This window comes from Pipistrellus hanaki, assembly GCF_964339955.1.
Source record: "Pipistrellus hanaki genome assembly, chromosome: 7".
Taxonomy (NCBI): Eukaryota; Metazoa; Chordata; class Mammalia; order Chiroptera; family Vespertilionidae; genus Pipistrellus; species Pipistrellus hanaki.
Window position 1 is genome coordinate 85,922,847 of NC_140509.1, and position 69,102 is coordinate 85,991,948.

The 69,102-nt window shown below is 58.3% G+C and overlaps 2 protein-coding genes across 2 annotated transcripts in view; one reads left to right on the plus strand and one right to left on the minus strand.

Moving 5' to 3' along the window:
• Positions 1-4,535: 4,535 nt before the first annotated feature.
• SLC22A2 (solute carrier family 22 member 2) lies at positions 4,536-23,596 on the minus strand. Its single transcript, XM_084890911.1, has 11 exons — positions 23,162-23,596; positions 21,259-21,362; positions 17,373-17,527; positions 15,769-15,937; positions 14,981-15,095; positions 14,537-14,643; positions 12,512-12,726; positions 11,280-11,388; positions 10,428-10,540; positions 9,197-9,296; positions 4,536-5,823 (listed from the first exon to the last, which is right to left on the minus strand). Exons 1-11 carry the CDS (start codon positions 23,573-23,575, stop codon positions 5,757-5,759), a joined length of 1,668 nt encoding a protein of 555 aa, XP_084747037.1. The 5' UTR covers positions 23,576-23,596; the 3' UTR covers positions 4,536-5,756.
• Positions 23,597-40,746: 17,150 nt separating this feature from the next.
• The window catches only part of SLC22A3 (solute carrier family 22 member 3), a 50,512-nt gene continuing 22,156 nt past the window's right edge, over positions 40,747-69,102 (plus strand). Inside the window, exons 1-5 of the mRNA XM_084890912.1 lie at positions 40,747-41,186; positions 59,706-59,809; positions 62,111-62,265; positions 64,360-64,528; positions 65,380-65,497. Of these exons, the coding sequence (XP_084747038.1) occupies positions 40,782-41,186; positions 59,706-59,809; positions 62,111-62,265; positions 64,360-64,528; positions 65,380-65,497 (951 nt within the window). The 5' untranslated portion in view covers positions 40,747-40,781. The remainder of the gene's footprint in view (positions 41,187-59,705; positions 59,810-62,110; positions 62,266-64,359; positions 64,529-65,379; positions 65,498-69,102) is intronic.

The window sequence follows — 69,102 nt, forward strand, 5'->3', positions numbered from 1 at the left end:
GCAGAAGGAGGAAGCCATGCCTGGTGTTGAGATGGGGCTTGTGGGGGGGGGGGGGCGGGAAGAGTCTCACTGGATCAGAAACAGTGGGTGGAATCCTTTAACCCACATCAGACTGCGGCTGGCAGGGCGTTTGCCTCTCGTTGTCGGCCAGAGATGGGTGGCCAGCCCCAAACCTTTGAGAGTGACCACGCATTCCCTGTGTGGCTGAAGCGGTGCCTTTGCGTGTCACACAGGAGACACCCTCCAGGACGCGGTCTCAGGGTGGGGAGGAGGGGCAGTGGGAGGGGGTGCGGATTCCATCTGCAGAAGAAGACGTGAGCAGAGACAATGGCCAAACATGAAAAAGATCTAGGAGTTCCAGACAAAGTGATAAACTTGAAATAACCCAGCACAGGTTTCCTTTAAAAAGAGTTACCTAGCCCTAACCGGTGTAGCTCAGTGGATAGAGTGTCTGCCTGCGGACTGAATGGTCCCAGGTTCGATTCCGGTCAAGGACATGTACACTGGTTGCGGGCACATCCCCACTAGGGGGTGGGCAGGAGGCAGCTGGTCGGTGGTTCTCTCTCATCGATGTTTCTGGCTCTCTCTCCCTCTCCCATCCTCTCTGTAAAAAAATCAATAAAATATATATTAAAAAACAAAACAAACACCCTGACCCAAAGGGGAAAAAAAACGCGGGGAAAACCTCTGCTGGCTGGTCTCTCCCAGTTTCTACAAGACAACGGAGCCATGGAAAAGGGGGAGATCATTAATGGGTCTATTGTTTATTTATTTTTACCTGGTAGCCCTGTGCAGGAATCTGTGCGCCAGGAGCTCTCTGCGGGGCCTGGCTGCTCTGTGCCCATGCCCAGAGGCCCATCTGCGGCCCAGTGGGAAGGCTTGCCTCATTGCCGTGGTGACAAGAAAGCATTCTGCCAGGCTGCTCACACTGCCCTCCCTTGGGACTGGGGGGCTCCGGCGTGGCTGAGAGGACTGGGCACCACCATCTTGTGGCTATGAGGGCCGCCATATTTGTGATGGAGTAATTTGCATATTACCCTTTTATTAGATAGGATTCTTTTCAGAGAGGAAGGAAGACAGGGGGGGATGGGGGAGGGGGAGAGAGAGAGAGAGAGAGAGAGAGAGAGAGAGAGAGAGAGAGAGAGAAATATCAATGATGAGAGAACCATGATCAACTGCCTCCTGTACAACCCCTGCTGGGGATCAAGCCCAACCCTGAGTAGTCAAGTCCATAGAGACAGAGAAGGGTGGCTATGTGGATGGGGGGTGGAGGGGCAGGTAGTGTTTAGTGGGGACAGGGCTCCCGTGTGGGAAGACGAAAGCTCTGGAGACGATGGTGGTGAGGGCTGCATACCTGTGAGTGGGCGTAATGTGGTGAACGGCCAAGTGGTTAAGCTGGTCAGTGCCAAGTGTTTTTTATCACAATTAAGAAGAGGTGCACAGTCAGCACCCTCAGCGCGTGGGAGTTTCTGCTCCGCATGTCAGAGGAGCCGCCTGGGCCCAGGCCCTCACCACACTCTGTCTGTGTCCAGGGCCATGCATCCATGCATACACGTTCACTGGCTGGTCTCTTCCCACCCTCCGCCTTCCCTCTCAGATTCCACAGCCTGCTCCATGCTTCCCTGTCTCTGGGCCTGTTCTGTTCACGAGTTTATTTTGTCCTTTGGATTCCACATGTGAGTGAGATGTAAGCCCTGGCCCGCTGTGTGTCTTCTCGGCCTCCCGGGACCCAAGTCAATAGGAAGTGACCATCCGTGTCCTTCCAGATGTTTTGTTTGCAGTGTCTTTCTCCAAGGAGAGCAGAGCCTCAGGCCTGGGCCGCCACGAGAGCCAAAGGCAGGCCGTATGATTCTGATTGATCCCCAGGGGTACCATGGAGTTGGGGTTCCCCACAGGCCGGCAGGGGGAGCAGAGCTTGTGTCCCCCTGTGCATTTCTCTTACTTTGCTCTTGTCGCTGCCCATCGGACCCCGCTCTGACCAGAGCTCACCCTCGCAGCCGCAGACCACCCTGCAGTGCGTCCCCGTGGCTCGGACCCCAGGGTCAGCCGCCAGCATGCGCACTAGTGCAGTTCACCAAGGCCGGCCATTGCACAGGGCTGGCCAGGCGCCTGGTTATCGATGCCGATGCCTGGGAGGAGCGCTCTTGTCTTGCATAATCTCCTGGACCTGGTGAGGTTGCAACACAGCCAAGCCAGCGTGCCGCCCCCTCCTAAACACTGGGACCTCGTTTCTTAGGAGTTTGCCAGAAAAAGAAGATAAGTTATTCTATGTCCCATTTTCACGTAATTAGTACCAGATTTTTATTATCATCATCATCTGGTTTGAATAAATAAAAACAAATAGTTCATTTAATCTGATTACGTTATGATTTTTTTAAAGGATTAATTGGGAATTAGCGTTGTTTCCTCGAACGTCAGGAGAGCCGGACTTTTCAGTGACCGGAGGCACCCAGAGTACACCGTGTGCCCGTGTTCGTAAACATTTACGAAGTTACTGTAGTTCACTGCTTCATAGAAAAGGAACTGGTGAGATCTTCCCTTGACGGCTGGCTGCCTTGATTAGAGATTACGTTGTATTTTGTCTTGGTTAGGAAAGCAGGTTTAGCTACTTGCTACAATGACTGGATCAAAGAGATGGCCAGGAAAGACTCAGAATCATGTATAAACTAGAGGCCCGGTGCATGAAATTCGTGCACAGGTGCAGTTTCTAGGCCTGGCCAGTGATGGAAGTGTGAGTGCCTGGCATGGAAGGGCAGGTCCCAGGTGACCTCTGGGGCCTGGGCAGCATCTGTGCCCTGGGCCCCATGCACCCCCTCCCTGCCTGAGTCATTGGGCCCCTGCCCAGCTCCCTCAGTGCCTAGGAGCCAGGCGGTGGCCCCTCCCTCCGTCCCCCACCCCACTGCCACCAGTCGCTGTCTGTGGGGTGATTGGCAGGCGATCAGGCCTCACTCACACCTGGTGCCACCCGCTCACCTGCTCCACCATCCTGGCACAGTCCCGCTCTCTCAGCTTCGGACAGGCACCAGAGAGGGCTGGCTTGGCATCAGCGGGCGCTGAGTCAGCCAGGGGCCTGGGGGTGAGGAGAGCAGCCGGGATGGCATTCGGATGGGAGAGGGCCAGACCCCAGCCCAGACCCCGAAGGCACAGCCCCCGCGTGTGGATGAGCCTGGTCAGGGGTGTCCTGTGCCCCGGCCTGAGGAGAGGCATTGGCAGTTAAAGGCCGTTATGTGCTGCACCTGCCAGGGGAGATGAGGGTCGGCATTAAAAAGCAAAATTCTTGCCCGGCGGGTGGGGCTCAGTGGTTGAGTGTTGACCTATGAACCAGAGGTCATGGTTGAGTCCCTGGTAAGGGCACATACCTGGGTTGGGGGCTCTATCCCCAGGGGGGATGGGAGGGAGGTACAGGAGGCAGCAGATCCATGATTCTCTCATCACTGATGTTTCTATCTCTCACTGCCTCTCCCCTCCTCTCTCTGAAATCAATTAAAATCCATTTAAAAAATAAAATCAGCAAAGTAATTTGGAGATCTCAGCGGCATCGATGAGCTGACCCCCATCGTGCCATTTGACGGGCCCTTGATTCCCGTATTTGGGCATTGCTTTCCTGGGCGTGTCTACTCAGCCAACTAGAGCCACCACAGGTGTGTCAAAGGCAGTTTCATGCAGATGCTGCTTACAAACTGGCTGTGAGAGGAGAGGGGAGGAGCGGAGAGGGGAGGGGTGGGGAGGAGAGGAGGGGAGGGGAGGGGAGGAGGGGAGGAGAGGAGAGGGCACAGGAAGGGAGGAGAGGGGAGGAGAAGAGAGGAGAGGGTTGGGAAGAAGAGGAGGGGAGGGGAGGAGGGGAAGAGAGGAGAGGGGACAGGAAGGGAGGAGAGGGGACAGAAGGGAGGAGAGGGGAGGAGAAGAGAGGAGAGGGTGGGGAGGGGAGAGGAGGGGAGGAGGCTATGCCAAGGGAGGAGAGGGCACTTTCACGGGCCCAGAGCCGGCTCTTGCGTGGGGGTGCCAGGCGCCTCTGCAGCCCACCCTGCTGGTGGGTCAGACCTCTTCCTGAGAGGGGATGCGGGCTTCCTGCTCCCACTTCCTACCTGGGACCTGGGGAGCGGGGAGGCGGGGACGGATGGGCCTCGGGGAGCCATGGCAGGGCCGGGCCGGGAGTTGTGGTGTGACCCTGATGTCAGGAGAGGGTCACAGGGACAGTGTGTGCTCTGCCTCGGGGGGACATTGGAAGAGGCGCTTCTTCCAAACGAGGGAGAAACCCAGGAGCGAGGATGGCCTGGGACTCAGGGTCAGGGGTTCGCCCCGAGAAAGGCTGGAGCTTCGGGGGGAGGGGGAGGAGCGCACGGCAGCAGGCGGGCAGCGGCCTGGAGACCGCGGCGGGAGGCGCAGGAACCACCCGGAGTGCGGGGGCATGGGGCGGGGGAGTGAACACACACGCAGAGAGGGAGCCTGGTAACGGAGGTCCCGGGCGGCCAGGGGAGGAGCACCACAGCCCCCGGGCGGCCCGGCTTTGACAGTAATGACACGCACGAGGGTGTGCCCGGAGGTTGACTGTTTAATAAAAACGGACAAAACAAGGCGTGAAGGGGAGAGAGAAGTTGTGTGATGGGATGAAGGGAGAGGTGAGGAGAGCTCACTTTTCATAGTGTGTATTTAAAAGCTAGTAGGTGGTCATTAAAACTCAAAAATCAACAAGTGTTAACATAAAGTAAGTTATTTAGATCCATGAGGGTAAATCAAAGGGAAAGGACAGCTGACATTGGTGAAAATGACCTTTGAGGAGCTGGCAGGGCAGACGAAGGTAACATTCTGTTTTCAGTATACGTCTGGTAGGATTAGCTTTAAAAACCTGCCTGCTGTATTCCTTTGGTAAAATATGGGCACACTGTCTTCACTCTAACAACGAGACACACCTTCATCAGACTGACCGGTGTCACCTGTGCGTTAAGGAGGCAACACAAACGTGGCTGCTAGCCCCGTGGTCGGCTAACTCGTCAGTCAGCAGAGCCAAATACCAACAGGACAACGACTGGAATTCCTTTGGAGAGTCAAGTTTTTTTAAACTTAAACTTCTTCTAACGCCACTTCTTCAACATAGACTCGCCCAGGCCGTGGCGTTTTGCGGAAGAGCCACACTCCAGGGGCCTCAGAGCCGCAGTTTGCCGACTACAGGCTCTGTAGGAAGCACACGTTGGCACTGTCCGCTCTAAACACAGAGCCCCAGGGGCTGCTCAGTTGCCATTCCTGATCCTTCTACTTCAGGCTCTTCAGTCCTAATTCAGACAGTGACCCACGTGTTCTAAACCCTCTTCACCTGCGATGCCGAAGAGACGAAGTTCTTGGCATGGGTTCTGGGCAGCTTGCTATTGCTCTGGCTGTTTCACTGCTTTAAGAAAACAGGCTCTCTGTGTCCAAGTTTATTGCTTTTTAGATCTTTTCTGTTTCCCTGGCTCACAACATCCCTATGTGTCTTGATTTGATATCCATGCGGAGAATGGAGTGAAATAAAGAAACATGGAGAGGGAATGAAGACCCCAGCACACCCAAGGCCATTGTCCGAGGAAAGCTGGGGAGGAGGGGCTGGGGGGCTGCGCATCTGGTCCCGCGGGTGGAGGGCGACACCTCTGTGCAGCACCTCCACTCGGGGTAGGCTTGGGTTCCGGGGGTTCACAGACAAGGAAGGGGGTGAGTGGGCTCTGGGTGAGAGCAGGATCTGGTTCTAGCCGGTGTTGTCGAAGCGCGTGCAGAGTGGATCTCTCTCAGTTCAGTGGGATGTCTTGTTTCTTGACTTGGAGGTAGATCTTCTTTTCTCTGTGTTTCCTTGGTCTGCAAAACAGTCAGAGACGGGGGAGAGCATTCATGAGTAGACTAGATACCAAAGTCACAGGGGTAATAAATAAAGGCAATAAGACACAGGCAGGCCCTAACCGGTTTGGCTCAGTGGATAGAGCGTCGGCCTGCAGACTGAAAGGTCCCAGGTTTGATTCCGGTCAAGGGCATGTACCTTGGTTGCGGGCACATCCCCAGTAGGGGGTGTGCAAGAGGCAGCGGATCAATGATTCTCTCTAATTGATCTTTCTCTCTATCCCTCTCCCTTCCTCTTTGTAAAAAAAAAAAAAAAAAAAAGCCGGCAGGGCCTGCATGCCCCGCGCAGTAAGCTCCGGTGGGGATTCTCACTGGGAACGTGAGCAGAGCTTGGCGAGCAGCCATGCGGCTGGACTGCTTCCTGCATCTCCGTGTGAGAGGGAGCCGGGCGGAGCCGGTATTTAAGGTGCTCCTCTCCCCCTCGCCAGGAGTGTGGGAAATGTCTACCTTGAATCTTTTCCAGTTGAAGATGAAGATTGCAGAACCCGGACATCGTGACCCTCAGTCCTCCAGAGAGCGTGTGGGAATTAGTTCTTACCGACGCTCATTTACTTTTCAGCAGTCGGAAACGTGAAAAATCTGCTCACGAATCTGCTCACGTGGCCCGTGTCCGAGTCAGCTTGTCTTTGTGGCTGACTCCCGGAGGAAAGCTGTTTTCCTCATTTTGTTGCGCCCCGACATGCTCTCCTGACGTGACATGTTCCTGTCGGTGGCGGCCTTGAGACCGGTGCAGGTGTATGTGGACCTCCCTGAGCGGCACTCTCTGCCTCACACCGAGCTGAACGTGCTTTGAAAGCCGGTTCCCATAAAGCACACGGGCCCACAGGCCTGTTCCGCGGGGCGGCTGTGAGGACTTTTGTGAACGATCCCAGCGGCTACTGGACCAAGTGCCAGGCGTTACAGAAACCCAGGCCAGCCCACTTCCAGAGGAGGAAACCGAGGCCTGGGGTTAAGGCCACGTGGACGGCAATGTAGGGCCTGTCCTGACGGCGGGGCACCTCCCTCCTGACAGCTGGCTGGGGGAGGCCCGGGGCCCGAGGGAGGAGCACTGTGGAAGGAGCTCAGCACGTACTTGGGCGGCCTGTGTGCACCTGCTCTGCGTGGCCCTGGGAGAGGACATGCACGGGATGCAGTCTGTCCTTAAGCGGGGAGGACGGTCACTGCACTGAGATCGGGGGACGCGGGACGGGCATCTGGGTCCAGGACCTCAAACTGCAACGTCACCAGGCACTAGAGAACAGGGAGTGTGGGATACGGGGCGGGAGGGGGCGGGGGCACGCCCTCCAAACGTGAGCCGCCACTCAGCACCTGCTAGTTGTCAGAGGGAGGAAGTGTCTTCTCAGCGTTACCCAGTCCTCTGCCTGTTTGTTTACGTTCCCAGATGCTGGACGTCCAGCGGGGGTGGAATTTCCCACTGAACAGCCAGCGTGCGGGCCGAGCTCAGCCAGTGCGGCCTCCGGCTGAATTCAAAGGCCTCGTCCGGCCGAAACCGGTGTGGCTCAGTGGATAGAGCGTTGGCCTGCAGACTGAAAGGCCCCCGATTCGATTCCGGTCAAGGGCATGCACATCCCCACTAGGGGGTGTGCAAGAGGCAGCTGATCAATCTCTTTCTCTCATCGATGTTTTAACATCCCTCTCTCCTTCCTCTCTGTAAAAAAATCAATAAAATATATTTAAAAAAAAAAAGGGTGGGGGGGCCTCGTCCAACGCTCGCTCCCAGCTCTGGGGCCCAGACACTGGGTTCCTCAGGACGGCTCTGTCCGGAACGTGCTCAGTGCACAAGGTGCAGCGTGGACACACCTGGCCCCGGGGGCCCCGGATGGCGTCTGGACAAGATAAATAACAACATCGACGCACACAGCACAAAACAAACTTGTGGGAAGTATGCCATCTACATCTCTCTTAAATGTTCAAAAAAGTTTACTGTTCAAGTAGGTTTGTATGGCTCAAAATCCAGAAGGTACCAAAAAGTACGCACTGAGCCCAGCCGTGTGGCTCAGGGGTGAGCGTCACTCTGTGAACCTGGAGGTCGCAGCTCCATTCCTGGTGAGGGCACGGGCCCAGATTGGGGTTCATAGAGCCCGGCCAGCGGCTGCGTTCTTTCCAATGGCCGGGTGACATTTCGTTGAGTCACATGCCATCTTTATATAACTGGTCTCCCCACCAACTGGCATTTGGGTTGTCTCCAGTCTTCTGTCATCGTACGAAGAATTACCTTAGCGAATAGTCTGGCACACATGTTTTGCATACCGGTACGTAAATTCTGGAAGCGTGGCGTTGCGGGTAAAAGGCATGTACAGTGGCAGCTTTTGTCCTGTTGTCCTCTCGCCCCTCAGCACGGTTTCCAGTCTGGACTACAGGGCGCCGTCCGCACCTTCCCTCCTGACACCGGTGTCCCCACGCGGGGCCATCACCGACCGTCCACGTGGCGGTCCGAGCAGGGGGTGTCTGCCCTGCCTTCCTCGGAAGGAGGTCGGATATTTAAGAGCCGTTTTTGCGTTCTCAGGATTACCCGTTCAAATCCTTTGTCATGTTTTCCTATTGGGTGGTTGCTTTTATGACTTGTGAGAGCTCTTTCCACCTCGGGGAAATTAACCCTCTGTGGCGGAGTACCCGTTTTCTCTAAGTCTGTGGTACTATTTAAGCGTAGAGTCGTTTTTCAAAGCAGAATTTTAATGTTTACGAGGGCAGGTGCCGGAAACAGATCGTTGTCTCACTAACAGAAAGACATGAGCGAGGAACCCGGAAGGCTGGTCAACCTTGGCGCTCCGAAAGGTCAGAGCCAACCACGCCCTACCTAATTGAGACCATGGCAGCTGAAGCAACTTCCCCACCAAATGAGCCTGTAAATCCTCGCCGATAGTCTGCCCGTTGCTGGAATTGCCTGCCTAAAGGCAATGGGTGTGTCCCAAACCTGAGTAAAAGGGAGGGCCAGGCCGAAGCCAGGCGTAGTCCTCCCCCTGGAGGTGGGCTCCCACCTGGCCCCCAGAATTCCCAAATGAATGCTTTTCTAGTCTCTTTCTTTTGTGTGCGGCCTCCTCCGGAGCCAGAATCCTGAACCTGAACCCTGAACCACGCAGGCGTGAAAGGGGCTCCCACGGGCACGCTGACGGGTCTTTTGGAGTGAGTCCCAGAGTTCGGGCCCTGTGTACGGAGCCCTCCCGCCCTGGGAAAGCAGAGATGTTCTCCTGTGGCATCTTCCTTATTTTACGGCTCCTGCTTTGCATTCTCAAGTCTGACTGTGCGAACCGATCTCCTGTGTGGGCTCAGGTCCACATTCCCCCTCGTCTTTCCTTCCACCCGGCTGCAGCGCCTGTGGGGCGTCAGCTCCTACCTCCGCAGCTTCTCCACCTCCTCGATGGTCTCCGGCAGCGCCTGTCCCCGCGTCTCCGGCAGCAGCAGCACCAGCCCTCCGGCCACCAGGCCGACCGCAGCTGGAAGGCAGGCAGATGGGGACACAGTGAGGGGGACCTCAGCCCGCCGGAGGGGCGCGGTGGCTGGGCGCTGACCTAGGAACCAGGAGGTCACAGGGCGGTTCCCGGCCAGGGCACAGGCCTGGGTTGCAGGCTCCATCCCCAGTGGGGGGCGTGCAGGAGGCGATTCTCTCTCCTCACTGACGTTTCCATCTCTCCCTCTTCCTTCCCCTCTGACGTCAATCAGACGGCATTAAAAAAAGGCGCTATAATTAGAGCTCCCTCGTTCCTTAAATCTTGTCTGTGTCGTTTCCGCCCCTGACGCATTTCTCTGCCCTCTGACAGCCTCCCGCCGCCGTAAACACCGCTGATCCCGACCCCGCCGGGCCGCACGTCCTTATAGGGGAAAGGAACGGGCCACTCACATGTGAGCCGGGTTATTCTTGGCGAGGCCTTGCCACGATACTAAGATGCTTGGGAGTTAGAAAATAACGGTGAAAACGCACACTCCGATTCTAAGAAAAGCGAGAACAGAGCCCTGCCAACGGAAAGCACGTGGCGAGGAAAGCAGCCGGGAGCCCGGGCCGTTCCTGGCCAATGAGGCGGCCGCTGGCTGTTGGAAGGATTGCGGTAACAAGGGTAGCGGGACTTGGATTTCGAAGAATCAGGTGTTTCAGACGTTCCTGTTCTTTTTTCGCTTGGTCTGCAGCTCTAATTCTTTGCATATGTTGGGGTGGGGGGTGGGGTAGCAAACCTGTAGTGTTTGGGTCTTTGAGTTCCCAGTGCAGTGCTGGGAGCGGAGTTCCGTTAATTTGTTTGCTTTAGGCTGGCACCGTTGTAACAGCCTCTCTCTCCTCAAAATGGAGGGAGGAGCCCTGTGACGGGAGACGGGAGGACGGAGCAGGCGGAGAGCGGGGCTCCTGCAGGGAACGCCCTTCGCCTCCAGTCTGACCTTGACTTTGGAGCCGATGGCTCCCGACCGGAGCAGTGGCAGCTGCTGACCGCGTTGCTCACACTGGGTTTACCAACACTGGTAGGATTACTAGTTCCTAGTCACACTAGTTGTCCCTAACAGGCACCTATTTCGAGGTCGAAAAACGAGGCCCTAGAAAAATAGGTTTCCATTCAAAGGCACCTCTGAGGGCTTCTCACCGAAAATCAGCAGGGGGAGCTCCTGCCAGACGCCGGTGAGCCGGTACACCAGGAAGGGCGCCAGCATGCCGCCGAGGTCACACAGGGAGGAGCAGACCAGGACGCCGAGGTTCCTGCGGGAGAGCGGGCTTCACCTGTGACCTTCCCCGAGCAGCCCTGTCCCCGGCCACTGCCACGGACAGTCCCCAACCACTGAGGCGCCTGGGAACTGGAAGGGGCGTTTACGGTCCTTTCCGCTCACACACACACCACACACGGCACACACCACATGACACACACATCACACACACATCACACATGACACACACAGACACACAACACACATAGCACATACACAGAGAGACACAGACACACAGACGCACACACACACGACACACACTCTCACTCTCACACACAGGACACATGATACACACATACACACATGACACACCACACACACACACCACACACACGACACATACACGTCACACACTCTCACATACACAACACACACATGACACATGATACACACACATGACACACACCACATACACACACGACACATACACACACGACACACATTCTGTTTGTGTTGTCTGGAAGCTTTAAAGTGTGGGTGATGTTCACTGTCTGCTTTCATCCTGGGGCCCCTGCTTCTCCGGCCCTGGGGCTGTTGGGTAACCGCCTCTGGCGATTCAGGGCCTCTGGGCCCCGCAGGTTCTGTTTCTCCCTGTTCCACCCAGCTGCCTCGTGTCCGTGCCTGGTGTGCCGTGGCTCCTGCGGGAGGCGCTCCCCCGGCCCCCGGGCTTCCTAAGCCAGGCGTCGGCGCCGGCCCCGCGGCTCTGGCAGGACACGCCGCCTGCGGGCGCTCACCGGATGAAGGTGGGGTACAGCTCCGCGTTGACCAGGCAGACCATCTCGTAGGCCATGGTGATCCCCATGCGACCCAAGCACGCGACCGCCACTCTCAGCCCCTGCAGGTCTGCGGGCAAACAGCCGTCACACGTGTGCACACACGTCTGTTTATTTAACCTCAGACGCCACGCGAACACGCTTTTCCCGGGAGCTCTGTCCCGAGTGACCCAGCACTCCCCGTGGCCAGGCGGCCCCTCTGTCTGCAGAGGCCGCACGAGGAACAGCGGGCGGGTGGGTGGGCTGGGGCGGGGTGGGCACAGTCTGCGTGGTTGCTGTAACCGAAGGGCCCAGCCATCGCTCCCTGTGGCGGGAGGACCGGGGGCAGGCTTTGGCCCCCTCGCTGGGAGGTGTTCTGAGAGGAGAGGAGCTGGAGGCCGGTCCCTGCAGCAGCCCCTCGGGGTCTCGTTAGCTCTGCAGGACGGTGTGGGAGGTCAAGGGCGTTGCCTAATAGCATCTGGGAAGCGCGGGGTGAGCCTGAACCCCGGGCCTCCTCACCCACAGCCCATCCCTGCGCTCCGGCGGCCGGATGCCTGGTAGCCTCCACCCCCCAGAGAACACTCTGTAATTATATCCTCGCGGGCAGCCATCGGGGCGAATACTCTTTTTTTAGCAAAATATATTTTTGATTGATTTCAGAGAGGAAGGGAGAGGGAGAGAGAGAGAGAAACATCGATGATGAAAGAGAATCATGGATTGGCTGCCTCCTGCACGCCACACTCTGGGGATGGAGCCCGCAACCCGGGCCTGTGCCCGACCGGGAACAGAACCCTGTCCTCCTGGTTCTTAGGTCAATCCTCAGTCACTGGTCACACCGGCCGGGCGGTGCGAGTGTACTCAAAGGCACATGCTTCGCCGAAACCGGTGTGGCTCAGTGGATAGAGCGTCGGCCTGCGGACTGAAGGGCCTCAGGTTTGATTCTGGTCAAGGGCATGTACCTTGGTTGCGGGCACATCCCCAGTAGGGGGTGTGCCGGAGGCAGCTGATCGATGATTCTCTCTCATTGATGTTTCTGGCTCTCTATCCCTCTCTGTAAAAAAAAAAATCAATAAAAAATATTTTTAAAAAAAGGCACGTGTATGTCATGAAGGTCCTGGTAGCGGGTTCGTTCCACATCGACCTGGACGGTAACGCCCACGGCCTTCCTGTCAGGGGCTGGGCACCTGCTTCCCAGGACCGGGGCGGACACTCACCTTCCGGGATGAACACGGAGGCCAGGCAGGCCGCCCCCGCCACCATGTTGGCGGCCGCCCAGGGCCAGCGGCGGCCCACGCGGTCGATGGTGAGCAGGATGAGCAGGGCGGCGGGGAACTCCACCAGGCCCGAGTAGAAGAAGTCCAGGTAGATGTCGCTCCCCGCCAGGCCCAGGTGCATGATGAGGCCCTGGTAGAGGACGGAGCTGGTGAACCTGGGCGGGAGGAGAGCGCCGGTCAGGCTGGGGGCGCCGTCCGGGAGGGGGCTTCTGGGAGCGCCAGGGCTGGCCCCAGGCCACCCTCTTTTCTTATTATTCCTAGTCCTTACACCCGTGGTCGGCAAACTCCTCAGTCAGCAGAGCCAAATATCAACAGCACAGCGACTCACATTTCTCCGGAGAGCCACATTTTTAAATCTTAAACTTCTTCTAACGCCACTTCTTCAACATAGACTCGCCCAGGCCGTGGTGTTTTGTGGAAGAGCCACACTCCAGGGGCCACAGAGCTGCATGTGGCTCCGGAGCCGCACTTTGCCGACCACGGCCTTACACCCACTGCGTTTTCACTCTCTGGCCCGGGGGCGGCCTCGGAGCCAGGACGGGGAGAACGGAGGAGAGCACCCCTGGCCGCTCCGACAGGCGGAGGCCCTGTCTCAGGAGCCGGTTTACTTAGTAAAGCCTGCGGGTGCTCGGTGGGGGGCGCTCCTCGGGGCTCCTAACGCTGGGAGCAGAGGACCGGGCTCCTTCGCCGTCTGGGGAGCCGAGGGCCCACGGCAGCTCCCTGCTTAGTGACCTCCCACCACCAAGCAAGTGACATCTGACGCTGCTTCTGGGCTGTGGACGGAGTGCTCTGTCTCACTGGGGAATGTGAGGACGGTTTGCAAGAGCTGCCGTGACTCAGTTAAAGGAAGCAGGAGCTCGAGGCCTGCGTGCTTTCACACAGTGCTGTGAGGGGGCTGAACTGACGCCCGCGGGGTCCGCTGTGCCGGGGATGGTGGCTCTTTAGGTGGCGGGTGTGTCACCGTGGGCGCTGGTGGGAGGGCGCGGTGCGGGCGGCGCTGGGCCACAGAGCAGCCTGCAGGCAGCGGGCACCATCAGGCCTGAGGCCCTGCGTGCGGAGCCACCGGCTCATTCCTGTTCAAAAGCTCCTTCTCGCCGAAACTGGTGTGGCTCAGTGGATAGAGCGTCGGCCTGCGGACTGAAGGGTCCTGGGTTCGATTCCGGTCAAGGGCATGTGCCTTGGTTGCAGGCACATCCCAAGTAGGGGGTGTGCAGGATGCAGCTGATCCATGTTTCTCTCTCATCAATATTTCTAACTCTCTATCCCTCTCTCTTCCTCTCTGTGAAGAGTCAATAAAATATTTTTTAAAAAGCGCTACTTCTCCAGGAAGAAGAGACGGGAAAGGCCCTTTCCTTGCCAGCCCTGCACCGTCGGAGAGATGGGCAGCCGGCATCGGCCGAGCTGTGCCAGGAGCCCTCTGTGTGGCTGTAAAAGGGGGTTCTCCCTTCCCTCGGTTAATTCACAGTGTTCCGGCGGGGCGGACTCCGGCGTGATATCTAAATGCCTCCGGGCGACGCCGAGGGCAGGGAGCCAGGCTGGGAGGCCTGGCTGGGCTTTGGCGCCGGACGCTGATGCCAGATCTGCCCGAGCAGCGTGGCGCCAGGGAAACGGCTGCAGACGGGCCCTGCCCACGCCGACACGGACCCTGGGACCGGGCTGTTTGGAGGCGTCTTGTTCCCTCCCACGAAGCGAGTGATCGGGATGAGAAGAATTTGGAAGGATCTTTTTTTTAATGTTTTATTTAAAAACATGTTTCTGTTGATTTCAAAGAGGAAGGGAGAGGGAGAGAGAAACATCCATGATGAGAGAGAATCACGGATCGGCTGCCTCCTGCACCCCCCCAACTGGGGATCGCGCCCACAGCCCGGGCTCTGACCGGGAATCGGACCGTGACCGAGCTCGCAGGCTGACGCTCAGCCCTGGGCCCCGGCCGCCCGCAGGGCCTGAGGGAAGAGCAGGCCTTACCAGTTGTACATCAGGACCAGGGTGTGCTTCCGGATCTGGGGGGTGCGGACCAGGTCGAGGAAGGACGGGTTCGGCTTCTCGCCGGCTTCCTCCTCGGCTCGGAGGCACTGGACACGGCGAGGACCATGGGTGTGTGAGCGGAGGGTCCCGCCCGGGAGGCGCAGTCCGCCCGCGGAGCGCTGTCCCGCAGGCCGCTGCGCCCCCCACAGCCCGCCCCCGTCCTGCAGCGTCCTGGACGTGGGTGCGCGGGTCCCTCTCACAGGGAGGAAGCTGGAGTCGGGGGTAACCAGGCACAGATGAGGCTGCCCCCCGTTTATGATGGTGGCGCCTCCCTGCAGGTGCCTGTGCTCCCCCGCCCTCCCGTGTGAAACGTCTGACAGGGACCACGACTCCTGGCCCCACGGAGGGAGGCCCTGCTGCCCGCGCCCTCCGCCGCCGGCTCACCTGGAGCGCCGCCGGCATGGCCCTGCCGTTCCTCCTGGCGATGAGCCGCAGCACCTGCGTGGCCTCGGCGTGTCTGTGCTGGGACAGCAGCCACCGCGGGGACTCGGGCACGCACCTGGGTTCCGGGCGGGCAGCGGGCGTGAGCGGAGGGGCACCCGGGCCCCGCCCCCACGCCACCCGGTTTCTGGGAGGGACCTCGCTCAGCGAGGCCCCAGCAGAGGAGAGGGAGCGGGGCGGGGGCTGCACAGCCAGGGACACCCCTCGAGCGCCAGGGAAGCCTATGCGGTGGGCCTGGGGGGGAGGGGGACAGGAGAGGAGGTCCCCGGGCACATGGAGGAGGGTGCACGGAGGGGGGATAGGATGGGAGGTCCCCGGGCACAGGGAAGAGGGTGCACGGAGGGGGGACAGGAGAGGAGGGCCCCGGGCACGCGGAGGAGGGTGCACGGAGGGGGGACAGAGAGGAGGTCCCCGGGCACGCGGAGGAGGGTGCACGGAGGGGGGACAGGAGAGGAGGGCCCCGGGCACGCGGAGGAGGGTGCACGGAGGAGGGACAGAGAGGAGGTCCCCGGGCACAGGGAAGAGGGTGCACGGAGGAGGGACAGGATGGGAGGGCCCCGGGCACACGGAGGAGGGTGCACGGAGGGGAGACAGGAGAGGAGGGCCCCGGGCACACGGAGGAGGGTGCACGGAGGGGGAACAGGGAGGAGGGCCCCGGGCACACGGAGGAGGGTGCGTTGGGGAAGCCAGGAAAAACACGGCTCCGGTTTCCCCGCCGCGGCCGGACGCACCAGTAGTAGAGCAGGAAGCAGAAGTTGGGCACGGTCACGGCGAACTGCAGCCAGCGCCAGTGCGGCAGCGCGTAGGCCGCCCCCGCCAGCGCCAGCAGCCCCGCGGAGAAGGCCGCCTGGTACCAGATGCCCACGGTGCGCCGGTAGCTCAGCCCCACGAGCTCCGTGACTGCGGGAGAGCCGAGGGTCAGCGGGCCGCCCGGCCGCGGCTGTCCCCCACCGCCGACCAGGGCGCCAACCCCCAAGCGTCTAGACCTTTCCATGCCGCTCCCGCAGCTTTAAAATGCTCCCTAACGGCTGGTCCATGTTTCTCTCTCATTGACGTTTCTAGCTCTCTCTCTCTCCCTTCCTCTCTGTGAAAAATCAACAAAATATAGTTAAAAATAAAATGTTCCCTAAGCCTGTGTTAGAATTACTGCTATGGAGCCAGTTTACGAAAAAATCTCAGAATCCCACATTAGATGGGGTGGTGAGCAACATGTCTGATTTCCAGGGTAATTTCAGGGACAGGGCCATCGCATTTCCGATCCACGCAGAGTGCGGACGCAGAGGACGGAGGCCGTGATCACTCAGAACGGAGCGCGTGAGCCCGCACGGCACTCGGTGGAGGCCGGCTTTCCTCCGTGGAGCCTCTCCCCGCCAGGTACACGTCCCCGGCCCCGTCAGTGTGTGGGCGCGGCCTGGGCGGCTCGCGGGTCCCCCTGGAGCCACAGGCCCGGCTCCTGCCCACGGACGTTAAATGCCCCGGGGTTCTGCGAGCTGGTTGCTAACCCCGCGGGCGCCTCAAACACCTGCCACGGGGGGAGCGTTTGTAACCGGAGACATTCATAACACGATAGATCGCGGCTTTCCTTTTCCACGAGCCAGTCTGCCAGCACGCCCCCGCACGCCTGAAACAGCCAGCTCCGCCACCATGGCATCAGCCGCCTGTGCACGCCGCACCGCCAGGACCCGGAGCAGCCGTGTCCGCGTCGCACACGCACGGGATTGGGATTCGAGATGGTCCCCGGGCCGCGGTTTCCGGTTAGACTCAGTGTTGGTGGCTGTGGCGAAGGCTTCAGCCCTTTATGAACCAAACTGAAAGGCGCCCCGGCAATGATTCTGTGGCTGGGAGTGACCCGGAAGCGCTTTCCGCAGAGTCAGACAGAGGGAGTGCTCCCTAAACAGGTGCCTGCCGGTCACAGAGGCTTCCCTGGGCCGTGCCCAGGGGCCGGAGGGAGAGGCGTGGAGGCTGAGGCAGTTCCAGTTCCTGCAGGTGAATTCCTCATAGTCCCACACACGTGTTCCAGCAGCCACACTGCCGCCCGGATAGCTGGTACATGGGGTCTGCTGTGGCGGGCAGCCAATAGCACCCCTTGGCCTCCTTTCCTCACCCTAACCCTAACCCTAACCCTAATCCTAACCCTAACCCTCACCCTAACCCTAACCCTAACCCTAACCCTAACCCTCACCCTCACCCTAACCCTAACCCTAAACCTGCCTCCCCCACCTGCCTGCCACCCCGACCTGCCTACAACCCCCACCTGCCTGCCACCCCCCCCCCGCCTGCCTGTGTGCTGGCAGCGCCCACCCTGAGCTCCCCCTCGGCAGTCCGGGCGTCTTACTCAGGATGTAGCCGATCAGCCAGCCCACCTTGCTGACCAGACCCTGCACCAGGCGGAACAGTAGGACCCAGGGGTAGGTCGGGGCCACGGCCATGAGCACTCCCGCCGTGGCGTTGACGAGGATGGTGAGCAGGAGGCAGGGCTTCCGGCCGAACCTGTGCGGAGCAGACACGGGGAGGGAGAGACGGAGTCAGGCGCACCGCGGCTGTGGGACGCCAGGGCCACGGAGATCTGACTTCTGAGCGACAGACACCAGCCGGCCGGGCTGGTCCTGGGCCAGACCGCTCCTCGGTGGCTCTGCGGGCGCGATGGGCACAGCAGCCGCTCAGGACCAGGGCGCTCAGCCCCACGCTGGGAGGAGTGAGGGCCAGGGCTGTCCTTCCAGAGTTAGATTCCCACAGTCCCTGCGGGCGGGCTCATCTGTGTTCTAACATTGAGGAACACGCTTCACTTCCCCGGGCCTCCGTGTGCTCCTCTGCAAAACGGGGAACGATCAACCCCCCCTCTCCCCCCTCCACCACCCCCTCCCCCGACACAGAGAGAGGGAGAAACCGCAGGTTCTGTCCCACTGGTTTATGCGTTCATCGGGTGATGGTTTATGCGTTCATTGGGTGAGTTTTCTATGTGCCCTGACCAGGGATCGAACCTGCAACCCCGGTGTATTGGGACGACGTTCTAACCAACCGAGCTACCGGCTGGGCCTCAGGTCTCCTTCTGCAGGCTGCCCTGACCTGACGGAAACACGAGGTGTGGTGCCGGCACGGGGACTGGCACGGAGGAGACCTCCCTGGGAGGCACGTGGCTGGGAAGGTGGGCGGGGACCCACGGGGACCGTGGTTCTGCTCTGAGCGAGTCCCGTCCCTTCCGGAGGCCCTGGCTCCCGAGAGCTCAGGCCACGTTTTCTGACACGCTGGGAGCCGGTGGTCACACAGCTCTCAGAGTTACAGTAATGCTTACAATGAGGTAAATTACGTTTAAAAGCGCGTGTAATAGGGATGTCTAACTATCAGGGCCCAGGTGTGCCACGTGTTTGCCCACGAGAGCGGATCTGTGTCTTTCCGTTGTGCGCGGAGGGCGGGGGCCGGGGTGTGCCGGCCCAGCAGCCCGGTGCTCGGGCCTCCCTCGGCAGCTCGCAGTGGGCCGTGCGGGAGTGTTTACACCACGGGAAGCAGCACGTGCTGCCAGTCGGCCTTCCCCTAGCCAGCTGCCAACGCGGACCGAATACGCTCTGTGCGGCACTTGTGATTACTGACGGCGAGAACAGAAACCTGGGCGCGGTGAGAGATTCCTCGTTGGGGTCAGGTGATCCTCACACTCATTCTTCAGGAGGTTGTGGGTGAGGAAACCTATTAGGTATCCGATAGGAAGTTTGTCTTCAAGTTCCCTGACCTGGGTCCTTCTTCCTTTCCCTCCCTCCCTCCCCTCCCCCTCTCCTCTCTTCTCCTCTCCTTCCACTTTCCACGTGCAAAGCTGACCTCCAGAAAGGTGACTTGGTGTCAGGCTCTGCATTCATATTTTTTCATAATCTGCCACCCCCCCCCGCCAGTTTTCTTTGACAAGACCCTGTAATGATCTGTCAGGTCACGTTCTTTAAAACTCTCACAGAAAACAATCTATTTAGTGTTGGTTTATTCTGTAGCAATAAAGAGATTTCCATGAGATTCTTGTATCAATTTGGAAACTGTTCAGCAATAGGCATTGAGTATGAAAAATATAAATTGCTTTTTTTTTTGAGCCCTGCACCCACAAAGAGAACAGAAAAAGAGGCAAAACCAACAGAACTTCAGACACTTTAAGAAAAGAAAGAGAAAGATCCAGCGGCGGGAAGGACCAGCCTCTGGAGGGAGAGCAGTGAGCGATCGGCTCTCCCGGGTGTGAAGGGCACGGTCACGTCGAGGCCTTGAAGGCGGTGGTGACTGACGGGATGACCCACCAGGAACGCACTGTGAGGAGAACACTGGGACCCGCTCCTCCTTTGAGTGGAGGAGAATAATTAACCCGCCGCTAACCAGCCGTGTGGCCGGCTCAGCCACCTCTCTGCTCCCTCCTGTCCGGGGAGCGTCAGAGTCTGCACTTTCCAGTGAGGGAGCCAGCGGAGGGCCACAGCTGGGTGAGCACAGGGGACTCCGGACCCGCTCCTCCCTCAGCGTGTCTCCTGACCTCAGGGGTCATCTCCGAACAGCTCTCCTCAGCGCCCAGGCCATAAACATGAGAGCGAGTGACCTTCCTTCCTCTCTGCCTCAGAGTCCCAGGAGCAGCCTGGAAGGGAGCTGAGCAGACAGTCCCGGAAGCGGTGTGGTGCATGGGGCTGCTGGCGCCCAGCCTCTCCACACCTTTCCTTCCCCTTCCCCAACCTCCCTCTCCCCCCTCCCCTCCTGCTACCAGAGTGGGCACAGCTTTGAGCATGCAGATGCCCCTGGGAGTGTGATAGATGAAGCCGGCCTTCAGTTTAACATGATGCAAGTGTTAACACAGCTTGACAATAGACTATAATCAGAGAAAATGGGCCATTTACATTTAATAGAGTATTCCCAAGGCTGGGTTTATCTAGACCACATGTGTCAAACACAAGGCCTGCGGGCCAAATCCAGCCCGCCAGGCCTTGCAATGTGGCCCGCACCGCGCTGTCATCACTGCACTCCGCTGTCAGTTTATGACATTGTCAGTTTATGACTGTTCAATAAACCATTCGGCCCGCGATTTAGGCTGGATTTTAGATTTTGGCCCCTTCTCTGATTGAGTTCGACACCCCTAATCTAGACCCTAGATAGAGTTGGGATGGTAAATATAGCATAAAGCATATTTACTTTACCACTTAGTTCAGAATTAAACATATATTGTGTTTTGTTATCCTGTATAATAAAGAGCTAGCATGCTAATTAGACTGGATGGCGGAATGACCTTCTGGAACCGTCAGGGGCGGGGCCGAGGGGCCTCGAGGCAGCCAGGGCCTCTAGTATGATAACAATTGCCTATTCATATAACATTACGTAGTATATATTGTATTTACATAAAATTGCATATTTATATAAAACTATGCGATTATATAACTTAGATGTGTTTCTAAATCTCTCTCTCTCTAGGTGATGTCCCAAATGTGGAGCACCTGGAAACACAGGGAAGAGCTGGGTGAACAGAGGCAGGTGAGGATTAAATAATTAGCTCTGATGGCCAAGCGGTCCAAAGTGCTTGTCGAGCATAAAGCCCCTTTTTCTGTTCCCTGTCCTTTGAGGGCTCCTGCAAACACCGCACTGGCCACCAGCAGAGCAGAGATAATGTTGTGAGGAGCTTTCAGCGCAGGGAGTCTGGGGTCCCCTGGTGATGGGTACAGGGCAGTTCTGGGGAGCTGGGCGTCAGGGGACAGCAGCCCGGAAGACACAGGACCCCCCTTCGGCGGCTCCCTCGCCGCTCTCCAGCCACACCGACTCTGGGGCAGTGGAGAGCTGCCCTCTCCGTGTAGACCGGCCCTCCTCTCACCCACGCCGTCCTGGCTCCACGCCTACAATCTCCTCGGCCCTGGGCCCTGAGATCCGGCCATTGGGGCAGCGGGCATCGATGTGGGCACAGGACAGGCAGGCGAGGACCACGGAGCTCAGAGGCCAGAGGCTCAGGACGGGGGTGGGGGACACACAGGAGGAGAAGGACTTGGGCCAAACCCTCTATTCCCCTCCCTGGCACCTGGCCCGGGGCAGAGCCACTGCCGAATCCAGAGCCCTCTCCGAGGTCCCGGAGGACGGGGGTGACATGCGCCAGGCTTATCTGCGGGCAGAGGGAGCCTGAGGCGGCTGGCGTGCTGCCAGGCAGGCCCTGCAGGCTGTGGGCTCGGAGAAGCCGGCATTCTGGCGGGGACGGCCGAACCCACGCTCCCGGAGCCCGCGGCACCCACCTGTCTGCCACATAGCCGATGCCCACGGAGCCGAGGAAAAACCCCAGGTTCACGGCCACCTGCACCAGGTCCAGCATCCAGGCGTCGGCGCACACCAGGTTAAACTGCCGAGGGCGGGCGGGTCCCGCATCCGAGGGAGAGAAACAGAGCCGGTCAGACCTGCCCCGGCCTGGGCTGCCCTGTGTCCCTGCATGGACCCGTGGGCCGGAGGCGGTAACTGCTGTCTCCTCGCCGTTGTGCTAATTGTCTTCCCACAAAAGCTGTGTCCCGCCGTCCGCGCAGCATCCCGCCTGGCGGTAGGTCATGGGGCGGTATCGGCTGAAACTGGTAGTGACTTCGTTTCTGCCCAGAACCCGTCCCCTCTCTAATGTAGTTCCCGGAAGCAGACAGGCGTGTGAGCAGCCACAGAGGCTGTCTGGAGAAGGTTGGGCTGTTGCTGTTCTCTTTACTGTCTCTTAAGGCCAGGGGAGGGGGACAGGGAGTGTACTTTTTTTTTTTTCCTGCCAAGGGCCATTTGGTATTTATTTATTTAGCCCACAACCCGGGCATGTGCCCTTGACTGGAATCGAACCTGGAACCCTTCAGTCCACAGGCCACTGAGCCAAACCATTTGACTATTGATCACATCATTGTCGGGCCATACAAAATTAAAATCAGTTTAAAAATCAGACTGCTCTATTTGGCCAAACATTTGATGAGAACTCACCCCTCTCCTCCCGCCCTGGCTGGGCCTGTGCGGCCCCCGGGCCGGACGCTCCCCGCCCTGCTGATGGCCGGGGCCTGGGAGCGCCTGGTGGAGGCTGGGACACCTGCTCTGCCTGGGACCGGAGCGGTGGACGGAGGGACAGGCGATTCCTTCGTGGCCTCGGGGGGTAACCTCCCCGGCTCCCGACCTCCGTTTTCCCGTTTCGGGGGGGGGGGGGGGGTGACGTATCCGCTGTAAAGCCTCAGCGTTGTGTGGGGCTGAGCCTGTGACTCAGCATTTTATGGGACTCCCAGACCATCTGAGGTCCTTACGAAGGGCCCTGGAGCTGACTGTCTGCACTGGAGCCACGCAGTCTTTCCCGGGAGCTGGGCAGCGGCAAGCTCTGTGCTCTCAGAGCGATCGCCCTCCCCCATTTTGTTTGCCTCTAGGGAAAGCACATCTCTGCTTTTTGTTTTCTCTCTATATTTATTGGAATGAGCTTTTGCTATTGGATGCTAACGATGCTAACGTCGCCTCTGGTTTTCAATAACGTAGGGAGCCGTGGCAGAAGCTCCCCCGCGGCTGGCCAGCAGGAGCGCAGGGCACGGAGCCACCGGCACAGCGCGGGGTGGCCCGTGGGCTCTGCGGGCGCCGCTGCGTGAGGGAGCGAGGAGGGGCGGCGGGGCTGCCAGAGGAAGAGGAGGCCTGAACCCTTCCCTTCCCGCGTTATTTCCGGGATTCTCCCGGGCTTTTGCTGGTTCCTTCCTGCCTGGAGCTGCATACAGGAGAATCATGGTAGAATCTGACCGGGTTTTGGCAAATCCACTCGCATTCCAGACAAGTGAGAGGCTGCCTGTGTTTGTCAGACACCGGGGCTTTCTAAGACACCCCGAGTCCGAAGAGTGTGCGTGGGCCTCATTGGCTACACTCTCCCTTTAAATGTTTATCCTCATTGTTGATAGTATTCCACAAATCCTCCTTTCCCCGGTTAACCTCTTCCAGCCCGCTCTCGTCACTCTCCCACCCGCACCCCCCATTGTCTGTGTCCACGCTGATGCCTGGATGCACACAAGATCGTTGGCTGATCTCTTCCCACCCGCCCTCCCCTGCCTCCCCACTGAGGCTCAGCAGGCTGTCCGAGCTTCTGCGGCTCAGGTCCATTTCCCATCGTCTGTGGACGGCGCTGTTCGCCGTCGGTGCAAGTCCTACCTCACTCACCTCGGTCACGATGGAGGAGCCGGGCGTGTCGTACGCCCAGCCGTGCCCGCAGGGGCCCAGCGGCAGGAGGCTGCGGTCGGCGGCCAGGCCGGCCAGCGGGTCCGCGCAGCCCAGGCCGCTGCGGTTCCAGTCCACCTGGAAGCTGCTGCAGCGGCTGGGGGAGGCCTCGCCCCCGGGCCCCGGGCCGGGCACCGTGAGGTTGAGCTCCTCGGCCGGGCTCCAGCCGCAGCGCCGGCTCAGCTGGGCCGCGCCCGGGCTCGGGCGGCAGCGGTGCTCGGGGGTGAAGCCCAGGAACACGATGCCCACGTAGATGGGGGGCATGGCGGCCGAGAGCAGGGCGAGGAGGAGGAACGTCTGCTTCTGGAAGAGGTGGAACTCCCCCACCTGGGCGAGCGCGTCGTCCACCGTGGGCATCGTGGCGGCTGCCGCGGCCGGAGGGCCCGGAGCAGGTCCCGGCGGCTGGAATGTCCCGGCCCGGCTGCTGCCGGCTCCGCGCGGCTCGGACCAAAAGTCCAATGTGAGCGGAGCGCACTGAGAGCCGCTGTGCACGGACCTGCCCGGCTCCAGCCCGGCCGGCTCCGCGGGGGCCGGCTCCGCTGCCCCCTCACCGCCCCCCTGACCTGCCCCAGCACGTCCAGGCCAGATGTGTGGATTGCAACACCACTCCCCTGTCTGTCCTGCCTCCTGCGGCACCACAAACAGCCCTCCTCTGTACCCTGGGGTGAGGAATCTGAGCGCACCGCGGCCTGTTAATCTTTCCCCGGGGACCCGGCGCCCGCAGGGACAGCAATGCTCTCCTATCGCCCCGGCCGCCCTCCGGGCTGGGAGGCGCAGCTGCTCCCTGGCGCCACGTGAGCTGGGCTGGGGCAGAGCCTGGTCGGCAGGGGAGGTTTGGGGACGCCACCCAGGCTCGAGCTACAAACAGTGCCGGGGCCCTGGGCCCATGCTGTGGTGGCTCGCTTGGGTTTTCTAGTTCTACTTTTTTTTTAAAAAAACATATGTTTTTATTGATTTCAGAGAGGAAGGAAGAGGGAGACAGAGATAGAAACATCCACGATGAGAGAGCGTTGTTGATCAGCTGCCTCTTGCACGCCCCACCACTGAGGATCCAGCCTGGCCCCAGGGCATGTGCCCTGACTGGGAATGGAATCATGAACTCCTGGTTCATAGGTTCTTGCTCAACCACTGAGCCACGCCGGCTTATAAAAGCAAGAAGCAGCCCTAACCGGTTTGGCCCAGTGGACAGAGTGTTGGCTGCGGGTGGAAGGGTTGCAGGTTCAATTCCGGTCAAGGGCACAAACCTTGGCTGTGGATTCCCTGGCCCTGGTCGGGGTGCATGCAGGAGGCAACCAATCGATGCGTCTCTCTCACAGCCATGCATCTCTGTGTGTCTCCCTTGCCCTTCCACTCTCTCTAAAAATCAATGGGAAAATATCCTTGGGTGAGGATTAACCAAAAAATAATAATAAAAAAAAGTAGTAATAAAAGCAAGAAGCGGGGTGCCCGTGGGGACCCGTCAGGCCCTGGGTGGCCTTTGCCAAGGCCGAGGGCAGGCAGGCAGCAGTGCGCAGGGGTCTCTGCTTCCCAGGTACCAACGCATCACAGACAGTGGGGAGTGCCGGTCTCAGGGAGCGCTGGCTCATTGCTGTACCATTGGAAGGTGATCAGGAGAGGAGGTGGCACAGAGGGGAGTGGCGCAGAGGGTGTGGCACAGAGGGGTGTGGCGCAGGGGGTGTGGCACAGGGTGTGGTACGAAGGGGCGTGGCACAGAGGGGTGTGGTGCAGAGGGGAGTGGTGCAGAGGGGTGTGGCACAGAAGGGTGTGGCACAGAGGAGTGTGGCACAGAGGGGTGTGGCAGAGAGGGTGTGGCACAGAGGGTGTGGCAGAGAGGGGTGTGGTCTTGCATTTGAGACGCTTTCCAGTTCCTTGCTCAGAAGCTCTTAGATGCAGGAAAAATTTCCAGTGAAAATGAAAAAATGTTTAATAAAATAAAGGTCAGATAGGTATAACCCCAACCAGTAAGAGGACAAGGCAATGCCAAGCAAGAAATGCCTACCTTTGACCCCCACTTCCTGTGCAGAGCAGAAGCACCTTTCCTGTTCCCCCTCCGGTCTGAGGGAGCCCCCCGGAAACTGTACAGGAAGTGACCACAGGGGCCACACCCTGTGCCACACCCTCTGCCCCACACCCCTCTGCGCTGGCTGGGAGCCCCGAAGGGTGACCCGGCCGGGGTGTCCTCCTGCCGCACAGACCCCGGCGGGCGCTGGGGGGTGACAGGCCAGAAACACCGGGGAGCGTGGACCCCAACGCCCCCCGAAGCCTGCTCTGTCGAGACCCCCAGGAAAAGGAGGGTTTTCCAACTCCTGTGGGCATCTCATTTCTCTCTTCTTTTCATGTTCTGGCCAGTCTCTTGTTAGCCGCAAATTACCATTGTCTCTCCCGCCGTCTTCAGTGGATGCCGGCGCTCCGTGGGAGGTGACCGCGCCGAAAGCCGCCGTCTGCCCTCTGCGAGGCCCGCCCCTGGCACCAGGACGCCGTCTGCCCTCTGCGAGGCCCGCCCCTGGCACCAGGACGCCGTCTGCCCTCTGCGAGGCCCGCCCCTGGCACCAGGACGCTGTCTGCCCTCTGCGAGGCCGCCCCTGGCACCAGGACGCTGTCCCCAGCCGGGATGGTGAGCAGGACCCGTGCCACGCAGGCCACCCTTTACCGGATGTGTGGATCCCTCAACCAGATCCTCACCTCCCAGCCGCCCACCCGGCCTCCGCAGCTCTGCAGCTGACTCTTCTAACAGCGGAAACGGGTCTCCCAAGACTCCGGCCCTTTCCCTCCGTGGACACCTGCCCCACCACGGCGCCTCAGGCCCGTGGCCGTGCTGACCCGGGAGATGAGGTGACCTATGGCTTCTCCTGAGAGTCAACACGACCGTCTATGGCTTCGGTCTTAGCACCATGGCCTCCGCCGGCACCTCTCTGGCCCAGAGGGGGAGAGCCGAGGGCACGGCCACGCAGACAGCGCGCTGGGCAGGATGCTCACAGCTGCCGAGCCAGCCGTACTGGCCCAGGAGCCTTGGCGGAGCCTTCCCCCGACCACAGGGCATCCCGCGGGGTGGGTGTGAGTGCCCCGACCACAGGGCACCCCGCGGGGTGGGTGTGAGTGCCAGCGGGGTGGGTGTGAGTGCCCTGACCACAGGGCACCCCGCAGGGTGGGTGTGAGTGCCCCGACCACAGGGCACCCCGCGGGGTGGGTGTGAGTGCCAGCGGGGTGGGTGTGAGTGCCCTGACCACAGGGCATCCCGCGGGGTGGGTGTGAGTGCCCCGACCACAGGGCACCCCGCAGGGTGGGTGTGAGTGCCCCGACCACAGGGCACCCCGCGGGGTGGGTGTGAGTGCCAGCGGGGTGGGTGTGAGTGCCCCGACCACAGGGCACCCCGCAGGGTGGGTGTGAGTGCCAGCGGGGTGGGTGTGAGTGCCCTGACCACAGGGCACCCCGCAGGGTGGGTGTGAGTGCCAGCGGGGTGGGTGTGAGTGCCCTGACCACAGGGCACCCCGCGGGGTGGGTGTGAGTGCCAGCGGGGTGGGTGTGAGTGCCAGCGGGGTGGGTGTGAGTGCCCCGACCACAGGGCACCCCACGGGGTGGGTGTGAGTGCTCCCAGTTCACAGACAAGGACATAGGATCAGAGCCATCGGGGCTTCCTCAGTGTCAGCAGCCAGTGAAGGAAGAGTGGGAACCTGAGGGGAGGGGGTCCCCTCCCTTCCCCTGCGTCTGTCATTGGCCGGAGTGCGTGGGGCTGGGTGAGTTAAAAAGTGACCAAGGTCCGGAGACCTGCCTGCTCTCCCGGGAGGGACCTCACCAGCTGTATGCACCTGCGCCCGGGCTGGACTCCGTTTCAAGACCCGTCTCCGGGCCCGAGCCGGAGGGCAGCGGACAGGCAGGAAGGGTAAGGAGGCTGTGCCCAGGAGACGCGATGCTGAAGTCCCTGCTGAGCTCCTCAGGGACCCGGGCAGAGAGGAGGAGGGAGGAGGGAGCCCAGACGGCTCACATGCGGGTGAGCACAGAGGGAGCGGGTGCGGGGCGGGGGTGGGGGGAGTAGAGGTGGATGGAGCTGACTTTCCATTGAGTCCAGTCTCTCTCTCTTTTTTAAAATACTTTTATTGATTTCAGAGAGGAAGGGAGAGGGAGAGAGAGAAACATCAGTGATGAGAGAGACCCCTACTGGGGATCCAGCCTGCAACTTGGGCCTGTGCCCTGACCGGGAATGAATCCTGACATCCTGATTCATGGGTTGATGCTTAGCCCCTGAGCCAGTGGCCAGGCTTGAACCCGGCCTCTTGTGTGGCGCTCCCTCCACCATGTGCGGCGCTCCCTCTACCGTGTGCGGTGCTCCCTCCGCCGTGTGCGGTGCTCCCTCCGCCGTGCGGGGGGTGCCCCGGCTCAGGGTGTGACCAGAGGCTGCTCCCGCCCGGGCGGTGCGGTCATCTGTAACCCGGTGAGTGTCTTGGTAAATAATTCGGAGGCGCCCTCACCTTGTACCAGCTGTGTAATGGAAAGACATACTGTCCCCGGGGCCGCTCCTGGCTGCCCCCAGCGAGGCCCCTTGTGCCCCTCCTGCCTTTCACCGTCCCCCCCTCCCCCCAGAGGACAGGGCAGGGCGTTTGCCGGCCGTGCAGACGACGTGGCAGCGGGTCTGGGACGGTGAGGAGGGCCGAGCGCCTCAGGCTGCGCTTGGGAGACCAGGACGCTGCAGGCGCTGCTGCTCGGTGCGGGCTCGGGTTCCCAGGCAGCGCACGGGCCATGGCAGCAGCCGGGCCGGTGGGGGAGGGCACAGCCACACGGAGGCCCGGCCGTGCCCCGAGCAGCCCTGTCACCGGGCGTGTGCCGCCGGCTGTTGTGAACTGGCGACGGCGCTCCAGTGAGAGTGAGGAGTGGACGCCCGGCGGGTGCTGAGCAAAGTGACCATGGCAGTGCCATCACCGACGCCTTCGCCCTCTCTGCCTCCTCTGAGCCGACGCCAGTGCCCGCGCAGCCCCCCAGCTCACGTTTCCCTCCGAGGAGCCCTCCTCCTGCGCTGGTGACGGAGGCAGAGCCGGTCCCGGCGTGTGGCACGGGCGTGGCTCTCCGTGCCCGGCGAGGGGTGGCCGTGCCTGCCCAGCAGGGAGCAAACCACACGCAGCTTTTGTCCGATGGCAACTGGTGTGACGGACGCAAAGCTGACACTCACATCACGAAAACCCCCGTTCCCCGGGCCCCTTTCCCCTGCTCAGCCTGCAGCCACTGGAGAACCCGGGAATTCCCGTGTGTGAAACCCGGGGTGTGCCTCTGGCTCTCCTCCCCGCGCTGGCGGAGAAGGTGCTGGGGGAGAAGGTGCTGGCGGAGAAGGCGCTGGCGGAGAAGGCGCTGGCGGAGAAGGCGCTGGCGGAGAAGGTGCTGGAGGAGAAGGTGCTGGTGGAGAAGGTGCTGGCAGAGAAGGTGCTGGTGGAGAAGGTGCTGGCGGAGAAGGTGCTGGCGGAGAAGGTGCTGGCGGAGAAGGTGCTGGTGGAGAAGGAGGGAGACGGCACAGGGGGAGGCCGCGGCTCCCGACATCCCTCCCGGGGACCGCGCCGGCCGCCCCCTCTGGGTGCTCAGGGCCCCTTGGCGCGCGGGGGCTCTGTCCGGCCGCGCTGCTGCCGCTCGGCCCGGCGGGCTGCGGCTGGAAGACCGGAGCCAGCACACGCCGGGACACCCGATCCGCTGCGATCCGTGGCAGTGTGCCGTGACGGAGGCCCGGCGCTCCGCTCCCGCCGCCCGGCTGTCCCGCCGGCCCTGGCAGGCGCTGGCGCAGCAGGTGCAGCCCCTGCCCTTTGTCCCGGTGACCCGGCGGAGAGGCCGGAATCTGCTGACGCGCCGGGCCGGGCGCCCCACCGCGGCCCTCCCCTGCCACCGCGAGGAGCCGTGCCAGCCTGGCCGGTGGTGAAGTCGGGCTGGCTGTGCAGCGACCAGGAATGCCTCCGGCAATGGGAGGACCGAGGTCAGGGGCGCTGCCCGGTCCCAGCACCATCTCCTCCCCCCATCCCGATCCCACCCGAGGATGCTCCGTGCTCGATGCTCGGGAGCAAGGCCCGCTTCCCGGTCCCCCGTCCGTGCAGAGCGGCGTGGAGGTGGCCACGGCGGGTGGCAGGGGCTGCAGAAGTGGTCAGGTCCGGTCTGGTCCCACCCGCCCGGCCGTGTGAGGAGTGGTGACCGCTCAGCCTGGGCCTCACGGCTCAGGCTCCTCTGAACGGAGAGGCGAGTGTGAGCTCCCCGGTTCCCCCGAGGGTCACCCGCCGTCCGGTTAGCTCAGACCCGCACCGGCGCCCCCACGGTGGCTCGGCGGCTCTGGTTTTCAGCTGAAGGAACCGAATCCCAGCGCCCAGGTGACCCATCGGGGCCACGGCCCAGGTGCCCGAGGAGCCCGCCCGCTGCCCTGCCCCGCACTGCGCAGCGTGTCCGTTCCACACACAGCTCCCCGCGGGCGCGGTCAGAAACACGGACACTGCGGCTGGCAGAGCTTCCTGATGGAAACACGTGGGCAGGTGACGTGTTTCCTGGGGAGTGGCCAGCGGGACCGAGCGTGGGATTCTGCGAGTGCAGAGTGAGGACACGGCCCAACCGCGCGTCTTGGCTCTCTGCACCTCTCCCCGCGTGGCCACTGTCTCGGCTTGGGGACCAGCTGGTCAGAGGTCGCCGAGGTCACCTGAACGCAGGGGCACGGAGCTGCTGGTCTCCTTTTCGCCCCCCGCCCCCTGGAGCTGGCAGCAGCAGCAGCTTCGGGCCGAGGGCGGGACCCACGGAACTTTCTGTGACAGCAGGTCAGTGTGAGCGCTGCCCACGACGTGGCCGCGGCAGTGGCGATGGGGCTCTGAGAGGGGTGAGGGCCTTTTCAGTTCATTCTCTCTGACGGACTTAAACGTGAAGTTCCGCGGCCATGAGTGGACAGCGCTGAGAAAGCCGGCCCTCCTGGCCCCCGCGTCTGCTCCCCGAGAACCCCGGGCCGGCTCCCCAGACTGCAGGCCTCAGGCTGAGGGTCTGCACCCCTTCGGCCCCAGCTGGGCACTCGCCTCCTCCCGGGGCGCGGGGAGCGTGCAGGGCCCGGTTCTCGGGGCGAATGCCACGCGTGCTGAGGGAGGGGCAGTGGCCTTTCGGAGAGCCCCCCCACGGAGGGCCAGCAGCTCCTGCCTCTCAGGGCTCTGTGCCTGCTCCATCTCCCGCGGAGGGCCTCTGCTTCCCCTCCAGCCCCCGTCCCCGCGGCCGGCCCCTCAGCTCTGCTCTGTGCCTGATGTGGGGGCCGAGGCCCGAGGGACGGATGCTCAGCGATGTCAGGTGGGGCCTCAGAGCACCCTCTGTGGCACCGTCCCTGCCCGGCGGGACCCCCCGGCTGTGTGGGACCAGAGCTGCGTTAGACAGAAGGGCATCTGGTCAGGTGTGCCCCGGCAGCTCCCGAGGCGGCTCTGACCTCACGGCGCCCGGAGAGCCGGCGGAGAGCGAGCCACGGGCAGTGGAGCCTCTGCTTCCGTTGCACGGGCTCCTGTGAGCGGCTCTAGGACTGCTCAGCGGCCCCGCTCGTGGGAGGGGATCTTGCGGCGAGTGGGCGGCCGGGACCCCGAGCTCCGTGCGTCCTCGCGCTCCACGCCTGCTCCTGCTCAGAGCCGGTGGCCAGTTCTGGGCCCTTCGCGTTCCAGGGAGGGTAGACTGCGTGTGGAATTCTGCAGAGCAGCCTCTGGGACGTGGATGGAGGATGTCTTGCGTCTAAAGACTCCTTTGGCAAGAGTCAAATTTTAACAACATCGAGTCTTTCTGATGGGTGAAATGGCATATCTCCCTATTTAGGTTTTCTTTAATGTCTTTCATCAATATTTTATGGGTTTTCATGTCTTCTGTCGACTTTTTTTTCTAAGTATTTCTTATTTTTGGCATTATTTAAATTATGCTTACCTTTCATTGTTGGTTGTTGCTGGTCCATTTTCCACACATTTATCCTGTATCTTGCAACATTTAATAAATTCACTTGTTAGCTTGTGAAATTTTACTATGAAGTAAGTAGGTGTGATTTTTTTTAATTTTTATGTTTCTTGTGCTCTGGGTTTGATAAGCATCTTGGATCTGTGGGTTTATACTTTTTGCCAAATTTAGAAAAATTTTATCCATTATTTCTCTCAAATAGCTTTTCTGTTCTCCCCCTCTCTACTCATCTTTAAGTCTTCAAATACACACATACTGGGGGCCTGATGCACAGACTGTGCAAGAGTAGGCCTGTTTCCCCCAAAATGTTAAGAAATTTCCTCAGTACTATTACTTAAAAAAATATCCATCTTGCCTGGCCGGTGTGGCTCAGTAGTTGAGCATCGTCCTATGAAGTAGGAGGTCAAGGTTCAATTCCTGTCAGGCACATGCCCGTGTTGTAGGCTTGATTCCCAGTGGGGGCCATGCAGGAGGCAGACGATCAATGATTCTCATCATTGATGTTTCTATCTCTCTGTCCCTCTCTCTTCTCTCTGAAATTAAAAAAATAATAAAAAAAACACATTAAAAATGACCCATCACCATTGATTTGTGATGCTCCTTTGTCAAATGATTCTTCTGTGTACTCCAGGTTTGTTTATGGGTTCTCAGCCTCTTCTGTCTTCCTGTCTTGTACCTCTGTAACACTGCCCTGAACTCCAGACAAACACCTACAGTATTCCTCATCCTGGACTGTTCTTATTCATTCAGTCTGTCTTCCAGATGGACTTTGGAAAAGTTTTGAAGTTAGGAGGTTAAAAAACAAACATTTTCTTTGGGACCGAGTGAAACTGTGCGTTCTTTCTGGGGTGGGGAGGGCGGGCCGCCACTTTTATGCTGCTTCCCTCTTCGCCATCATCCTGCACAGGAATATTTTCTCGCTCAATGTGTGCAACTCCGTCACCTCGCGGGGCATGCATACATTTCCGGGGCATTTGAAATAAGATTCTCTCCATGCTGTTGCTTCTGTTGTCGATATTGTGGCTGGGAGCTCCAGCTTCTGAACTGACTTCCGTGGTTAATGGGAAAGAGAGTGGTGTCTGCGGTTTTCTGTGGGTTTTGTATGCATGTGATTTTTAAATCAATGGGTCACTCAAAACTCGCAAAGGGCCCTTGATTATGATTCTGTTTAACGAATACCAGGAAACTGGAGGAGAGGCTGAGTTGGAGAGCAGTGATCCTTAGCTGAAAATGTGTAAACTCCCCTAGCCAGGGGGTATGTTTTGCTACAAAATCCCAGAGTTCCTTAGAGATGAGCACAGCTTAGAAAAACACACACATGTACCTCGTTCGCAGGGCCCCGCAGGCCTGGCGTGCAGCTGCTGTCCCACTAGATGCTGAGGGGGAAACATGGGGACCACCTTCGGGGGAGTGAGCACCATCAGAATACAGGTGAGTTCCAGTCATGCCGCCCCTCTGGCACCTGCCAGTTCCCCACCGGTGACCTCAGTGTGACCCCCTTCCCTTTCAGAATGACCCACTTGCCCTGCTGGCATTGCTCAGTGGTTGACCATCGACCTATGAACCTCAAGGTCAGGGTTTGATTTCCGGTCAGATCACATGCCCAGGCTGCAAGCTCAGCTCAGTCCTCAGTGTGGGGCTGAGGCATTCAGTCAATGATTCTCTCTCATCATTGATGTTTCTATCTTTCTTGCTCCCTCTCCCTTCCTCTCTGAAATAATATATATATATATATATTTTTTTAAACATTTCTTTATTGATTAAGGTATCACATATTTGTCCTCATCCCCCCATTCCCATCCCCCATCCCTCCCACGCATGCCCCCACACCCCCGTGTCCTTGACCACTGGTTAGGCATATATGGATGCAATAAAAATATATTTAAAACAACAACAAACAAAACGACCCACTTCGTTCCACAGGGAGGTGGAGGGGGGTATTCTCAGCTGTCCCCTCAGCGCGCAGCAGGGAGGGGACGGGACATGCCGCTGCTCCCGGGCTCGGAGCCGCCGCGGCCAGGACAAACACCAGCCCGCCCCTGGAAACCCGTCCCCGGGTCACGTCTGTCGGGGGCAGCTCCAAGGCACTGACCCCGTGGGAACTTGAAAATCCATCAAAAACCACTGCAGGGAGCTCTGCAAACTCAGCCCACAAATTTGCCCCGAAACCCGGGCATGTGTCCAGCTGCCCAGAGGGAGCCCGCTCGGCCAGGGGGCTTCGGGGCATGGCGGTCAGGGAGGACTGGACCTCTGCCACCATCTGCCCCCGCCTGCACTGTCTTCAAACTCCTCACTTTGCTCCCGCTGTGGCCTGAAATACCCAGAGAGCCCCTCCCGGGGGGGGGAAGGAGCTTGGTGCCCAGGGTCAAGTGCAGTCCAGGTCCCAGAGGGCGGAGGGGGACGCGCTTTTATGGCGTCAGAGGCGCTGAGGACACGCGTTCGTCATGCAACAAGCACAGAGTGCGCCCCGGGGCAGGGGCTTCGGCAAAAGGGCCGAACGGGACCCGGCTGCGGCGTCGGCAATGGGACCTTCGCTGGGCGGGGAGTAGGGAGACCCCACGCTCAGCGACGGAGCCTCTGTCCCTCTCACCCGCGTCAGCCGTGAGCGGAGGAGGCGTGGAGAGCAGCAGGCGTGTGGGGATGTGTGGTAAGGAGCACGGCGGCCCTGTGGGTACCGCGCGCCGGGATTAATGCGGGGTGGGCTGTGGTCATGTCAGAACGCCAGGGCGGAGTCTGTGTGCTTCCCCCCGCGTGACCTGGAGCACCACGTGCCTGTCCTCCTCTGGGAAGGGGAGGAGCCTGGGGGGGGGGGGCCGGCAGTGGAGACTCCGATTGAGGAAACACGTGTGCGAGGTTTTGGAAAACAGGTGACCTACAAACAGAGGCTGGGCGGTAAGTTCAAATTCACCAGCGTTTGCCGTCACCGCACTGACTCCCAGTGGACCGATGGGCATTGACAATGAGCAATGGTACACGTTTTTGTGATAACTTACTTTTCTAAGCGATTGCGCCGTCCCCGGCTTCAGTTATTGAGCAGGGAACGACGTTTTTCCAGTGAAAACTGGGAACCCAAAGTGTGGCTTGTAGTCACAGCCAGGGTTCAGCCCCTTTTACTTACCATTTTATTTATTTAAAAAATAGATTTTTAATTGATTTTTTTACAGAGAGTTTTTTATAGAGAGTTAGAAACATCAATGAGAGAGAGACATCGACCAGCTGCCTCCTGCACACCCCCCACTGGGGATGTGCCTACAACCAAGGTACATGTCCTTGCCCGGAATTGAACCTGGGACCCTTGAGTCCGCTGGCCAATGGACGCTCTATCCACTCAGACAAGCGGGTCAGGGCTTTACGTACAATTTTGAAAGGTCAGTGACTCGGGCCATGGGTTCTCAGAGACCTGGCTCGAGGGGTCCAGGTGAAGGACCGGCTCCTCATGTGGGCCCGTAGACTGGATCACTGCACGGGCACCATCCGCACCCCAGACTGTGCTGCTGACGAGGTCCGGGTTCTGCACCAACAGGGAGGGGCAAGCAAACCTTCTCTCACCACTGAGAGCGTATGGGGGTCCGGCCTCCTCTGGGCTCCCTCCCTGCGGTCCAGGACAACGTCTTCTCCGTCCGCCCGTGCTCAGCCTCCGGCCCTGACAAAGGCAAAGGCGGGTTTCAGTGGCGGTCGGACACACAGGGAATGCATGGACCGGAGCACGGGAAGAGGAGTGGAGACACGTAGCATCTTCCTGTCCCCAGCCCTGCCTCTCGCTCATGCTCGCTCTCTTCTCGGCCAAACTCCAGTCCCGAGCGAGAAGGAAGCGGCACGGCCAGACGGGAACGCGGTCAGCCTTGGCCTCTGACGGACGTGGACTTGGATTCTGCCTTAAAAAAAACAAATCTACTGTCGAGAGTATTACCGATGTCCTCCTGGGACCTCTTCCTCCTGGGACCCTCCCCCCCCCCGGCCCCCGTTCTCCCTGCCCAGACCCTGCCCGCCTCCCTGAACTCTGTCTTTGCTCTGTTTTGTGCATCCACTCTGCCAACCTCGGTTTTCTCTGTTAGACACAGGCACAGCGTGCGGACGGGATGACGGGTGATTGATTCCTGGGAGGAACACATGCGGTCGGTCCGTTTCCTTCGGGGAAGCACGGCTTCCCGGCGCGCTCTGAGGGAAGCCATCGTGTTTCCAACGCGTTCGGGGCGGCGAGCTTCAAAAACCCGACCATTTCCCGTGTTTAAACCGTGACTAGGTGCGTCTGTACACGCAGCCCCCCCAACACCCTCGCTTCTTGTTTACAAGTGAAGAGGCACGCACATAAGGAGTTCACGTCTGGCCGATTCCTGCAGGTGAGCTGGGCTCCCCGATCTTTAACATCGGAGCACTGGGCGTCCCCTGCGAAGCGCACGGGCGGCCGCAAGGAGGGGGCGCTGCCCGGCTGTTCGCTCAGGAGCACCTGGAGCCGCTCCCAGGCCTCATGGTTGTTGGGGTTGCCCTTCCTGGACTTTATTTTTTTATTTAAAATACATTTTATTGATTTTTCACAGAGAGGAAGGGAGAAGAATAGAGAGCTAGAAACATCGATGAGAGAGAAACATTGACCAGCTGCCTCCTGCATGCCCCCTACCGGGGATGTGCCCACAACAAAGGTACACGCCCTTCACCAGAATCGAACCCGGGACCCTCCAGTCCCCAGACCGATGCTCTATCCACTGAGCCACACTGGTTTTGGCCCCTTCCTGGATTTTAGAGGCTCAACTTCCACATGTCTCTCCCAAGCACGTTTCCAAAACACCCGGATCCATGGCTACTGTGAAGGGGCTGGCCACCTGGAGGAGTGTCCTTAGAGGTATGACGGCTCCCATTGGGTCATCGCGCACGTGTGTGAGGAAGATGCCAATGCCTCGGACGTCACATCCACGGAAGAAAACATCCCACAGTTGTAAACCACTCACGTGGGAGATTCCACCACTATCAGCTTGCCTATCGCCGGACCCGGCACACAAACGCACAGCGTGGAATGCACATCTGTCACCACGCTGCGTGCGAACCCTGCGGTGGGGCCTATGTGATGCCTGAGTGGTGCCAGGGCACCCATCGCCGCCGCCTGCCAAGCTTCCTCTGCAGATTGGCGTTGGCACCGCCCGCCCGCCCGGACAGCGGAACCGCTGGGCACCAGGAACGGCAGTGGAGCAGGAATGAGCAGCGGCGCCAGCGTCCGGGCCCGTTTGACGCCGGAAGACCATGGCTTTCTCGCTCTTGGGTGAAGAGGAAAGAGTCTTTTCTGGAATCCACCGAAGACTCATTTCCCCCCTCGTGTGTGTGTGTGGGGGGAAGATATTATTAGAGCAAAGCATTTAAAAAGAGGTTCAGGGGATATAAATATTCCAAGAGACTAAGCAGATGAGTCACGGCGAGTCCCTTAAAATAACAGGCGCGCTGACGGTGATTTGTAGACTTTTGTCCCGTGAGGCGCCCCGCGTTGCGCTAGGAGCACGGACAGAGGAGCTCGCAGCGCACCGGGTTCCTGGCTGTCCGTGAGGAGATGACGTGACGGGAGCGGAGGAACCAGCGGAGGGCGCAGCTCCTGCTGGGGGCGTGCTCTGAGCACGGTGGCCCGGCCCGGGCATGGCTACTGAGGAGTGAGAGAAACAAGGGGGTTAGCAAAGGGGCCGGGGAAGGAGGACGGAGTGCAACTTGCAAGTGGAAAGAATTTTAAAAAAGAGTTAACACGTTGATCGAACCCTTCTTTTTGTCCAATAAAGACTATGCTGAACAGTTGGCTTACACGGTTTTATCTATTTCTCTCGATGACCTGATGGGTTTAATACAGTTCTTTACCTCACGTTTACCAACCAGGAAACTGAGATTCAGTGAGAGTGAGTGACGTGGCTGAGACTGGATGGGGAATCCTAGCCCTGCTGTTATAAAGACCTGGGCATCACCCTCACTGGTCTGGCTCAGTGGATAGAGCGTTAGCCTAGGGACTGAAGGGTCCTGGGTTTGGTTATGATCAAGGGCACATGCCCGGGTTGTGGTCTTGATTGCCAATAGGGGGCGTGCAGGAGGCAGCCGATTGATGATTCTCATCTTTGATGTTTCTCTCTCTCCCTCTCCCTTCCTCTCTGAAATCAATAATACATATAAAAAAAGAAAGACACAGGAGTAGATATTAATGATATAAATGTGTGTCTATATAATAGATGTGTGTAGGGAGGAGACAGTGAAAAGAGTTGGCATTTTAGATGTGAGAGGATGAAAGACACGGGTGGGAACTGGCACGGGTTTGAGGCACCATTGAAGTTCCTAAGTAACTGGGAAGGAGGGTGTACCCTGGGAGGGTAGCTGGAAGGAGACTGGGTATGGAAACCCCAGTGGGAAGGCCGGTGTTGGCACGTGACAGAGGGCTGGGCTGAGCGGAGAGGCAGGTGTGTCCCACTGGCCGAACAGGTGAGCACGGCCATCCCATCACCCTTTTCGGCACGGGCTCTGATGGAGAACAGCCCAGGAATGGGACGCCACTCGCAGGACACGGAAGACCCTGGAGGCCACAGGAGGAAGCAGAGAGCTGTCCACTGCGTGTGGGCACATGTAACGGGGAGCCCAGAGGGAGCTGGGGACTCAGAGATGCTCGAGGCGGGAGAGCAGGACTGAGCCTGCTGTCGAGGATGGACTTCCCTCGGGAGTGAGGGGACCGAGCTGTGCTGTGACAGAGGCGGGGTGACCAGGAGGCCCGGCTTCTGGAATCTGAACCGCTTGGCGTGTCTGTAGGTGTTAGGAAATGCACACACAGAACCCTACATTCCCGTGTGACTGTGTTTATAAGGAAAACCAACAAGCCTTTTGTAGTTAAATCACCAACACCGGTAACCAAAACAGTAAAAAAGTAGAGGAAGCACTTCTTTTTTTGGTCATAGTCTTCCTTTTTGTTTTATTTCGTTAATCCTCACCCGAGGGTGTTTTTCCATTGACTTTTAGAGAGTGTGGAAGGGAGGGGGAGAGAGGGAGAAACATCCGATTGGCTGCCTCCCACACGGGCCCCAACCAGGGCCAGGGATGGGGCCTGCAATGAAGGTACATGCCCTTGACCGGAGTCGAACCCAGGACCCTTCAGGCCGCAGGCTGATGCTCTATCCGTTGAGGCAAACCAGCGAGGGCTGGTCATAGCCTTCTTTAAGACTTTGGCTAAGGGAAGCAGGAGTGGTGGTTGTATTAGTAAACACGTCTAATGAGTATTTGCCATCTGAAGATGAACGCTCATTTTGAAGCAGCCCGTGGCTCCGAGCCCGCATTGTGAGCTGATTCTGCGAACAGGCAGCGTTCCCCGCGGACTCTGAGCCCGTGACCTCGATGGGACCCCGAGTCTGAAGGGGAGTCCCAGAGCCACTGTGACAGAGGAGGGGGATGAGCCAGGAGGGGCCTGGGCCTGGGGCGCGGGAGGTCGTGTTCTTGGAAGGCGAGCCCATGGCACAGGCACATTTGGCACTCGTGCTCCTACTGGGTCCTTGTTACCTTTTTTGTAAAAATAACTTTTTATTTTGAAATAGCTTAAGGCTCACAAGATGTTGCAAAAATAGTACAGAGTTTGTGTGTGCCCTTCACCCAGTTTCCCCAGTAACCGGCTCCTGCACAGTCCTGGGATGGGGTCCAAACCAGGACGCTGACCTTGGCCCTCCCCCGTGACCCGGGAGGGCCTTCCCTGGGTTTGACCTCTTTTCGTCTCCTAAACAAGGAGAATGCTTTGGGGTTGTTAGATCCTTTCTTTTTCCGGTGTTGAAAATGCAAAATAAATAAATAAATAAACAAATAAATAAATAAATATAAATCTTGCCGAAACCGGTTTGGCTCAGTGGTAGAGCGTCGGTCTGTGGACTGAAAGGTCCCAGGTTTGATTCTGGTCAGGGGCATGTACATTGGTTGAGGGCACATCCCCGGTAGGGGGTGTGCAAGAGGCAGCTGGTCGATGTTCCTCTCTCATCGACGTCTCTAGCTCTCTATCTCTCTCCCTCCCTCTCTGTAAAAAATCAATAAAATATATTAGAAATAAATAAATAAATAAATAAATCTTTATTTTTACAACAAAATCTTCCATTATCTGCTCTAAAACATGCAACTGACAATGCTATTTGACTCAAGGCTAAGTAGGTTTTATGTTTATGCAAATTACTTTAGTTTTGGTATTAAAAGGTAGAGATTTTCTTTTCAGTTTCTAGAATGTATGATATTTGTGGTCCCCAAAGTTATTTATGAAATCATGACTTTAAAAATTGAACTGAGCCCAAACCGGTGTGGCTCAGTGGATAGAGCATTGGCCTGCGGATTGAAAGGTCCCAGGTTTGATTCTGGTCAAGGGCATGTACCTTGGTTGCGGGCACATCCCCGGAGATGGGTGTGCAGGAGGCAGCTGATCGATGATTTTCTCTTGTCAGTGTTTCTAATTCTCTATCCCTCTCTCTTCTCTATAAAAAATCAATAAAAAAAAAATTGAACTGAGACAGAATTTCTGATATTGTGGGGCCCGGGTCCCAGTCCCACCTGCTGCTATAAACCACTGGGTCCGGCTTCTGGAACAGGGTGTCGGCTCTTCCCGTGCTGTGTGTGTGTCTGGAGAGGCAGCCGTTCGTGCCCAGTAAGACCACATACTGGTCTGCACCAGCCGAGGAGCAGACGGCACGCGGGTCTCCTTCACCAGCGGGCTGGGAAGCACCGGTGTCCAGTGCGGTGGTAAGTGTGGTGAGAGCATTATCCTGTGTCTGCGGCATCCTGTTCAATGCCTGTGCCATTCCGCTCCCAATCCCCTAGAGGGGGAGGTGAGCCAGGCTCTAGGTGATGCCTGCCGCCTTCCCCAGCTGCCTTCTCCCTTCCCAGACTGGCTGGCGCTGAGGTCTGGAACCAGGGGTCTCCCTGAAGGCCCTGTCCGGGAGGGGCGGGCATGCCCAAAACGCCGAAGGCAGCTCTGAAAGGCAATCCCCTCTAGGAGGCCCAGCAGGTAACAGCACAGCCGCCCCCGCTGACACTTTCCTCACGTCTAACCCGCGTGGTCTGCCCGCGCAATCAGTTAAGTTTCCCGGGACCCGCCTGCCAGTCCGGCTGGGGTGCCCCGAGGGGAGGGGCTGGAGGAGCCATCGGACACGGTGCCGACCCGGGTGCGCGTGGCCAGCTCCCGGGCCGCCCTGGGCGTCAGAGGCCACGTCCGTCGGAGGAGGGCAGCAGCGGTGACGCTGTCCTCTCCCCGGGAGGCCGGGCGGGCAGGCGGGCGCGGAGCCGCTGGCAGGGCCCGAATGGAGCCGCGCGCCAGCCCGGGCTGTGCCCGTCACTTGGTCCGGCCGGTCCCAGCGCGTGGCGCTCAGCCAGGCCGGCGCCCGCCCCCCCGCCCCCCGCCCCCCTGTCCCCCGGCCCCCCCGAGCCCCCTGTCCCCCGGGCCCCTGCCCCCCGAGCCCCTCTGAGCCCCCTGTCCCCCGCCCCTGCCCCCGGTGCGCCCTGGGGAGCCCGGGGAGGAGGGAGGGACCGCGGCGGGCCCGGGCACCGGCTCGGCTCGGGCGGCGGACGGGCTGGCGCGGGGCCCGGGGGCGGGAGCGGCGGAGGCGGGGAGCGGCCGGCCGCGCCACTCGGCGCGGCGGGCGGCGGGCGGCGGGCGGCGGGCGGCGGGCGCACCATGCCGGCCTTCGACGAGGTGCTGCAGCGCGCCGGTGAGTTCGGGCGCTTCCAGCGGCGCGTGTTCCTGCTGCTGTGCCTGACGGGCGTCACGTTCGCCTTCCTCTTCGTGGCCGTGGTCTTCCTGGGCAGCCGGCCCGAGCGCTTCTGGTGCCGCGGGCCCGGCGCGGCCGCGCTGGCCGAGCGCTGCGGCTGGAGCGCCGAGGAGGAGTGGAACCGCACGGCGCCCGCGGGCGCGGGGGGCAGCTGCCACCGCTTCCGGCTGGAGGCCGCCGGCGCCCCCGCCAACGCCAGCGCCCCCGCCTGCGCCGACCCGCTCGCCGCCTTCCCCAACCGCTCGGCGCCGCTCGTGCCCTGCCGGGGCGGCTGGCGCTACCTCCAGGCCCGCGCCACGGTGGTCAGCCAGGTGAGCGCCCGGCGGCGGGAGGGAGGGAGGGGACGGCACGGGGAGAGCCGGCCCCGGAGGCTGGGAAGTTCGTGCGGGCTCGCACCTGCGGGCAGGTCACCTGTGGGGACCGACCTGGGACCTGGCCATCCCCCTCCTGCAAGTGCTGCGTCGGCAGTGCCCGCGGAGCACCCTCGTGCGCTCCCTCCCGGAGCGAAGGGGAGGAAACCCAGGGAAGCCACCACGTTCTGGGACACCCGCACACCCTCCCGGCTCTGAGCATCCCGGGCGAGGCCCGTGGTCTCTGAGCGTTTGCACTTTCCCGCGGAAATTGGGGGGCAGCGGGCTGGGTGGGTGGGAGAGCCGCAGGCTGCCTGGCCGCGAGGCTGAGCGGCCCCCTGGGCTCCTGGGGGGGCGGGAAGGGGCAGAGGAAGGAGGAAGAGCTTTTGAAGGCAGCGCTGCTTTCTCCGTTTGCCAAAACGATGACCCAAAGGCAGGGGGACAAAGGTCCAGGCTGTCCCAGGAAGCGGTTTGGATCAAACTGTTTTGGGGCAAAGAGCAGCCGCCAGAGAAGTTGGGAAAGCTGCGTTTTTTGACTGTTTTAATTTTTCCTCCGCGAATCCATCACGAGGACACAGCAAAGGCCACCTGCCCTGTAAGTGGACGGCCACTCCCCAGTGGTGACTGGGGGCGGGCAGCGCCCACATTTCCCTGGTGCTGTGGGCTGGCAGTGCCCGGGGCAGCTGACGCCCCGCTCCCCGCAGGCCTGCTCCCGGGAGGCCGGGCTGCCCGCAGGCTGCCAACCTCCTTCCGGCGCCGCAGACCCAGGGGCAGCCCCCCGAGCCTGTGGGGAGGGAGGAACCGTTTTACTGAACGTTCAATTAAAACAGCCCACAGCACAGGGCTGCGTGTGCTCAGGCAGGCTGGGAAAGAAAGAATCGTGTCTTTATTTATTGACATTAACAGGTGTTTTTTAAGCACCTACTTGAATACTGAGTCAAACTGTGGTTCAGCCGCTGCTGGTGGTGTCCTCTCGTCGGCTGACCTCACCGCCCTGGGGCTGGGACCTTTGAGGACTGCCTGTGCCGTCTGCCGGGTGTGGGTGTGAATGCCCGGTGGGTGGGCCTGCGCTCAGGGCTCTGGAGCTAAAACCCCACGGCCGCCCGGCCGGGCAGGGGCGTGTGCCTGTGTGCTGGAGGTGCTTCCGTGGCTACCGCATCCACGGTAATTGATAAGCTGCCGTGGTCCTGTGGCCGGGGCTTCCGGCTGCAGTGGGCACCGTGGATGGGCGTGGGTGGGCGGGAGCCTGCCCTTAGGTGGTGTTAGCCCGCGGCTTCTGTTTCGCTCAGCGCGGCTGCTCAGCGCGTGCTTCCCCGGCAGCGGGGGACCCCGTCGGGAGAGGAGACGCCTCACTTTCACAGGCGTGTATGTCCACTCCACAGGCGTGTATGTCCCGGGAATGTTCCAAGCAGAACTCACACGCACGCGAGTGGAGTTCCCATGGGGCACGCGTGGTTTCTGAGCGTCAGTGCAGGGCGACACGGAGTGTGTGAGCCACGCCCAGACGGACACGCTGGAAGCATCCGGGGTGCGGGGCGGGGCAGGCTTTCTGGGGTCATTTCAAGGAGGGCGGGGCCGTCTCGTAAAGGCCAGTGGCTCCTAAGAGGCCGTGGGAAGGCGGAGGGCAGGAGACTGGGTCCAGGCAGGAGACCGGGTCCGGGCAGGTGACGGGGTCGGCCGGAGTGCAGGGAGCTGGGCGGCGTGGGTGAGCCAGCCTCTCGGACTCAGCGTTCGCGTCTGTGAAATGATGGGTTGGGCTGAGCCCTCCAGGGCCCTGCAGATGCGTCCCTGGGGGGCTGCTCGCTGTGCTCAGACAATGACAAAGATCCTCCAGGAAGCCCAGCTGGCTGGGCTCAGTGGCTGAGCATCGACCTATGAACGCGGAGATCAGGGTTCAATTCCAGGTCAAGGGCACTTGCCTGGGTTACAGGCTTGATCCCAGGTGTGGGGCGTGCAGGAGGCAGCCGATCCAGGATTCTCTCTCATCATTGATGTCTCTCTCTCTCTCTCCTTCTCTCTCTCTCTCTCTCTCTCTCTCTCTCTCCCCCTTCCTCTCTCTCTCTCTCTCTCTCACTCTCTCCCCCTTCCTCTCTCTCTCTCTCTCTCTCTCTCTCTCCCCCTTCCTCTCTCTCTCTCTCTCTCTCTCTCTCCCCCTTCCTCTCTGAAATTAAAATTTAAAAACATATTTTAAAAAACCTTCAGGAAAAGTAAAACCACTGGGAGGCGCTCCTCAGGGGCCAGTGCGTGGAGAGATTGTTTAAAGCGGCGAGTTGTTTGCGTCTCCTGGTTTGTTTGGAATTTGTTGATCCCGGAGAGGAAACTCCCCCACCGCCCCGGGAAGTGAGCCATCCGGGACAGCGCATCCCCGCTCAGCTCTGCAGGCCGGCCTCTGCTGCCTGCGTCCAGGACACGGCCGGCTCTCCTGGGCTCCTCCACATTCGGCCGGTTGGCTGCAGGAGCCTCAGTGCTGCCTCGGGCTGACACCCTGCACCTGCGTGCTCTCAGAGACGTGCCGTCGAACACACTTACCCCGAGAGGGGCTTCCGAAGGCGGAGGCAGCCAGAGGCCACACTGTCCCCCTGTGACCGACCGCCTGTGTTCTCCTCGCCCCTGCGGGGGGCTGTCACTGTCCTGGGCCCACAGAGGAGGCCCCTGAGAGGAGAGTGACAGGACTGGCCGGAGGCCCGAGCCCAGGCCGAGCTCAGCCGAGGTGGGTCAGACTCGGGGCTGGATTGGGAGAGGGTCCCCCCTCCCCGCTCCCCTCTGTCCGGTCACCGCACCTCCGAGCCCCAGGGACGCTCCCCGAGGCTCCCCCGTGGTGGCTGCGTGGTCCCCAGCCGAGGGGCCCGGGCTCCATGTCACGGCGTCAGGCCAGCAGTCACCGGAGCGGCGGACAGAGGCCGTGCCTGCGCTTCCTGGAAAGGGCTCTGTGTGCTGGACGGGGACGTTGCAAAACGGGCATTTAGGCCTCCCCCGCCCTCTCTGCATCTTACACAGCGGAGCCGAGCCAAGGAGCCGAGTCAGTGCCAAGTGTCCTGCCCTTTCAACCCGCCCCTCCCCTCCCCCTGCATCTGCTGCCGGAGGCAGGGCCCTGGCAGCTCGTCCACATTTCCCATCCTGCTCCGCATCTCACCCCTCTCTGGCTGTCAGAGGTGGCGGGACCGAGCAGGCTGCTCTGCAGAGCGGTGCGGGCCCCACACCCAAGGGGCCCAGGGTCGCCCGGAGCGGGTCTTCGGAACTCCCGTCAGGATGCGTCAATGCTTGCGTGGCCGCTGGGGAGGGCGGGGAGCTTCTCGGGGTCCCTCACAAGGAGCCGGGCTTCAGGGCGCCTGGGGACACAGGCCGACTCCAGTGCTACCTTCATCAATAAAGAAAAAGAGAAAATAAAGTATTTTATACAAAAAAAAAAAAAAAAGAAAGAAAAAAGAAAAGAAAGAAATAAACCGACTTGTCCTTGTTTCCCCTCTGAGTCCCAGATTTCTCCCCAGCCAAGGCGGGTCCGTGTGCGGGAGTAGCTGCTGCTTCATCTCGCGTTGCTCCTCTCTCCTCCGCCCAGGACAAAAGGCCAGCGGGGGGCCGCGCCACCATCCCTGCCCGGCATTCCGTCCTCGCTGTGGGTCACGCAGGGCAGTGCCTGCTGTGGGCCGTGGACAAAGGACGTCAGCCCGGCTCAGTCTGGACCGAACCTCCCACTGGCCCGGGCTCCGCAGAAAGACCTTCCCTGTGTGCTGTCTTTATTTCCGACGGGGTTTGTGCCTTCGCTGCTGTTTGCTGCGTCACGCTCCGCAGGAGGACATGCGTTCTGTCCGGACTTCAAAGCGCCAGCTGGGACGCCGGCCGCTCTCTGTCTCATTAGCGGCCCCGCTGTGGCTGTGCTGTCCGCTCTGCACTGGGGGTTCCCGCTCCCTCTGCCTCCTCAGCCCCGCCGGGCGCTCAGCCCGCCATCCCAGCCTCTTCTCTGGTCTCCGCCGTTAAAGCTGCAGGTTTGCTTCTCTGTGCTTTTCGACTGCCCCGGGCACGTGTAGGAACGCGGATTTTAACTCTTCCATCGGCGAGATGTCAAACTCCTATTGTTATTTCTTCTTTGGCCCATGGTTTACTTTGAGGCTCAAAGTAACTTTTCAAATGTGTGTGGGTGTTTTTATCTTTTAAGTGTTGGCTTCTAGTGTAACTCGTTCAGGAAGTGGGGTCTGTAGGGTGCTGCTCATTTGCATTCCATGGGAACCTGCTTTGGGGCCGTCTAGGCCAGTGGCCAGCAACCTCATCAGTCAGCAGAGCCAAATACCAACAGGACAACGATGGTGATTTCTTTGGAGAGCCACATTTTTTAGACTTAAACTTCTTCAAATGCTACTTCTTCCAAATAGACTCTCCTAGGCGTGGTATTTTGTGGAAGAGCCACACTCAAGGGGCCAAAGAGCCGCATGTGGCTCTTAAGCTGCAGTTTACAGGTGCCTGAAGCTGGGAGCTTGGCAGTAGTATTGTTAGAACATTCTGGATTTTCATCGGCTTTCCGCCTGCTCGGACCATGGAGACTGATGAGAGAGCATGGAAACTTGCCGCTATGTTGGTGGGCATGTCACTTCTCCCCGTATTTCCAGCAGATTTTGGGAGTTATGCACACGAGGCAACTTAACTGGGGGCAGGTGTGTGCGAATTCAGAATCTGTTCGTTTTCATTGTTGACTGTGTTACAGTCTCCCATGCTCTCTCTCCCCTTTCCCTCACCCAACTCCCCAGTTTAGAATTTTTAAATCTACATAGTGAATTGAACCTTTTACTATAGTACTAGAGGTCCAGTGCACAAAATTCCTGCATGGGTAGGGTCTCTAGGCCTGGCTGGCCATCAGGGCCAATCTGTGGGGTGGCCGGTGGGGCGATCGGGGCCCCTGCTGGCACCTGCCTTGGCTGGCGGCCTGGCTCCACCCACTCACCAGCCTGGCCCCCACCACAGGTCACCTCTCACTTTGGGTTGACCTGCGGGGGGATCGTGAGACCCCCACTGGCACCCACCTTGGCTGGCGCCGCCCACTCCTGCCAGCGCTGGTCGGGGCCTGCAGGCAGCTCCCGCGTTGAGCATCTGCCTTCTGGTGGTCAGTGCACATCATAGCGACTGGTCATTCCGCCTGCTGTTCTGCGGTTTGGTCAATTTGCATATTAGGGTTTTACTGTAGAGGATAGGGACCCAATTCAAACCCACGGTGTATATTATCTCAGCGCCTCCTTTGGTATTAGCACAGCTCCTCCAGGTTTCTTGTAACTGACCTTGACCTCAGCTTCCGAGCAGAACAGATGAGGAAAAGGATGCCCGTTCCCCTCGTCTTCGCCCCCATCTCTGCTGTAGCCATTTGTGAGATGCCCTCGGAGGCAGGGGTGCGGTCATTCCTGTGACCCACCCACCGAGACCTGGCCTCCAAGCTCCATAGCCTTCGTTTTCCACAGGCGTGTGCGGCCCCAGAGGCAGCCCGTGGACCACACACGCAGGCGTGCTGGGTGTTTTCCTGTGAGGAGCATGGTGAGAGCATCCGGGTGGAGCAGCCTTATGGGTGGCTGAAGCCAGTGCCAGCTCCCCCAGCACCCCCTGCAGACCCTGGGGGGAGCACCGCCCTTTCCCGCGAGGCAGGTCCCGATGCTGTCAGAGAAATGCTGTTTCTCCACAGGAAGCCCGGCTCTCCAGGGACGGTCAGCTGGTAGGAGAACCCTGTAAGCGGCTAGGGGAGGGCACCATGGCTGAGCCACACGCCCCGGGCGTCTTGGCAAACCTTCCAGTGGAGCCTCGGCGAAGGCAGGAGCAGCCCAGTGGGATAGACGACGTTTGCGATAAGCCACACGGGACATGGGTCTACTGGTGTGTGGGTTAGAGTCTTGGCATGAGGCAGATTAGCACGGTAGAAAGCACACACATGTCCTTTAGGGTCAGCTAGATCTGGCCTACATCCCAGCTCCTCCGTCTCTCACAGGGTGCGCCACAGAGCCTGCCTGCGCTCCGTTTCCTTAGCTCTGGAATGGGCATAGTAACAGCTGCCCTGGAGGTTGGTCTGACAGGGGTGCAAAGTGTGTGTCTTCGTGCCTGGCCACGCGTGATGCTCAAAAAGCCAGTTCCCGTCAACACGGGAAGAGTCCCGAGCTAGTGGAGGAGGCGAAGGGGGAGAGGGAGTGCGTGGCAGGCCAGGCTGGACCCTGGAGCTGGCGTTTGCTGACCTCTGACCTCGCTCAATGCATCACGAATACATTTGCCTAATGACGGCGAGCGGCGGGCGCCTCTCCTCAGCTTCCCTCTGCGCTGGTGCGGCTGAGGCTGCAGGTGTGCGTGGAGCTGTGATTGTGCCATTTCGTTTGGCTTCGAATGCCGAGATGAGAGTGTCACAGACAAGACGTGAATTCACCCATCAGACCACGGATGCAGTTTACGTTGTATGGGATTAAAGTCTGTTTCTTTTTCTCTCTTTTATTTTTTTAAAAGTCAGTTTCATTACTGTTTGGGCACCACAGAGGCAGCTGGGTGAGATGGTGGTTTTCCATGAAATGCCACTGGCCCCGTGGGGTCCAGGTCAGGGCCCCCGGGAGGCCCGTGCCAGAGTGGGGAGGGCCAGGCCGCGTCAGGGCGTGCTGGCCGGAGGAGGGGAACCGAGGCAGAGCGGTCGCCCGCTGCTCAGGACAATGGGAACCTGAGGCGGTCTCGTGTACATGAGGTCCCAGGGCTTTGACAGTCTCTGCCGTGAGCGTGGTGGGGTGCCTGGAGTGGGAGCCCCACATGCCATGAGCTCAGGGGCTGAGGGGACCGCGCCCTCGGAGAGGAGACGGACATCCATGGCCTGGACGGCGCTGACCAGGCGGGGGGGGGGGGGCGGGCTCCGGGAGCGGCTCCTCGCCCAGCTCCGAGCCGGCCTGCTGGACGGCGGCGGCGGCTCCGATGCCTCTCAGCTGCTGCTGATGCCCCGCGTACGCACAGGGCGGCTCCGGTTTCACCGGCTCCGCCAGCTGGAGCGCCCTGGCCGCCGCACAAGATGAAAGACAGCACGCGTGTCCCCAGCCCTCGGGCCGGACCTCAGCGCTGCCGCTGACACACGGGGGCCGGGGCGCCAGCCTCTCCTGCTCTGCAGACATGGGCGCTGGGGGGGCGGGGCTGCGGGCAGCGGGGGCGGTGACCAGGGCGGCTTTTCCCAGCCCCGCTGTGCAGACGCGCATGCGGAATGAGTTTCCTTTCATCGCTCTCAAGAGCGTTTCAAAGCAAGCCCTCCGAGGGAAGTCCCATGGGTAAGTGGACATATTAACTATCCAGGGTAGGTGAGGAGATTAAACCAAAACTAATGGAAATTAATTTGGCATTGATTTTATTTTACTTTATTTTATTTTATTTTTATTTTTTAAAAATATATTTTATTGATTTTGTACAGAGAGGAAGGGAGAGAGATAGAGAGCTACAATAGAAACCTTGATGAGAGAGAGTCATCGATCAGCTGCGTCTTGCACACCCCCTACTGGGAATATGCCCGCAACCAAGGTACATGCCCTTGACCGGAATCGAACCCAGGACCTTACAGTCTCCAAGCAGACGCTCTATTCATTGAGCCAAACCGGTCTTGGCTATTTTACTTTATTTTAAAAAATATATTTTATTGATTTTTTTACAGAGAGGAAGGGAGAGGAACAGAGAGCTAGAAACATCGATGAGAGAGAAACATCGACCAGCTGCCTCCTGCACACCCCCCACTGGGGATGTGCCCACAACCAAGGTACATGCCCCTGACCGGAATCGAACCTGGAACATTTCAGTCTGCAGGCCAATGCTCTATCCACTGAGCCACACCGGTTTCGGCTGGCATCAATTTTAAAGCAATCAGATAAAGAAATACATTCCAGAAGTTACCGTGGTGCAAAGGAAATTGTTCCAAGCCCCTTCCCCACAGAGTTCTTCACAAAGATACACACATCCTTGATTCCAGAGAGGAAGGGAGAGGGAGAGGGAGAGAGAAACATCGATGAGGAGAGCGAATCGCATACAGTTCCCGCCTTCTTGCTTCGTGTCACTGAATGTGGCCCCGAGTCCTCAGGTGTCTGGTCTCGTCTGGGGTGGCTGGACTGGCTCAGACCCTGCACTGCGCCCCGACTGCAGGCAGAGCAGAGAGGTACGGGTGTGGCCCCGGACGTTCCTGAAGCTGGGAAATCTCAGGAGGAATAGAAGCCCGGAGCTGCAGGGTGTGGGCCGGAGTCTGGCAGCACCTACAGGGGCGTTTGCTCACGTTTCCTGTGAAAGACAGAAAGGGTCAGCTTTCCTGATTCCAGGTGTGCTGGTTGGCGAGGGTGGGGGCACCTTTGCAGATAGGGGTGGCCCCATGTTCCCAGCAGTTTTAGAGGCTCTTGGAGGACAGATTGGTGTGTGTGTGTGTGTGTGTGTGTGTGTGGTCCCTTCCTGTAGGAAGCCTCCCAGATGCCTGCGGGGTCAGGCAGGGCGCTGACTTGTACCAGGTCCTGCAGCCTGGCCGCAGCCTACCCTCCGGCGTCTGCTGCTCTGCACCATCTGCACCGCTGAGCCTCCCCTCCAGGCCTGTGCCTCTTGGAGCATCTCACTTTTCCTTCCACATGTAAACATGTATTTGACACGAAGAACACTGAGGCACAGAGAGAGCAGTTGTGCACCTTGTTCCAGACCACAGAGAGGAACGGACAGACGGAGAATCCATCGAGGGAGGAGGAGCCGGGGGATGACCCTCTTCCCCTCCTCCCCTCCGTCCAGCTTTACCGAAGAACGTCCAGTGCTTCACGCTGTGAAGGAGCGCCTCCTGTCAGGACCCTCTGAAGCTGGAGCTCTGCCCGCCGCTCCGGCGCAGGGCTGGTGGCCGGGCTGGGCTGACCACCTTCTCCACCTTCTTTGAGGTGTCACAGCTGCTTCAGGGCGGAGCGGTGACCCGACGCCTCCGACCTCCCCGGAGCACACCGGACCCAAGCCTCGCCGCGCAGGCAGCCACGCCTGTTGTGGGCAGAGGTCCTTGGGTTTGTCTGTGTGAGCGGCTTCGATTTCTCATGAACAGCGTCTGAGGGATGGGCTGCTCTGTGACCTCCACCCGCAGGTTCCAGCCACGCAGAAGCCGCCAGAGCACACAGAGCCCTGGCCCGGTGCAAAGTGTCCCAGTCACTGGCCGCTGGCAGGGCCGCCCGGCTCCACCTGCACCTGCCGCCTGGGCCGGGGAGGAGCTGCCGTCCAAGCCTCTCGGAGGCGTGCCCGCCCTCCGCCCGCCCTCCGCCCGCCGTCCCCGGCCCTCTGAGCCTGGGGCGTGGAAAGGAGCTGCAGGATCCTGACACAAGGCGCTCCTTCACACGTGTGAAAGCACCGGACATTCTTCTGTCATCTGGACGGAGTGGGAGGGGGGTCATCCTCCCAGGACCGAGTTCCTCCCTGGGCACCGGGTGCCTCCTTGGTCAGTGTGCCCGAGTGGCGCCTGGCAGAGGCCCGAGGGGGAGGCAGGGCGCTGGGCATGGGCAGAGGGCGGAGCTGGAGTGGCAGCCGGAGCTCCCCGCCGGGTCAGGAGGCAGGAGAAGTCAGGGGGCAGAGGGTCCACGTGGGGACCAGTAGACCAATGGTTCATGCACAGAGTCTATCTCTTAGGGCCGTGTGACCAGTATTGGCCTCGGTCTTCCATCCCCCTGGCATCAGACCCCCTCCCGGCCTCCTGGGAGCCGAGGGGTGCCCCGAGTCCCCACACTGTCTGTCTGCGCAGTTCTCCTTGCCACACTGTGCTCTGCATGCCAGCCCCCACTTGCTCCAGGGCTGGCACGGGGGCTGTCTCGGGGTGACCAGCGGTCCCGTCTGCCTGGCATTGCGGGGTTTCCTGTGACGGGACTCTGAGCGAGAACCCGGGCTCACCGGACAGTGGGTCCCCCTGGGCTCGGAGGACACTGTGCACAGGGCGGTGACAGGGGACAGTGCGGACAGCGTGGTGTGTCTGAGGGGAAGGCGGCTGCATGACACAGGGCTCCATGGTACTCGGGGACACGGCCCAGCTCTGCGTATGACGCTGTCGGCTTGTCTCCGCCCGGTAAGCGGCGGGTGAGAAGCAGGGCTGCCGGGTGGAGGCCTTGGGGGGCAGAGCTTCGTTACTGGGGGGACACTTTCCCCAGCTCACCCGTGGCCTCCTGCCTCTGGCTGGCCAGAGGCCACTGGCGACCTCCCCCGGGGCTCCCTGCTGCTGGCTGCCCGGGGGAGGGGCCTTCAGGAGGGAGGGGGAGGGGCCTTCAGGAGGGAGGGGGAGGGGCCTTCAGGAGGGAGGGGGAGGGGCCTTCAGGAGGGAGGGGGAGGGGCCTTCAGGAGGGAGGGGGAGGGGCCTTCAGGAGGGAGGGGGAGGGGCCTTCAGGAGGGAGGGGAAGGGGAGGGAGAGTGCGGGGGGCGGGGGGGGAAGGGGGACGAGGGCGGGGGGGGGGGGGGGGGGAAGGGGAGGGGCCTGAAGAAGCCTCTGGCACAGAGCAGCCGGTTCTGGGACCTTCACCAGCCACAGGGGGCGTTTCTCCACTCGGGAAGCGGAACTGCCTCTCTTGATCTGAATAATCGGAGCGGCGATCCCGGCATTTGGAAGGAATTAAGAGTTGACTCTGACCCAGGTTTTAACAGCGATAGTCTGTTTCTATGTATTTTTTTTAAAAATTTTAATTGATTTCAGAGAGGAAGGGAGAGGGAGAGAGAGATGGGAACATCCATGATGGGAGAGAAGCATGGATCAGCTGCCTCCTGCAGCCCCACATTGAGGAGTAAGCCCACAACCCGGCCTGTGCCTTGACCGGGAATCGAACCGTGACCTCCTGGTTCCTGGGTCGGCACTCAACCACTGAGCCAGGCCAGTTGGGCAAGAAGCTGTTCAGTTTTCTTTCACCAAGACAGGACCTGACCCGTCTGCCCACCCCCTCCTGTTGTCTCAGGGGGTCTCGTGTCCAGCACTCCCTGTGCTGTGCTGCAGGCGGAGGGGTTCACGCGTGGGCACTGTCTCCTGCTGGGCTCCCCGTCTCCTCCCGTCCCCTCTGGCCACCTGTGCAATGGCCGCTGGAGCCAGCACACGGGCAGCTGGCACAGCTGGGTGGCCTGGTGAGCTGGGCCACGCACTTCCAGGAACCACACTGACTCCCGTGTGACACATGCGTGATGTGGGTGAACTCACACACATTGCATCATCTCCACTGCCCCCCTCTCCCCAAGCGCCTGCCTGGGGCCGGGACACCCTCGGAGATTCTGTCAACTGTGATTGAAAAATAAAAAATTACCAAAAGTAAAAAAAAAAAAAGAAATATGCGTCTTGGTCTTAAAGTCGTTTGTTTTGCCAAGGAGAGAAGGTTCTAGAATCCAGTGCCACCTTGAGCGCTTGTCTTTTTCTTGGCTCAGACTAAGCTAGCCCACAGGCACACAGACCTCGGCTCAGACCGTAGTAACCGTGTGGAGAGGTCCCCGAGCTGGTTCTGAGAGCGACAGGGACCTGGGAGCCAGGTTCGAGGAAGGACACCCGGCCGCGGTCCTGCTCTCTGCATCTCACCATTTAGATGCTTTCAGAGCCGTGGACGGCAAACTCCTTGGTCCGCAGAGCCAAATACCAGCAGCACAACGGTTGACATTCCTTTGGAGAGCCATATTTTTTAAACTTAAACTTCTTCTAACGCCACTTCTTCAAAAGAGATTCTCCCAGGCCGTGGTATTTTGTGGAAGAGCCATACTCAAGGGGCCAGAGAGCCGCATGTGGCTTGGGAGCCGCAGTTTGCCGACCACGGTCCTAGGGGATGTGTCCAAAACGAGGCAGTGAAGGATTCAGTCTGACTTCTCAATGTCTCTGTCCGAGTGGGCCACTTTGTCAGAGTTTAGGAAGGCTGATGCGCAGGGGAGGGCCGGGCTGGAGAGGGCGGCTCAGTGGCCTCCTCTGCGCGGCACCAGCGTGGTGGGCGCTGTCGCCAGAGCGGCCCCATTGGAAGGGCTTCGGCAGAGTGTGGAAGGTGACGTGTCACTCCGTGTGCTGACTGGGTTACGACAGCCTCTGGCCGCTGTGCTTTCCAAGTGGAGAGAAGGGTCAGCGAGAATACGGAAAGGCAGACACGACAGCCTGGTAGGACATCTCCACTTCAGGCTCCTCTTAGGGCACGCAGGGACAGCACCGCACCCCGGGGTCCTTGACGGCAGAGGCTAACGGGGCTGGAGGCCAGGTGTCGGGGAGAGGCCCCGCGGTTAACGGAGCGCCGCCTCACCCCTCACTCGGGAGGCGGGGCAGCGGGGGTTCGAGGAGGTGGTGTCTGTCTACGGTCGTGTGTTTACTGTCCTCAAACGGGACGATTAAGCTCATTCCCAGCGTGGCTGTTGTTATTAGTTGTTAGTAGTTTTCCTGTATCTGTTGTTGTTGTTGTTAGTTGTTAGTAGTTTTTCTGTATCTGTTGTTGTTATTAGTTGTTAGTAGCTTTCCTGTATCTGTTGTTATTAGTTGTTAGTTTTCCTGTATTTGTTGTTGATGTTGTTACTAGTTGTTATTAGTTTTCCTGTATCTGTTGTTGTTACTAGTTGGTAGTAGTTTTCCTGTATCTGTTGTTGTTATTTGTTGTTAGTAGTTTTCCTGTATCTGTTGTTGTTGTTGTTAGTTGTTAGTAGCTTTCCTGTATCTGTCTCTTCCGGCTCTTCCCCTGGGTCTTACAGCCCACAGATGCCAATGGTCACTTTACACTTGAGAGAAATTTCCCATCGTACCCCTGGTGCTGTTTTCAAAATGCCAGGCAAATGTGATAGAACTGATTTTTGTACCAGTCTCTCGTTTCATGATAGTTCACTGGGTACCTTCTTTTCCCAAAACCAAAGAATCAGAAAAGGCACCTAAAGGTATATGACCATGACTAGTTTTAAACCTTATGATGTTGTAAAGGACGTATCCTGATATTTTCAGGAGCCACCGGCCACCACTCACAGTCATTGCAGCGTTATTGACTGCACTCCTTTTGCTGACCTTACATGCCCGTGACTGTTTGTACTACCAGCTTGTACTTAGTAATCCTTCATCTTCTTTATCAGACCTCCAACCCCCTCCCATCTGACAACCCTCCGTGTGTTCCCTGTATGTATAGACTGTTCCTGTTTTGTTTGTTTATATTGTTCTGAAGATCCCACATATAAGTGAAATCACATGGTAGTTGTCTTCCTCTGACTTATTTTACTTAGCATAATACCCTCTGGGTCCATCCATGCTGTCACAAGTGGTAAGATTTTATTCTTTTTATGGCTGAGTAATATTCTGCTATATATATCACTGCTTTTTTTTATCCAGTCATTTATTGCTGGACACCTGGGTTCTGCCATGTCTTGGCTGTTGTAAATAATACTGCAGTGAACATAGGGGTGCATATATTCTTTTGCATTGGGTTTTGTGTTTTTTTCAGATGTATGCAGAGGTAGAATCACTGCATCATAGGCAGTTCCACTTTTAAATTTTTGAGGAAACTCCGTGCCCTTTTCCAGTAGTTGTCGCACCAGTCTGCATTCCCTCCAACAGTGCACGAGGGTTCCTTTTCTCCACATCCTCACCAGCGCTTGTTGTTTGTGGATTTGTGATGGCAGCCATTCTGACAGGTGTGAGCAGATATCTCATGGTTCTCATTTGCATCTCTCGGGTGATCAGTGAGGTTGAGCATTTTTCATACGTCTGTTGGCCATCTGTCCTCTTGGGAAGAGCGTCTACTCAGGCCCTTTGCCCAGTTTTTAATTGGGTTGTTGGTTTCTGTGGTGTTGAGTTGTCTGAGTTCTTTAAACATTTTGGATATTAATCCCTTCTTGGATGTATTATTGATGAATATCTTCTTCCATTCAGTGGGTTTGCTTTCGTTTTGTTGCTGGTTTCCTTTGCTGGGCAGGAACTTTTTAGTTTGATGTAATCCCATCTGTTTGTTTGTTTGTTTATTTTTGTTTCCTTTTCCTTGAGGAAAATAATTTTTTAAAACATTCTTTTTAATACCAATGTAGGACCTGTTACTATTTTTAAGGTAGGTTACTACTTGAGTAATAAAGACAGCTGCTCAGCAGACCCGTTCTAGGCAGGAAGTGGCCCCTGCGAGGCTTGAATCCCGGGTGTCAGGGGTTGGCGTGCGTATGACGAAGCCGGTTCCATGGAGCCCGCTCCTCGCCAGCACTCCGGCGGCCTGGGTCTCCGGGCGAGAGCACGGGCACCTATGAGGCAGGCACCGTGCAGAGCCTTGTGAACTCTGCTTTAGGGGAAGGTGGGCGAGTACATTGTTCTAAACGCTAAGTGTGAAACTTACCCCACAGTGTCCTCAAGGTTTAACATGTCAGTTAAGACAGATATCTAATTAAGCTTGAGAAAGAAGTAAGCAAGAAGTAGTAAGTTGGTGTATCTTATTTTCTTAAAGTGTATCTGTACAGCTAGTAAGAGTGATGACATAATGATAGAGACCCCTTGTTAGTGAGGAGATTATTGTCTCGTCTCCTCCAGCCACCATCTTTCCATCGATCTGGAAGCTGAGCTGGGGGGGCAAAGAGAACATCAGCCTCCCACAGCATGACACTAACCCTTCATTCAATTATATCTCCAATAGCTCAGTGGAATAGAGAGAAAAATTTAACTAGGAAATTCTGAAGGACCCAGAATTTATATCTAGAAGCCCAGTGCATGAAATTTGTCCATGTGGCAGGGAGGGGGTGTGTTTGTCCCTCAGCCCAGCCTGCGCCCTCTCACAATCGGGACCCCTCTGGTAGGGTCCCTAGGCCTGGCCAGCAATCAGGGCCTATAGGGGCTTTCCCTCCCCCGGATGCCGGCAGCTGGCCCCGCCCTCGCCACTGCTATAGCTTGCCATCTGTGCAGCGCTGCCCCCCCCCCTCCACCTGCCACCGGTTGCCTCCCTCTGCAGGTGACAGGCGTGGGGTGCGATTGCTTGATTGGCCTGGGCCTCTCTCTGCGGGTGAATGCTGGCTGGTCCCACACACCTGCCCGCTACAGCATCACCAGCCAGGTAGCCTGGGCCTCCCTCTTTGGGGTGACCAGAACCCCGCCCACCCTGCCGGGACTTCACTATGGAATTGCTGAGCAGAGGATGCCCTGGGCCTCCCTCTTTGAGGCGATTGTGGACTCTCTCTACCCGCACCCTTGATTGATAGCCCCCATTGGCCTGTGGCCTGGGCCTTTCCCTTTGGGGTGCCCCCTCATCAATTGCCCACAGAGGGTGACCTGGGCCTCCCTCTTCGGGGCGGTAGTGGGGTGATGGCGGGCCGCCCAGCCAATCTCATCGCACCCACCTTGGTGGCCTGGTGCCAGTGTGTGTCATAGCGTGGCTGCCCGAAGGTCGTCCAGATGGTCGTTCTGCTGTTCGGTCCTTCGGTTGATTTGCATATTATGCTTTTATTATTATTACAGATGAGCTAGTTAATCTTCTGAATGAAATGAGACATTCACTTTAGAATTACTTTATAGTCTGAAAGCTAATTTCATGCGATTTTAAATGTAGAAATTAAATATTATCATGTAGCTATTATGTTATTAGAACCAAAGGGTGCTAATTTCCAATTTTATCTAACTAAATTTGTGTTAAAAAAACAACATACAAATTCTCTTTCACTTATTAACTGACTGCATTTCGCAGCCCAGGCACAGTGTGGGTGGCAGAAAGCCATCCCTGGGGGGACGTGAGAGCACGGCCTCCCACTGGCGGGCCAGCTGGAAGTTGGGGGGAAGACTCCCCAGAAGCAGGAGAGCCACGGGGAGCACCTGTCCCGGAACTGGATGTCACCTCCTCCAAGTCCCAGCGGTGACCACCAGAGGGCCAGGCCGCACCAGGCCCTGCCAAGAAGCCATGGCAGTGAGCTAAGTGACCGACTGCTGGGTCACATGCTGCCAAGTTTGCAGTGCGAGTCCAGACTCATGAACCTCCCACTGGAACAAAAGCCTCCAACCATGAGGAGAGCCCAATAGGAATCACTGACGTGACTGTTCTCTGCCAGCTTCAAGCCCTGCCCTTCGACAGCTCAGGCCAATAAGACAAAGAACAGGAAATGTGGTCATGGGAGGAGTGTGGGGGTGGGGGGGTGGGGTAGGATAACAAAGGTGGCCAATCGGGGCTGACTCTAGTGGGCTTAGGTGTTGGAGTTAGTAGCCAACGACTTTAAGACAGCTATCAATGCACTCAACCAATTAAACTAGGCTCAAAGAATTAAAGGAAAAATGGTCTTAATGAATAATAGAGAATCTCAACAGAGAAATAGAAACTTAACAGTGGGAATTCTGGAACTGAAAACTATAATAAACTCTGATGACAAATTGACTAAATGGGCTCAATAGCGGATTGGAAATGGCAGGAGGAAGAGCAGGTGAACTTGAAGGCAGACCAATAGACATGGCCCAGTCCTGCCAAAGAAAAGAGGCGTAGACAGCGGTGCCCCGGGAGGCCTGAGGGACCACCTCAGGGGCCGGCACGCAGAACCCCAGTCCGGCCTGTGCATCGGCTTGCGGTCAGGGAGGGATGGCGACACGTGAGAGCTGCCACCTGCCAGGAATGAGTCTGAGGGGTTGGTTTTCATTTTGCTTTTTAAAAATCTTTATTGTTGAAAATATCACACGGGGGGCCTCTGTATGCCGGTGCGGGCACTCTGTTCCGGGCAATGGAGCAGCCTCCGGGTCTTCCTCCCTGTCTTTCTCATCTCCCTGGAATCCTGCTCTGTGCTGGAGCCAGGCTGTCTGCTCTGGGCCTTTCCACGTCCAACCTCCCAGATTTCTCCTCTCCTTCAGCAGCTCCTCCTCCCTGCAGCCTGAGCTTTAAGATGCTAAATTTTTAACAATTTCCTGAGTAAGAAACTTCCCGCCCCTGCCCTGGACCTCACGCCCTTCCCCATTGGGTGGTGGGGAGACAGGTGGTGCCTCAGCTTACACTCTGAGCTGGGCAGCCGTGTGGCGCAGGCAGACCTGCACCTCGGAGCAGGCATGCTGCTGTCCGTGTGTCTGGGCTGCCGTCACCTGCTCAAACAAATACCCTTCTTTCCCCTCGAATTTCCCTCTGAATCCAGGGCATGTGGAAGAATCTGTTTATGCCCCACCTTCTTTGTGCGTCTGACTGGCTGGGCACCCAGCTCATTTCTTGCTCCAAAGTCCTGTTGTATTTACTAGGACAGCCAGGCCCACTCACGTTCGATATCGATGGCTCTACTCCTGCTTCATAAGCATTGACCTTGACTCGCTTGACCCTAGATAAGCTCCTCAGGGAGGTGGGAACTGGGTCCCCCAGCCTTGTCTGCAGCCCCAGGCCAACCACGCCAGTGGGCGCCACCAGGAAACAGCTGAGGATCCGCTTCTCCACCTGCAGCTCCTCTGGTGCTTCTGGCGCCCTGAGAGCACGTGCCGTTGGTAGTAAATTTAGTTGCCCAGACAGTGCCCTCAGGTCGCGGTACAGATGTGTGATTAGGCCTGGGATCCGGAGAGACATCCTTTCCTCTCGTGGATGCCCAGCCCGAATGGTTTTCGCTGGGATCACCATCGCTTTTAACCGCTATTAGGCTCCGTGAGGGGGTCTTCCTGTTGGTGTGAACTGGAGCCCACGGAGGCGCACAGGACACCGTGTTGGCCAGTGATGTTGTACCGGGCACCCCACACCCCGGGGTCAGCCGAAGGCGAACGTGAGGCTGTTAACGCTGGTGGAGAGTTTATGGCGACTGGTTTTGACCCAAGAGCTGACCAGCAATGGTTGAGTTTAAGGTGACCAGACGTCCCACTTTTGGCTGGACAGTCCCAATTTTTAACCATTTGTCCCACGTCCCACGACGTTTTAAAAAAGTCCTGATTTTTGGACTCTGAGAAGATGGCCAGTTCGCAGCCACGGAACCGGGAGCCAGGCCGGGCGTTCTGAGCGGGAGCGGGTGGAATGAAAGCGTTCGCTCTGCAGCCGTTTGGAGGGGCCAGAGAGCAACGAGGGGGACAGGACGGGCAGCTCTCCCAGCGGCTCCACCTCCGGAGCCCGCGGCCCCTCATCCCTGACCTGGGAGGGGGGAGGAACTGGGAGAAGGGGTAAGGGGAATGGGAGATATATGTAATACCATAAAAAAATACATATTTAAAAAGAAATGATAGGGAGGGAGGGGGAAGGGGGAGAGATCCACCAAAGGACCTGTGTGCATGCATAGGAGCCTAACCCGTGGTCACCGACAACAGGGGGGTGGGGGCATGTGTGGGGAGGGGTTTGGGATGGGAATGGAGGGATGAGGACAAATATGCGATACCTCAATCAATAAACAAATTTTAAAAAATAAAAACAGTGGGGAAGAAGAAGAAAAAAATTAAAAGAAATGACACCCTTGGCCGTTATTGCAACTGGCAGAAAACATTTATAAATGATGTCCAAGATGCCCGTGACCAGTGTTTACATGTTACTCACGGAGCACATGTGCGGGCGTGTTTGACGATCACGGACTGTTGTGAGATGAGGCCGGGTTTGAGGCTGAGTGGAGCCCCCGTCTCTGTGTTCCTTTGTTCTCCAGTTCGACCTGGTGTGCGGCAACGCCTGGATGCTGGACCTCACGCAGGCCGTCCTGAACCTGGGCTTCCTGGCCGGAGCCTTCACCCTGGGCTACGCGGCGGACAGGTAGGCTGGGGGTGACGGTGCCACACAGCACCGCGTCCCATGGTGTGTGTGTGTGTGTGTGTGTGTGTGTGTGTGTGTGTGCGCGCGCGCGCGCTGCGATGGCCACCGTTAGAGAAATACTCCTGCTGAGTGCGGCAGGCCATGTCCTTCCTCTCCCTGGGCCAGTCTTTTCTTTCCTTTGTAAACCGCACGTCCTTTCTCCTCGGCTGCACAGCGGGGCTGCTCCGCGGGCGGGAGGGCGTCCAGGGGCCCAGCCCAGCCAGGGGCGGCTGCAGGGGGCCTGCGGGCGCTGCTGCCACGGGGATCCGAGTCTCCGGCTTCCCCAGCTCCCTGGCGTTGGATTCATCCAGTCGTAGGGCAGCCCCTCCTGGGTTATTTTCATTTAATTAAAAAAAGACCGGGCTTTAGTCTGCAGATTTAACGCTCCGCAGAGAGAAGGTTCTCAGACTCCTGAGGGCTCGTGTCTGCTGTCCAGCACCCGCGCGTGGCCCAGGTCACAGCAGTGCGGCCTGGGGTTCCGAGGGTTACACCTTCTCTTCCTGTGCTCCAGTGTCCCGCTGTGGGTGCTAACTGCTCTCTTCGTGTCTGTGACTCCTTTATCCCAGTTCTGATGATGGAAATACTTGTAGCATTTAACCTCACTCTCCAGACCCGCAGCACAGGGGCAGGCAGCATGTCTGGCTGACCAGGGCCCTCCAGCCCGGCCTGCTGGGACCTGGCGACCATATTTGCAGTGGGCGGTGCCAAGGGCAGCCCCAGAGACCTGCCCACAGCAACGAATGTGCTCACTCAAAACAACGGCACCCACACCTGTGGCGGTGACACCCAGTTTGCCCAGACCAGGACGTCAGGACGTGGCGCCCTCGGTCTCCTGTCCTCCCCTTCGTCCGCTCGGAGGGTCCTCTTGCTGCCCCCCCGGCCCTCTCTGCACACGACTGTCTCCTTGGTCCTGTGTGTCCGGGGCTCTTTCCCGTGTTGTACGTGTGTTTTCCTGCTGTTTCTGCTTCAGCCCTGTCCATCGTCTTTCCTTTCTCAACCTCCCAGTGTGGCACGCTCTCTCCCGCTGCCTGCGATCTGGAATTGAGCGATGTCTTTCGTATGCCCTGCTTTCATTTGTTGTTGCTCTTCTCCTTCTCCTTCTCCTTCTCCTTCTCCTTCTCCTTCTCCTTCTCCTTCTCCTTCTCCTTCTCCTTCTCCTTCTCCTTCTCCTTCTTCTTCTTCTTCTAATATATATATATATATTTTATTTTAGAGAGAGAGGAAGGGAGAGGGAGAGAGAAATAGAAACATCAATGATGAGAGAGGATCACTGATTGGCTGCCTCCTGCACGCCCCACACTGAGGGTCGAACCAGAACCCTGGGCCTGTGCCATGACTGGAATCGAACCTGGGACCCTTCAGTCCACAGGCTGACACTCTATCCACTGAGCCAGACCAGCGAGGGCTGTTGTTCTTCTTAGTTAAACATTGGCGTTTGCTCCTTCTGCATGGGTTTCTGGCACCACCCCAAACATGTCTGCACACGGAACAGCTGGCGCTGGCCGGTGTTCGGGGGAGGCGGCTGGGTCCTGGGGAGACGACAGATCCATGAATACTTCAGCCTCAGCACCCGGCTGGCCATCTCTCCACTCCTCCTCCTCCTGTTCGTAGCCGGAGGGAAAGGATAGGAAACAGGACCACAGGCCGCAGGAGGGCGGAGAGTGAATCAGACACGCGGCTCCTTCTGTCTCCGCTCCGCTGACCGGCAGATGCTCCACCTGTGAGCGCGGCGGGAGTGCCAGGGAGGCTGTCACCGGGTCCAATCTCTCAGAGGTCATTGGCGACAGATTTCACGGCCGATAACTCGGCACCACTCTGCGGAGCCATTCAGCCTCAGGCTGGCGGGTTTCCTGTACACGGTACCCATTCCCCTTCCCTAAACCACTTAATCATCGTATGTCAGTGGCGACATGAAACACAGGAGAACATCTCAGGTTGGTTTGGACATTGTAAGGAATTTTCACTGTCGAGAAGGAAAACAAACTAACAAAGAACAGGAGCGAGCAAACCGAGGCTCAGGCGCCGGAGAAATACACCCCCCCCGCCCCCTGCCCCCCGCCTCCTGCCCTCGGCCTCTGCCCGCAGCGCCTCCTCCTGCAGCTGCAGAGCGGGCTCAGGCCCCGTCCTCTCCCCGCTCAGGCCCCGTCCTCTCCCCGCTCAGGCCCCGTCCTCTCCCGCACAGGCACCGTCCTCTCCCACAGCCGCAGAGCGGGCTCAGGCCCCGTCCTCTCCCGCACACAGGCCCCGTCCTCTCCCGCACAGGTACGGCCGCATCGTCGTGTACCTGATCTCCTGCTTCGGTGTGGGCGTCACCGGCGTGGTGGTGGCGTTCGCACCGAACTTCCCCGTGTTCGTGGTCTTCCGCTTCCTACAAGGCGTGTTCGGGAAGGGGACATGGATGACCTGCTACGTGATCGGTGAGTCACGCCTCGCCCCTGCCCAGAGGGGTGGGGGGCCCTGGGGGCCAGTCCGCCTTCCCCTGCGGGGTGGTGGCCTCGGGCAGCACACGGGAGGGTGCGGGCAGGGCGCTGCAGTGCCCCCTTCCTCTGGCACCAGACATGGAATGTCACACAGTCCTGGGTGACCACTCTCAGCTCCGTCCTCCTGCTGTCACAGGGGGGTTTTGCTTTGCTTTATTAGAGATTAACTTTTATTTATTAAAATTGCAGTAGTTCCTGAGACAGTTTGTGTCTGTGGTAGAGCTCGCAATGCCTCTCCTGTGTCAGTCCTTCCGTGGACGTGGAGATCGTGTGTGACACGTGTGACACACAGCACCCCGAGTGTGCCTGAGCGCGGGAGCCTTCCGGCTAGGGGCCTCTGCTCTCTGCCCTAAGGAGAGGGCGACCTTCTGGGAATGAGGGGAGGGCGTCACCGGAGAGTCCTGGCCGCTGCTGTGGGCTCTGTCTCCGGGGCGTCCAGACGTCCCTCCTCGAGAGTCACGGAGGAGGGTGACCAGGGAGATCTGAGGATCGCTCCCCGATCATCGGTCCTGTTATGCGAGGCAGCGCCCCCTTTGGAGACCCTCGAAGGCCTTCTGATGGGCGAGGAAGGAGAGAGTGTTCGGAGGGTGACTGCCGCTGGCTGGGGCGGAAGGGATAACTTTGAAATAGGAAGCGTTTTTAAAAATATATATATATTATTGATTTTGTACAGAGAGGAAGAGAGAGGGATAGAGAGTTAGAAACATCGATGAGAGAGAATCATCGATCAGCTGCCTCTTGCACACCCCCTACTGGGGGTGTGCCCGCAACCAAGGTACATGCCCTTGACTGGAATCGAACCCGGGACCTTTCAGTCCTCAGGCCGATGCTCTATCCACTGAGCCAAACCGGTTTCGGCAATATGAAGCATTTTTAAGGAAACCCAAGTCTAGTGAATGTTAAAAGTCGTGGTGCTAGGGCAAGAAGTGCTAGGATCAGAATAGATTTAGCCACACAGAGAGACTGATTTGGGGGGGGGGGGGGGGAGAATGCCAGCCACAAGAACCTCCAGTGATTTGTGTGTGTCCATCTTTACCCAAGGATATTTTCATTGATGTTTAGAGAGAGTGGAAGGGAAGGAGAGAGACACACAGAGAGAAACATCAACATGAAAGAAACATACCGATTGGTTGTGTCCCTCATGTGCCCCGACCAGGGCTGGGCATAAAACCTGCACCCGAGGTACATGTGCCCTTGACCCGAATTGAATTGCAACCCTTTAGTCTGCAGGCCAACACTCTAACCATTGAGCTAACTGGCCAGGACCCACCACGCCCCATCCCCAGGGATTTTAAAAAATATATTTATTGTTTTATTGTTTTTTGGTTGTTTTTTTTGTTTTGTTTTGTTTTTTTTTACAGAGAGGAAGGGAGAGGGATAGAGAACTAGAAACATCAACGAGAGAGAAACATCGACCAGCTGCCTCCTGCACACCACCCACTGGGGATGTGCCCACAACCAAGGTATACATGCCCTTGACCGGAATCAAACCTGGGACCTTTCAGTCTGCAGGCCGACGCTCTATCCACGGAGCCAAACCGGTTTCGCCCCCAGGGACTTTAAAAGAAATATCACACACATGAAATGTCCAGCACTGTGGAGAGAGTTATCGTTTGAGAGGAACTATGTGTGGTAGTAAAAAATGTGTAGAGTCTAACATTCCTAATCTCTTTAGAGAGCAGTGATAAAGCCTGACCCGCCTGTTATGCTCCTGTTTTCCTAATTACAATGCCTTTCCCAAACAGTCCTCATGGAGGCGTGCCTAGAACCCGCACGCACGTGGTTTGTATTTCCGGCAGAGTGCGGGCTGGTGGGGAGCGGGGAGGCCGAGGGTGACGGGAGGGAGCGGCCGCTGTCCGGCGGTCTGGCCGCATGGTCTGGCCGCACGCTCCCGCGCCTGCCCTCGGGGAGGCTGTGCCGGCCGCTCCGTGGCCCTCGAGCTCCGCGGGCGGTGCAGCAGGTGCGGCCTCTGTCTGTCCGCATTGGAGCCGATGTTGAGGTCCCCAGGCCTCTGTGCTTGTCTCCCCTCAGTGACGGAAATCGTGGGTTCGAAGCAGAGGAGGATTGTGGGGATCGTGATTCAGATGTTCTTCACGCTGGGAATCATCATTCTCCCGGGGATCGCCTACTTCATCCCCAACTGGCAGGGCGTCCAGCTGGCCATCACACTGCCCAACTTCCTCTTCCTCCTCTATTACTGGTAACGTGGCTCATCATCACCGAATGCATGCCTACTCCATGCTTATTCATGCATGCAGATCCCAGGGCAACGCGACCATGGAAACCATCCAGGGGTGGTGCTGACATCTCCGGAATGGCAACGGGCGTTGAGAATTTCTAGAGAACTGGAAAATTTATAGAGGTTATTTATTGATTATTTGACTAATAGTTGTTACTCAACTAAATTAACGAAATAGCAAAACACAAATTATATTTTATTTTGTAACATCTCCATGAAAACTACAGGGCAAAAAAGAAAAAACAAAACAGAAACCCACACATCTGCCAGCAAGTATTTCAACACAAAATAAATGCAACGTCATTGATTTGCTCCTCTGCATATTCTGTGAAGCAAATTACATTGCTCAGAGATTCTCTGAGGAGTAAGGGAATGTTAAGAGTGTGAGAAACGTCACAGAAAGCTGCAGGTCTGTGCATTGGGCTCTGGGTGGAGTGAACCTATTTCAGTCATTTCTCTCATGTTAATCCGTGGGCAAATCCGTTTACATAACTTGGGGTTTTAACTGTGTCCCGAATGCTCACTACACCCCAGCTCTTTCCATGCGTAACGGAGGACCCTGGGCCCCAGAGGCTCCCGGACTTGCCAGAGCCGTGTAATATGTAACCCTGTGTACGGTGAGCCAGGATCCTGCTACCGAGTGAGCGTCTTTTCCTTCCCCAATAAACCGGCAAAGACCACCTGTGGTTTGGAGAACCTTCTCAGCTCGAAGCTTCTCCTACATTAGCACCGAGCAGAAAGACCCATCTTGATAGGGACACTCGTGTCATAGAAGTTCCTACTCGTAACTCAGAAATGCCTCCTTCCTCCAGGGCGGTCCCCGAGTCGCCCCGCTGGCTGGTGACGCGGAAGAGAGGCGACGAGGCCCTGAAGATCCTGCGGAGCATCGCCAAGTGCAACGGGCGGTACCTGTCGCCCAACTGCTCGGAGGTACCACATCCACCCCTCACAGCTGTGGCTGACGTGGGTGGATTCATTGCCAGACCTCTGGGTCATGCTTAGTTTGGCTATAGAAATCGAAAACCGGGGCGAGGGTCAGAAGGTGCCGTAAAGCAGACACGTTTGTGAAGTGAGTACTGTTGTGTTGGGATTCACTGGTCATTCCGTCCCACTCCCATCGAGGCGCCAGGCTGCTTGCATTACTGTACTCGGCCGGCTGTACGGCCCCATTGTATGACTCCTTCATTCCCCGTCATTGAACAAACTATAAATCTCTCCTGGACATTCAGGTTAGTCCGAAGGTGTGTCTTTGCCTTCAGTCTCAGAAGCACTGTGTATGTGAACCAGAGCTTGAACCAGGACGTAATTCTTCAGCCTTTGGAAGTACACATGCTGGCCGCCCTGCCTTGTCCCCCTCCTGCTTCCTCCTCCCTCCATCCCTCTCTCCCTTCCGTCTTCTTTGCTTCCTCCAGCTAAGGCTTTTGGGTACCCCCATATCGCTGCTCTAAGAGAATTGGGGGGATTGAAAGCTCATGACTTGTTTCAGGAAGGCCTGATGCGCAGTTGAAGACACGTGTGATGAGAGCACCCCAGAATAACTCGGGGACAGCAGATAAACAGGTGGCCATGCCGAGCTGCAGAGACGTAGTGAATGTGGAATAACAGGAGGGTTGTTATGAAAGAAGTCAGAGAAGAATTTGGAGGGGGGCTATGAAGCTTGGTCGCAACCCTTTAAGAACATGAGGTTGGAACATGGCTTTCTTCGTGGCCTCCGGTGGGTTTTGATAGAGCGTTCTGGTGAAACTGGAGGTTTTGCTGGTTTTCGCACCACCTCTCCGGCCCCGGAGCTTGCTCAGTGTATCTGGGTTTCCGCCGTCTCTTCTCGCCCTCACGTTAGGCTGCGAGCAGTGGACTGTGATTACGAGGATTCCAGTGACCAGGGGCCCTGTTGGGAGCAGATGAGTGATGGGCCTGAGGCTCACAGATCACAAGGACACGGTAGAGATACACATTGTCGGTTAGCAGCTAAGACCAGTCGATCCTGTTGCTCTCAGCAGTTAAGCTGGGTATTCCAGCTCAGCTTCTCTGCACACACTAGCTAGCGGTCTGCACAGCTGGCTCCGATGTGCGGTCATTTGTACTCAGTCTTATGAGCCAATGAGTATTTTTGCTCTCCATCCAGCAGTATCCTGAAGACATGGCACGTGTGTCCCAAAGTGAAGCCTATGTAAGCGCTGAATCAAGGTTTTGAAAACACACATTGCCCGGCCATGTCCCGGTTATCATGAGAATTACTGAGGCCAGAGGGCGGTCCCCGGGCAGCGGCTGTAGCAATCCTGAGAGTGTCCAGTCCAGGCCACTCCCGTGGATGCACTGGCCACTTCGAATCCATGTGCACACAGAGATCCCTGCGGTGTGGTGCAGAGCTGGCCTAGGGTGCAACTCCGTGCTCCCCTCGTCACAGAGCCCTGCCGACCGCCCAGCCCAGCCTGTTCCATCGCGGGCGCCAGGAGTCCCGGTTTGTTGTAGGGGTGCTGGAGGACCAGCTAAAGTGACCCCAGGATGATTCATACTACAGAAGACACCCTCAGTTCACTACACACTGGGACTATGACCCACTGGGCTTTAGTGAAGGGAAGGAAGACACGGGAAATGCGGAAAGATCAGAAGTAACCAAAGAAAAGCTGATGCCTCACTTCAGTAATTAGTAATGACTGACCAACCACAGGTAGCCGTTAGTAAGACGCTGCCAGAGGGGGCCCTCGAGTCCACACGAAAAGAGGCTCCGGCACATTGTCGGAAAGCAGCTTAGATAGTGAGAAGGCCACTCCCTTTGGTGACTCCAGTAACGGCTGCCCGTGTCCGTGACTGTGCTTTGCAGAGCGGGTTAGGCCAGGGGTCGGCAAGCTCATTCGTCAACAGAGCCAAATATCAACAGTGAACCATTGAAATTTCTTTTGAGAGCCACATGTTTTACACGTAAACTTCTTCTAACACCACGTCTTCAAAACAGACTCGCCTAGGCAGCAAGCAGGTGGTATTTTGTGGAAGAGCCACACTCAAGGGTCCAAAGAGCCACACGTGGCTCGCGAGCCGCAGTTTGCTGACCACGGGGTTAGAATATTATGTTTCCTAAAATGACAGGGAATCGGTCGGTGGTTATGGCGGATCAACCTCAGAAAGCAGTTCACGTCTTGCTTATAATTCCCAGAGGGATAAGCAAGAAGTGACTCAGGTCAAGTGAGCCTTGCAGGATACTCAGTAAAGCGTTGTCTGTGTGCTAACACTGGTTTTATCTGCTCAGCAGCTTCTCAAGGCTGGTCTTTGTCTTTTATTTTAGCAGACGAAATTGGGCAGTGTTGGATTCGATCCAACATTCAGCCAGGTAGATGATTCTGAGAGTGGCTGTCGCATAAAGCATACCTGTTGTATTTCACACGGACGTCACTCTTTTCTTGGGGGAACCCCCCCTGGCTCTCTGGCTCACTGACCTCTCGGCTTTCATTTGCCAAAGTTCCTGGCTGGCTGCCGACTGGTGAAGAGACAGCAGCAGGTAGCCATGCAGGAGATCCGAATGTCAGGCTCTCTGGATATACCGATAGCGCAACGATGGTTCACAGCCAAGAAAAGCCTCAAATCGAAAACCAGGGCAGCCCAGCTGGCATGGCTCAGTGGTTGAGCATTGATCCGTGAACCAAGAGGTCACCAGTTCGATTCCCGGTCGGGGCACATGCTTGGGTTGCAGAATTGATCTCCAGTAAGGGAGGCAGCCGATCAATGTTTCTTTCTCATATTGATGTTTCTCTCTGCCCCTCTCCCTTCTTCTTTCTAAAAAAAAGCAATGCAAGCAAGGCAAGTGGGTTGAGCTCATAGGAAGTTCCATAGAAAAATGGGAAAGAATCGAAGGAGGGGCGGAATGTGAAACTCTAGGTAGTTACCCATCGCGGGAGGAGGATTCGCTTACACACCTTGTTCAATTGCCAGAGGAGGGTTAGTGATTCAACATGTTTTCAGTTATCTGGATGACCTGGGATTGTGGAAGGTTACATTATTGTTTGAAATATTCACATCCCCCTCCTTTCCATTGGGCGGAAATATTCCCTGGCTCCTTTGATGTCGGGCATGGCGATGGAATTTGCTGAGTTCCCACGGTGGATGGAGTGAACGTCCTGTCCGTTGACCTTGGGCGTGGTCATGTGGTTGCTTTGGCCAATGGTAGGTCATCAGATGTGACACAGGATCTTGAAATGGGCTTGTGTGTTTGGGTTTGACCTCTGCACTTCAGCCGTCGCAGTGAGAAGAATATTCCCAGCTCTCTCACTGGCCCCAGAGGAGACCGAGCTGCTCCGGCAAAGCTCCCCCAAACCTAGCTCAGCGGTCTCCCAGCCAACCCACAAGCGTGCGGGCTAAGGGAATGCTTGGTACTGTGTGCCGCTAAGGTTGATGCTTGTTATGCAGCATCATTTATCCATAGTCAACCAGTACATTGACCAAACAGCCATTGACCTGGTTACACAACCAGAGGACTAGCTGTGGGAGTAACTTAGCAGCGGTTTTGTTTTCATTCTTTTAAAGGCTCTTATTTTAAAGATCCC

Excerpts from the sequence above, each read along its gene's own strand:
- SLC22A2 (XM_084890911.1), bottom strand. The coding sequence starts at position 23,575 with ATGCCCACGGTGGACGACGCGCTCGCCCAGGTGGGGGAGTTCCACCTC. Across the intron at positions 21,363-23,161 it reads GCTCCTCCATCGTGACCGAG|TTTAACCTGGTGTGCGCCGA; the intron begins GTGAGTGAGGTA and ends CGCCCTCGGCAG. Across the intron at positions 9,297-10,427 it reads GCTCCCCCTGCTGATTTTCG|CTGCGGTCGGCCTGGTGGCC; the intron begins GTGAGAAGCCCT and ends CCTGCCTTCCAG.